The sequence below is a fragment of the Lactuca serriola genome, chromosome 2 (genome assembly GCF_051521515.1).
Source record: "Lactuca serriola cultivar US96UC23 chromosome 2, Lser_US96UC23_V15, whole genome shotgun sequence".
Lineage (NCBI taxonomy): Eukaryota > Viridiplantae > Streptophyta > Magnoliopsida > Asterales > Asteraceae > Lactuca > Lactuca serriola.
Genome location: NC_136409.1, coordinates 181,730,037 through 181,802,125, shown reverse-complemented (window position 1 = coordinate 181,802,125; position 72,089 = coordinate 181,730,037). Strand labels below are relative to the sequence as shown.

The 72,089-nt window shown below is 38.1% G+C and overlaps 3 protein-coding genes across 3 annotated transcripts in view; 2 read left to right on the top strand and 1 right to left on the bottom strand.

The window, feature by feature from the left end:
* LOC145087616 (protein COBRA-like) overlaps positions 1-845 on the top strand; it is a 2,861-nt gene extending 2,016 nt beyond the window's left edge. The window contains exon 4 of the mRNA XM_079025611.1: positions 441-845. Coding sequence (XP_078881737.1) covers positions 441-496 — 56 coding nt within the window. The 3' untranslated portion in view covers positions 497-845. The remainder of the gene's footprint in view (positions 1-440) is intronic.
* Positions 846-48,190: 47,345 nt separating this feature from the next.
* Positions 48,191-50,827, top strand: LOC145087615 (protein COBRA-like). Its single transcript, XM_079025610.1, has 6 exons — positions 48,191-48,418; positions 48,948-49,027; positions 49,116-49,572; positions 49,728-49,887; positions 49,979-50,256; positions 50,338-50,827. Exons 1-6 carry the CDS (start codon positions 48,328-48,330, stop codon positions 50,619-50,621), a joined length of 1,350 nt encoding a protein of 449 aa, XP_078881736.1. The 5' UTR covers positions 48,191-48,327; the 3' UTR covers positions 50,622-50,827.
* A 5,279-nt stretch (positions 50,828-56,106) lies between these two features.
* Positions 56,107-58,845, bottom strand: LOC145087614 (uncharacterized). The gene is made up of 9 exons (XM_079025609.1): positions 58,654-58,845; positions 58,337-58,466; positions 57,614-57,752; positions 57,326-57,538; positions 57,112-57,250; positions 56,871-57,021; positions 56,580-56,787; positions 56,429-56,498; positions 56,107-56,346 (listed from the first exon to the last, which is right to left on the bottom strand). The coding sequence occupies exons 1-9, from the start codon at positions 58,744-58,746 to the stop codon at positions 56,257-56,259; spliced, it is 1,233 nt and encodes a 410-aa protein (XP_078881735.1). The 5' UTR covers positions 58,747-58,845; the 3' UTR covers positions 56,107-56,256.
* Between the last annotated feature and the right edge of the window lie 13,244 nt (positions 58,846-72,089).

The window sequence follows — 72,089 nt, the reverse complement described above, 5'->3', positions numbered from 1 at the left end:
GCTAGCTTTATAAAAACTATTTAAGACAACTTATTGATACGCTCATGGGGATTTTCACTCATGTTTTCCAAATATACCCTTCTACACTCATTTCCTGTTAATGTCTTTTTATGTCATTTGACATTTATCATCTAGCTTATATGCTAGTTTTTACCAAATGCTTATACTTTATGGACTAGTTTATTAACTACCAATTAGCTTATCAACTACTTTTCCAAACACAACCTATATAGATTTTAGAGTAAATTATGGAATTGACCCTTGTGTGATTTGGTGGAAATAGTTGGTTCAAACCAATTTCTGTTTGTGTTGCATGGCTCATACTTGTGGGGTTTTTTTTTTTTTTTTTTTTTCCAGTTTTGGTCCTTCCAACTAATATAACCGTTAAATTTGTATAAAATGACAAACTCACCCTTTTTTTTTTTGTCTCGTTTTGGCAGTGACATGGAACGTTACATGTACATATTCACAACTATTTTGGGATACTGGCGTTTAAAGACATAATTTTCCGCGTGTTTGGGAGACACTATTTAAAGACATAATTTTCCGAGTGTTTTGGAGATACTACTATATGAACTAGAAATTTAAATTTATCTAGGATGTTATGTTGCAAAGTTGAATAAGAAAGATATGGTTTTTTTAAAAGAAAAAATAAAGAACTTTCAAAATTGGGTTAAAATTTAAGGGATGTCCAATTATAACAATGTGATTCAAATACATTGCATATACATTTAAAAGTATAATGTTTTAAGAAAGCATGTATAAGTACAATGCTATAATTGAATGGTTTCATTTAAAGAATTAGATGTGAACTTTCGATTTCTTGAATGGTTTCATTTAAAGAATTAGATGTGAACTTTCGATTTCTTGTTGCATGATTGCAGTTATATTTTGAGAATATAACTTTATATTTTTTTTTCAAGGAAAGCTATTATGCATCTTGGGATTTTTTTTCTCTTTTTACTGTTCGATTGCAAAGTCCATTTATTACTAATTTTGTTTTTCCCCTTCGTTTTTCATGGATATTTAAAAAATTATAATATTAGGTGGTAATTGATGATGGTTTTGGAAGATTTTAAGGGTTTTATGAAATTTGCTTTGCTTTGACTTTTGTGAAATAGAAATATTGTGAATTTTAAATAAATCAAATTAATCTTATAACATATTGAAACATCAAACATATTTATAACTTAAATTAGCCATCTAAAATGTCTGATTATTGGCATTTTTAAAAGAGATACATAAATTATCATATCTCTATGGAGACTTTTGGTTGGCTGAAAATTTTGAGAATTAAATGGAAATGAAATCCAATTCCATCGTATTCTCATGTTGGGTTCAAGATTTGATAAGGAGTTGGATTCCTAAATGAAAAGAACGATTCCATCAAATGAAGGAAAGTCCATTCAATAATAAATAGGATGGAGTTAAATTCTTTTTCTTGAAGAAATTTTAAGATTACCATAATACCCTATCTTTTTTATTACCATCAGCCACCATCACCACCACCCCCACCCACCGTCGCCACCACCATCCACCATCATCACCGCCACCTCCACCACCTCAACCTCTACTACCACAGCCACCATCACCACCCCTCCGCCTCCATCACCACAACCCACCGCCACCACCATCACCACCCACCACTAATGTCACCTCCACAATTTATTATTTTTATTATATATATATATATATATATATATATATATATATATATATATATATATATATATATATATATATTAGGTGTGAGACTCGTGTATTATATGAGTTGATTTAAAAAAAATTAAACATTAAAGTGTAAACAGAAAATATTTTTAATGTGAAACTTTAAAATAAAAAATGAAGAAATGTATTTATTGCAATTTAATATCGTATATATATATATATATATATATATATATATATATATATATATGATATTTAATACTTTACATATATAGTATATGATTTTAATTTTAAAAATTGAAACAAACCAAAAATTGACAAGTGGATAATATTTATTTCAAAAATACCACAAAATGACAAGTGTCAAAACTCATGAGAGATTGACATGTGGCAAAAAAAAATTCATTTATTAAGGAGGATATATATATATATATATATATATATATATATATATATATATATATATATATATATATACATATAAATTATAAAACAAAGTAAAATAACCCCCAAAAAAAACAAGGGCAATTCTTTCATTTTACATTATTCCAATAACATTTTCTACAAACCAAACAAATATGGAATTGCATTCTAATTCATTTCATGTCAGATAAACAGAATATAAAATTAGATTTTAATTTCTGTTCCAATTCCTTCATAAACATTATGTGAACCAAACGTCACTTTAGATTTAACTACCAAGATATTCACCCCCAATAACCGTTTTCTTAAATGATTTTAGGAAATAACCATATTTTCTTTACTTTCTTTGTAGATAACTATCTATTTTAACAATTGGATTTTTTTTTTTCTATTTTTGAAGTTCTTTCTTTTTCTCTGAAACATCCCTCATACGAGTGGTTTTTAAAATAGATTAATAAACCAAAATATTTTAAATTTAATAATCCAAAAGTTTTAATGTGCGAAAAAAAGGTCCTAAAAACATCATACAAAGTTAATGTTTCTGAGGATGAATCTACTAATAAACAAAACATGGTCCAAATGAACCACATAATATGTCACCTCCAAAATAACCTTGCATTCTTCTAGACATCTTACTTTATGATATTCAATATAAGCATTGGCAAAATATAGTTATGCAATAAAATGTCCAGTGGGATTGACACATTTTAAGTAATGAACCAAACCTCTAAAATTAATTTAAAATCAACAAAAGACTAGATATTTAATAATCTCAAGATTAATGTACTATATACCAAAATACAAAATGGGTTTAATGATCCATACCTCAACAACAAAATGGGTTTAATAATTCTCAATCCAAAATCTAGGGTATAACTTAATCTCCAGAAAAAGGTTATAAGAATCCAATTATCCAAAAATAAAGGATATATGAAAGATTGTTAAAATCATGATCATGGTCGTAGGATCATACGATCCTACAATCTTACCTAGGTAAATCAATCTCGATCATTCTAGATCGTTTTTTGGGTCGGATCGGAGGATCGAATAGTAAGTCGTAGCACAAATCGATCGTAACGATTTACTTTTTTTTTAACAAATTTCTAATTATTTGTCGAGACTAACTATGTGAATCAAATATGAATCTTGTAAGATCCTTTTTGATTTTTTATTGTTAAATTATGTATTAGAGATGCAATTTTCATGTTTTAAATTATTTAATGTTAGCAGAATGGGTTACTGGCCAATGGAAGTGGAACATCTGAAAAATCACAACAAATTTAAACTTTTTAAATCAACTCATTTACAAATAAAAGTGTCTACAAAACCATTGTTTTGTAATCATTGTTCAAAACATAGTTTCCCAAGATCAAAAACATAAAATCAGGATGTGTACGGTCACGCCTTCGCCTTCCAACAATCCTCAAAAGTACCTGAAACACATACATAAACGAACAAGCATGCTGGGTCCAATCAGTCATCGGACTGGAATACCCTCGGGTCCACATCCATCGGGTTGGATTACCCCCTCATGGCTCAATCAATCATCGGACTGGAATGCCAACATACAACAGGTCCACTCAGTCATCGGACTGGAATACCAATATACAACGGGCCCACTCAATCATCAGACTGAAATACCCTCGGGTCCACTGAGTCATCGGACTGGGATACCCCCGGTCTGTTGACTCACGCACAAAACAGTAAAGTTTCAACCCAACCCAATATGTCGACATATAACAAATAACAAAAATAATCAACAGATAGATAATCATGCAGTCAGGGATCACAGGTAGTCCTACAGATCTATCGATCTACGCATATCAGCAACTATCATATAATTGTACATATCTATCCCATACTAAGCATATCATAAGCATATCATAAATCAATGTATAATAGGATATCAATCAAATGGGTCGGCTTTGGTGCCTTCGACCCGTAAGTACAGTGGGGAAAATTCACCTTACAGTCTGAACAATAGCTAATGAGGTCCCTATCCATCCAAATGACCAATTCTCAAACACAATCCAAATATCCAAAATACCCCTAGGTCGAACTTGGTCAAAGTCAAAGTCAAAGTCAAGAAAAGTCAATCCAGACAGAGTACGCCCCGCGTACTTGGCTCGTACGCCCCCACGTACTCGCGATCCAGATCAGGGCTCCCTTAGGCCTACGCCCGACGTACAACAAGCTACGCCTAGGGTACGTAATGGCTTAACAACTTCATTCTGAGGGCGTAATTCCTTAAGTAACTACGTCAAACTTTCATTCTTATCCCTAAATAGCATCCCAAACCATAAAGTTTCCAACTTTATGGTTCTACATGTCTAAATCAAGCACAACAACAAAACCCTAACTTATCTTAACCTCTAAACCTCTTAATGGCTTCCATGAAGGGATCTCAAGGGTCAATATCATATTTTTATGACTTGAGACATGGAAATACATCCAAATGGACAGCCCAAATGTTCTACAACATGTCATGCACAAGAAAGGCCATATTTGGGGACAAAAGCTCATATTATCATCAAGTAACTAGATCTAGAAACTTAATCATCAAGGTGGTAAATTTTTACCTTCTGGGGATGGGGAATGAGGCAAGACTTCCAGATCCAAGATTGCTTCTAGCTTCTAGGGTTCACCACCACCTCCTTCCTTCTTTGGAACACACAACACCCTCAAAGTTCTCAAAATGCAATAAAGAGAGCTGGGGTTTGTAAGGGAACGTCTCAAATAATGGAGGATGGGAATTAGGTGGAGACATATGACTTAAGGATCAATAAATAGGGACCAAACCCTTAAGATTAGGGTTTTCGTCCAGACAGAGCATGCCCTGCATACTCTGGGAGTACGCCCAACGTACTCTGAACGATGGCGTTCCCATAAAGAGGCCTTATTCCCCGCGTACCATGTTGGTACACCCAACGTACTTGTGTTTCATACAAAAATACAACAATGCTACTATGGGCCATTTTTCAATCCTTTATAATCCCAAGGGCCAAGATGCAATATAATTTAAATATATGGTCAAAGTTAGAAGTATCTCATCATTAGGATGTTACAATTCTCCCCCACTTGAACTAGACTTCAACCTCGAAGTCGGTTGTGGTGAATAACTCAGGATAATGCTCCCGCATCTCAGCCTTTGGCTCCCAGGTCCACTCGGAGCCTCTCCGATATTGCCACTGAAACTTTACCAAAGGTATCTCCTTGTTGTGTAGGACCTTCATCTTTCTCTCTAATATAGCCATCGGCCTCTCAATATAATTCATGCGCTCATCGACCTGAATATCATCCAAAGGGACCACTGCCTCACCGTCCAACACACACTTCCGCAACTGAGAGACATGGAAAGTGTTGTGGATCTGCCTGATCTCACTCGGAAATTCCAATCGGTAGTCTACCCTGACTACCCTAGAAATCACACGAAACGGACCAATATAACGGGGGCCCAATTTCCCCCTCTTCCTGAAGGGTATCACACCATTCCAGGGTGAGACCTTCAGTAGCACCATATCGTCGATCTGAAACTCCAACTCCGATTGGCGCCGGTCGGCATAACTCTTCTGCCGACTCTGAGCGGTCTGCAGTCTCTGTCTGATCTGTTGAATAAGCTTCATGGTCTAAAGGATTACTTCGGTCATTTTCATGACTTTGTGACTGACCTCCCCGCAACAAACCAGGGTACGACATCTCCAGTCATACAAAAGCACATAAGGCAGTGCACCAATGCTGGAGTGATAGTTGTTGTTGTAGGCGAACTCCACCAGAGGTAGGTAGGAATCCCAACTCCCACCAAAATCTATAACACAGAACCACAATATATCCTTAAGGGTCCGGATGGCCCGCTCACTCTGACTGTTAGTTTGTGGATGTTAAGTTGTGCTGAAATGTAGTCTCGTACCCAGCTCTTCGTGGAACATCAGTTAGAATCAGGAAGTGAACCGAACATCTCAGTCTAATACAATGGAGACCGAAACCACATGCCAAGCAACAATCTCCCGAACATATACATCGGCCAACTTTTCGGTCGAAGAGCTCTCCCGGATGGCCAAAAGTGGGGACTCTTGGTCAATCAATCGATCCACAATGACCCATATAGCATAGAATCCCTTGGCAGTCTTCAGTAATTTGGTAATGAAGTCCATGATGATATGTTCCTACTTCACATGGTAACCTCCAAAGCCTGCAGCTTGTCATGTGACCTCTAATGCTCGTACTTGACCATTCTACAAGTCAAGAACCTCGCAATGTACCAAGCAATCTCCCTCTTTATACACTGCCACCAGTAACTCAATCTCAAATCTCGATACATCTTGGTGGATCCTAGGTGTATAGAAAAGCGAGATTTATGAGCCTCCTTTGACACTATCTGCCTGAACCCACTAGAAACTTGAACTGAAACCCGGCCACACCGGGTCAACAACCCCCGACCATCGGTGACAAACCTGTCGATCTCGCCTCTGATCCTCTCATGTTTCTAGTTCTCCTTCTTGACTCCCTTTGACTATGCCCCTCTGATCAGATCTAAAAGTGGGGAATCAATGGATATCTGCATACACATCTCTCTCGCTGAAGATCTAGCTGACTTGTGGCTCAAAGCATCCGCTACCACGTTTGCCTTACCCGGATGGTAAAGGATTTTACAGTCATAATCTTTGACCACGTCTAGCCACCTGCGCTTCCTCATGTTCAGGTTCGGCTGGTCCATAAGATACTGTAAACTCTTGTGATCCGTGTAGACGGTACAAAGGACCCGGTAAAGATAATGTCTCCAAATACCTGGCACTAGATCAATCATGAACTCAACTTGTCTCTCGAGAGGCACAATGGGTAACAACTTCGGGAATACATCGGCAAACTCCCTAACAACTGGCATATCTAAAACCGAGACTTGCTCCCTCACCCAAGTATCAACCACATAAGTCAGATAACCCGCACACCCATGCTGAATATACCGTCGAGCCTTGCCCGCCAAACAAAACCCTGAACCAACCCTGGTACCCTCTTGATAAATAACCAATTCTCCCCCACTTCGGGTTCGAACTACTACTCGCTGACCCTCGCAATCGATCATGACACCAAACCTGCTCAGCTAATCCCTCCCCACAATCACACATACATCCTCCATGGGAATAGAGATCAGATCAATCGGGTAAGGCACCCCCGAACATCTCCAATACACAGCCCTGACATACACTGGATGCAGAAACCCTGTGTTCGTTGGTGATAGAAACCTGTAACGGACACTCTAACTCCCCAATAGGCATACCAAACTCCCTACTAGATAATGGAGCCTGCTGATGGCAATCCCTCTCAATATGGCCATGCCTGCCATATTTTTGGCATCCAGAAGAAGATCAGAAAGCACCATCATGAAGCTTGTCGCACCTCCCACAAGTGCGGCCCCTCTGACTCCCAGATCTAACATCAGCAGCCTTGAACCGCTTTGGCGCAGGCTGTGACTGCGTCTAGGCCTACCTCTACTCCCTCATTTGGAGCTCCATCTCGATCTCCCCCCGCCTAGCGGCCTCCTGCAACTCCACCGGTGAACCATAGAATTGTGTAGACACGAACTGGCGAATATTCTTCTTGAGCATGCTCAAGTACCGGGTCATCTGATGTAACGACTGTATGTTCGGGCTAGACATTTAACGAATTTCGTTACGACTATTCATTTTATTTAAAAAGATTAAAACCCTCGAATAGGATAATTTTTCTTTGTACGCTTTACGGGTTATATAAAAATACTTATTTATTATATATGTGTTATGTGGACAAATATTATAGGTATATAATATTTGTATAAATCTTTTTATAAAATTATCGAAGAGCGATAAAATAACATCTTTTTAAATAGAATATTATTTTGGATAAATAATCTTAATAAAGTTGTAGCGGCCCTGAAATCTTACTATGTATGTTATAAGATGTATTTGGTATAAATACACTCAATGGTGAATCCAAGTAGAGAAACAATATTTTTGTGTTACATCCATTGTTCAACCATAATTGTCATGTATATTTTATGATGTTGGTTTTCGATTGTTAAATTTAGATAATCGTCAAAAAAATATAATACTAATATATATATATATATATATATATATATATATATATATATATATATATATATATATATATAAAACGAATCAAATCTTTTATATAATGTGGGTCATTTAATTTATTGATATTGTTTATTTTTTAAGAAGAAAAGGGAGCGCATGTATTTACATGTATGTGATTTGGGGATATTTTAAGGCAATTGCTATACGTACCCCCCTTCCATGTAAGGGGAATAGTGTTTTGTGTACCTCTCATTGTGAGTGGAGGGGTACTTATACCACAACCTTATTTTAAAGGTTGAACGCTTAAGTGTTTGACTAACCAATTAAAAGAAAATTAATAATAAAAAGAATGGCGGTGATAAAATGGTATGTGTTCATCATATAATGCATACATTTGGTAAGGGTACGTGTCCATCATCTACAAATAACTGTACGCTTTCATTTTAGTGTCAAATTTCGAAGTGTACGTGTTAAGTTGTAAAGATGACATATAATGACTAAGCCTTTGATATTTTATGGAGTAACTAATAAGAAACTTGAGTATAAATAGAAGCTATATTCTTTATTTTGAATCACAATCAAATCATAAGTAATGATTTTAGGAAGAATATGAATAATTTCTCCACCTAAAGTTCCGAACGTTCAAGCGGTGACCGGTAGATAAAGGAAGTGCGTAATGACACCGATTACGAGAATACGCTTATAGAACGAGATAAAGTTTTGGCAATATAATAAGTTGGCAAGCAGTGTTGAGCTTGGAGCCACGATAGTTTCCATTAACTAGTCAAGTGAGTGGATAGTTACTTTCAGCTTACACATAGATATAAGTATTTAAATGCTTAAATGTTATATGTGCTTATTACTTATATTTACAATACTTGTGTTCTACTTGGCTTACTTAGTTGAACCGGTTTTTGATAAAATACTAAATTATTTATTTTATCGTATCTTAAACATATTGGGTAGTGATAGGGTGTAAAAGGTGAAATAATAAAAGGGTGAGGGCGTCCAGGTACTATTGTACCAATGGTGAATTGTCATTTAGCAGGGTATAGATGAAGACCATGAACTATTCTAGACATTCCAGTGGGAACACTAACAGGTTCGCAACATGTAGGTGTTAATGAACGATGTGTTCATTTGGTGTACTCTATCCTCCCATGGTTGCGTTATTGACATATATTGCTAAGGAATCCCTGAGGCAACAATGTCTATCGTTGCTCATAGGTGGTCTCTTGAGATCATCATTATAGAACTGGAGATTAAGAGTAACGGGAATAGGTAACTATGTTATTTGTTTATGGTGAAATGTATAATTAAAACATAATAATTATATTATTATGATTAAAAACCCTATGTCTCATCACGCTTTCTCAAGCTTGACCCACTCTGTTTCTTTGTATCACAGGTAGTGACGTAAGAGCACAGGTGTGATAAGTGTAAATCTGGAGTGAGATTTAAAGGAGAATAGGTCATTAGAATAATAAACTATTGTAACGCCTGTAATATTTTGTTTATGCTTATGTTGCTATATTGACCAGGACATCTCAAGGTTTTTAACTATAAATGAATCGCATTTCCTCGGAAATGCTTTGATAATGATATTGCCATATTTTTTGGAACAAATTCTGAACTATTACTCTTTTGAAAAGAAATCTTTGATTTGAATAAGCATAAACAAATCGGTCTTTTTTTGCCATGAAATTGGTGATGTCACAGTTGATATCAGAAAATTAGTTTAAGCGAACTAGGAATTGTGAGAATTTCTAGAGTTAAACTTAGATTGCTAAGTGATGATGGTGAGGTGTGTGTTTAGTATACTTTAGGTTGGATACCTAAATTAATATTAAATAGACACAAGCACTAAAATATTTTAGGGTATATGCCTTAATTAATATTATGTGCTAATAGAATTGTTTTATAGCATGCCTAACTTTGAGTACCTTACTTGCTATAATGTGCACTAGCATACTTTAAAAGAGATGCCTTATATGCTAATATGTGCTAAATGATAAACAATATAGCATGCATTAGGTTACTTACCTATATAGATATTACTTGAGGAAGTTTAAGGTCTGTTGTCGACCTTGGTTTAGAAGAGGAATTTTTATGTGTCTAGGATTCTAAATGTTTAATTATTGTATTAGAACTGGCATGAATATTTTTGAGGTGATAATGAGACTTACGATAGTTAACATAGATAACTTTGTAAATGAACAATCGAGAGACATCTTAAAATAATACCAAGAGAGTGATACCGTACCTTTTGGGTACGTTTGATGATAGTAACTTTGGAGGAGTATTGTACATGTGAAGTACACTTTCAACTGGTGGGGAGATAAAAATTTGGTGTAATCCATGAAGTCATCCCACCGGTAGGCGTAACTACCGTCGACTAGATTGAAGCAGCGATTGCTTACGGATTCAGAAGAACTAAAAATGGTGATAAATACTTTGACAATATCGAAATTGATGTTGTGAAAGATTTTGAAGAATTCAATGAAGATTAAAGGAAAGTCTAACAAAGTTTTCAGACTCAATAGGCCAAGACCTTGTCTAACATTGTAATGTAGTATGGAGTTCGAGTGGTGTGTTAAGAGCTGATCTATACCCTATACAGGATGCTCAGACTTAGTATTTAATAATATTGAGTGACAATTGACTTCTATCACATCCTTATGAAATTTCTATAGTGTTTTAAGCCAACTTTAACATACATGATTAGGGTGGTGAAATGAGTCATTGTGTGGTGAAAGGTTGAGTGACTTACTTTTCTAAGTAAGGTAGAATGCTTAGCTAAAGAAGAAATACACCCATAGTATTGCACGAGAAGAGATGTTGTTAGGAACGAAAAAGAGCCAAGTTGAAGCTAGTAGAACATGTTGAGATGCAGCTAAAATGCAGACTTCCTAGGAAATGACTCCTATGAAGTAGATTTATAATATACACAAATGAGAAGCAAACTTTATAAGATTAATGACTATGTCATGGAAGGATGATATGCATGAAAAGTTACATGAGTTAGAAGATGATGCGGGTAGTTGGAGACCGTTTGTCTCCATACCGCTAGAGTAAATTATGGTTTAGTGTGACTTGTAGACTGGGAACTACCCGGGAAAGAATTTTCGTGAAAAGTTTGGAAGTGAAATTCCTAGAGACATACGAAAAGTATGAGAATATGCTAAATCAAGCATATGCGTGAGAAGGGTACTAGAAGGCGAGTCTAGGAAAGCGAAGATATGCTTGATAGAGACGCGAAATCCCTAGTTAAGTCTAGGAGAAATTATTGTACGTGCTTATTTGAACACACTCATGTGTGATAAGTTGTTTTGTGATTTTTTTGTATGGTGACGTGGGGACTGCGAAACAATTCATGGGATGAGTATGAGTAGGTATGAAAGGTAGTAGAGGCCTATACTACCCGAAGCACATGACTCGCACTTGGATCGGGAAGAGTCATAAGGTTACTAAGGCATTGGTAGTTGAGTTTGTTTTGTCCGTTTCCATCATTACCATCATTTCGGTGATGACTAGGAAGATGATTTTTGTTTAAACCCTAGTGGTCATAAAGAATCGAGTCTGGTTAATATAAATTTGCGAAGTGAGTTGATTGGCTCAGAGAACCACGTCTTGTGTAGTGACTAACTTTATTCGGGAGATTGGAGAAGGAGATGGTCGAGGTAATCAATAGAAGTATAACAACCTTTGTTAAAGTGTCAAGAAACCATTAGATAGAAATGCTACATGGTATGATGTGGTTGTACCACATTAGAACATGAAGGAAAGTTTCTTCTGTGTTAGTATTTGACTCATTGAGACAACGATGTAGTTCATTAAGTATTTTTGCAACGTGCAATGGAACGTCATTGGAATATGATCGTTCGATTTTTATACCCGAAGTAAGAAAAGAAAAAAAACTATATCTTAGGTTGAGTCTGCAACCCACGTTGAGAAGGAGAGAGAATATTCGATCTAGGTCGAGTTTGTAACTCAAAAGTTAGGACTAAAGATCCAACAAAGAATGAAGAGCAGATGCAATTTTGAGCACCAGCAACTAAGAAGTCCAAGGGTTTGATACTCGTTTGGAAAGACATAGGAGTTGCAGCTATTGCTTAGGATGGAAAAGGTGACTTGCGGGATCATCATCCAACATTTTTTTGTTGATGATTTCGGGACGTAATCATCCTAAGGGGGAAATAAACGTAACGGCCGTAAGTTCGGGCTAGACATTTAAGGAATTTCTTTATGACAATTCGTTTTATTCAAAAAGATTAAAATCCTCGACTAGGATAATTTCTCTTAGTAGGCTTTACAGGTTATATAAAAATACTTATTTATTATATATGTATTATGTGGACAAATTTTATGGGTATATAATATATGTATAAATCTTTTTATAAAATTATCGAAGAAAGATAAAATAATATTTTTTTAAATAGAATATTATTTTGGATAAATAATCTTAACGAAAGTTGTAACGGCCCTAAAATCTTACAATGTATGTTATAAGATGTATTTGGTATAAATACACTCGAGAGCAAATCCAAGTAGGGAAACAATATTTTTGTGTTAAATCTATTTTTCAACAATAATTATCATGTATACTTTATGATGTTGGTTAACAGTTGTTAAATTTAGATAATCGTCAAAAAGTATAATAATAAAATACCCATTATATATAACAAGTGTACTTGTTAATTTGTAAAGATAGCATATAATCACTAAGCTTTTGATATTTTACGGAGTAATTAATAAGAAACTTGAGGAGAAACATAAGCTATCTTCCGTTATTTTGAATCATAATCAAATCATAAGTAATGATTTAAGGAAAAATATGAATAATTTCTCCGCCTAAAATTTCGAACGTTCAAGTTTCGAACGTTCAAGTGGTGATCAGTAGATATAGGAAGTGCGTAATGACGCTGATTACAAGAATACGCTTATAGAACGAGATAAAGTTTTGGCAATATAATAAGTTGGCAAGCAATGTTGAGCTTGGAGCCACGATAGTAGTTAGTTTTCACTAACTAGTCAAGTGAGTGCATAGTTACTTTCAGTTTACACATAGATACAAGTATTTAAATGCTTAAATGTTATATGTGTTTATTACTTGTATTTACATTACTCGTGTTCTATTTGGCTTACTTGGCTGAACCGGCTTTTGATAAAATACTAAATTATTTATTTTATCGTATCTTAAACATATTGGGTAGTGATGGGGTGTAAAAGGTGAAATAATAAAAGGGTGAGGGTGTTCAGGTACTATTGTACCAATGGTGAATTGTCATCTAACAGAGTATAGATGACGACCATGGACTATTCTAGACAGTCCAATGGGAACACTAACATGTTCGCAACCTGTAGGTGTTAATGAATGGTGTGTCCATCCAGTGTACTCTATCCCCTTATGGTTTCCTTATTAACATATATTTCTAAGGAATCACCGAGGCAACAATGTCTACCGTTGCTCACAGGTGGTCTCTTGAGATCATCATTATAGAACCGGAGAGTAAGAGTAACGGGAATAGGTAATTATGTTATTTTTTTATGGTGAAATGTATAATTAAAACATACTAATTATATTATTGTGGTTGAAAACCCTATGTGCTCACCAGGCTTTCTCAAGCCTGGCCCACTATGTTTCTTTGTATCACAGGTAATGGCGTAAGAGCACAGGTGTGATAAGTCTAAATCTGGAGTGAGATTTAAAGGAGAATAGGCCATTAGAATAATAAACTATAGTAACGCCTGTAATATTTCGTTTATGCTTATGTTGATATATTGACCATGACATCCCAAGGTTTTTAAATATAAATGAATCACATTTCCTCGGAAATGCTTTGATAATGATATTACCATGTTTTTGCGAACAAATTTTGCACTATTACACTTTTGAAAAGAATGCTCTGGTTTACATAAGCATAAACAAATCGGTCTTTTTTTGCCATGAAATTGGGGATGTCACAACTGAGATTGCTCGGAAGCAGCAAACTCAGGGCAAAACATAGCTCTCTCTATGAGCATCTTGGTGATCTCCGTCACCGATTCGGTCCCCTGTCTCAGGTCCAAATACTCCTCAGCCAACCTCTCTCGCTCCACCAATGGTACATATCTCGAACGAAACATCTCATAGAACGACTCCCAATACACAGCAGCCCTCTACTCAAGGGAGTATGAACTAGTAACCAGTCTCCACCAATCCATCGCTCTAGACCGAAGAAGGTTCAGAGCGCACGTGACCTTATGGTCAACTGGGAAAGAGCAAGTAAAGAAACATCCCTCAACATTTGACAGCCACCACATCGCAATGATATGGTCCTGAACCTCGTCAAATGTCGAGGGCATCGTATTGTCGAAGTCCCGGTACTGGAAGGCCCTCCCAACGCCAATCCCCGTAGCTGCAACAACTGCGGTGAATGCAGCAGCAGCAGCCACAGAAAGTGCAGTGTATCGGTCATCAAAGAACTCTATCATAGCGGTCTTGAAAGACCCAAAAAAACTCTGGTATCTGCCCCGAATACTAGAACCAACCTCCTCCTGAATGATCTCCCTAACCCAGTCCTCAGTCAATCCTGCCCTATCCAGACCACCTGTTCTCGCTCCTGATCCGGATCCTGTCTCAAATCGTCTGGTAACCACCATACTAAAAATAAACCAGAGAGATATCAGATAAAATTCATATCATACTATAGGAACTATTCCCTACAAAATCCTAGGGGTTGTAACTTCCATGTTACGTGTACGGGTCCTGTGCTTCCAATAATATGGGCCCATACTACGTTCCACACTTACGCGTATTTGTCTCATGAGATCATCACAACAACCCTAACAATACTCACTGGAATACGCATACACCCTATTCTCACTTCCTAGAGAAAGGCTAAATATCCCTCAATAGATCGGCTGACTCCACATAACTCATCCACGAAACTTCCACCAACCCTGCAGTACTCATGTATGCTAATCATACATAACACTGGATCTTATAGAAAGTTGAATACTTGATTCAACCCTAAGCCCACAACCAAACAAGGGACATGAAATAAGGCTAAATAAAACATTCTCAGGCTATAAAATCTTAGTTATGTACAGTTTTGATGCACACACTAAGCAATTATAGTAATGATGTCAATTACATATAGGAAAGAGATCCTAGGCTATCAGGCATCATATAATCAGGCAATTCTATCATTTAATTCCTGAAGATCCCTAGCCTATCACTAGCATGTTGTTCTAACATATCATAATTGTTGGGTTTTGAGAACTATAACACTTCCTAAGTGCACATGCAACCCTAAATGCTTTGGATCTATTTTTTTCTCTAATTATACATGCACTTTGTTTTTCCAAAGCATTCACCCTACCTAGCATACAATTGAAGCTATATATAATCAAAACATAGTTAGGATGCTTACATATTGAGTAGGATAGAGTTCTTGACCTTTGGAAACTTGAGCACCCTAAGTGTGATGCCTCTAATGGTTTACAAACACCAATATGCAAGAGGAGGTTCTAAGAGAATAAGCTACTTGTCTCTATGGTTGGTGCAACCGATTTTGGTACATGGAGGGGCTATTTATAGTTGTGACAAGTGCTAGGGTTACACTTTGGAAACCCTAATGATCCATGACTTTCCATATTCCTATGATCCATGGGTTTAACCTCCATGGACTATCCATGGGTTATATTATTGGTTTATCCCACTTACATAATCATGGATCTCTTAGCCCATACTACAAATATCATTGATTTACATAATCAATCCCTCCATATTAATTAGTCTCTTTTGATCACAAAATTAATCCCAAATTAATTCTTGGACAATACTAATTAAATAACCATATTAATATATTATACTTATAATATATTAATAAATCGTAAATAACCTTATTCTCATAAAACCATCCCATCAAATTGCACTGCTGAAGGCAACCCAAAATGACCATGCTACTATCGGGTCAAGTACATACCGGTTATAATTATGGGCTTAGACACCAAATCCAACAGTCTCCCACTTGGATAAGTCTAATAACAATAGTTGCCTTTGCACTTCAGGATCCGACTTAGCAATCGTAAGCTTCCAAAAGCCACTGTCAACTCTGACCCAGTCAGTGATGCATCCTTTAGATAAGGGATCATATAATCCTCTGTTCTCAAGATATCAGCCGGACAAATACATGGAACAATGTAATACTCATTGTCTAGCAGTTTGTTTCCCGATTTTTGATTCGTCTAACATAGAACATAACTGAACACATCAATTTAGTTCTGACCGGGCCCGACACATAAGTCAAAACTGAATCATCGAGGGGCCCAAGATATCGCTTTTAATCCTCTTAGGATAAAATGGAACAGATAAAATTTGACTCATATGCTTGTACTAACTATTCATTGAATTATACACAACAACACGTTTTATAACATGGAGTACCAATGTGTTTTCGTACTATCAATGTACAACCAACTCATAGTCAACAACTCATATATCTAGGTTTGAAGATTTATATGATATTATCGTCTCACGATCACTCGTGATAAATTCCATGAAGTGATTCAAGTGAGCGTGGGTTGAATCCAATACTCAAATCTTATTTCAGAAGTACTCATGAATGGTGTAGCAAACCTGTTGCTATGCCTAACTCCTTAGACAATTATACAAGCCAACTCATGACAGTATTCTTTCATACATACCTCCAAAGTATGATCGACTGTGGATAGTTTGAATAACCTTATTATTATGGAAGTCAAAACATGCAAAGTGAAACACAAGAATAATACTAATCCTATATGGCCCCAAAACTTGTGGGCGTATATAAACACCCTTTATTTAATCACCATATTGATTACTCATTATTCATTGTATAATGTTTTGATTAATCAACTTAATACTTGAATTAAAACAATAGTTATTCCATGCTCCAAGAATGCACACCATGTTTACCTATGGTCCTTGCTTTGTGAAATAAATCAATTTGATTTCCAATTAACCTCATTTCATAATTCCAAAGCTTCAAGTGTAAGAATGTCAAATTCTTGCCACTATTAGAATGTGTTTGTTCTAAACTATTATGCAAAGATTCCTTTTGTAATGTCTAGGTACAAAAACTCACAGATACTTGACCAATGATATTACAAAGTATTCCTTTGGAGATTGTTACAAGACAATTCCATGGAGATGAAGTCTCAAATTCAAAGTACATTCCTTTGAATATCCTTCTTGCATAAAAGTTTCTAACTTTCTCAATATCCAACTCCCATTATGGAAACTTTTCCATAACTGCGATATGACTATCCATTCTTAATAGAATCCAATCTCTTCAGAATTATATCAATATGATCCATTCATTACTATACTTCCAACTATTCATAAGCAACCAATCCTTAGCGAACCTTAGATTGTCCTTGACAATTGTTTAACCACTTTAGTCATATCTGGTCCTAATCATTTTTCCCTCTTAATGCCCTAGGCATTTGGAAAAATTAGAACACATGAATATTATAACCTATGTAATCAATCCTATATTCAAAGCATATGGGACACGATTCATAATGTCTTACATAAATACATGATACTTAACCATTCTTTTGCTATAATATTTCTACTTGCCATATTCTCACAATTCGAACTATGAAGAGGGATGACGTAATCATAATCGAATTGTGAGAACGCAATTAACACTTCCATATATAGAATTTCCTTATGTCGAATCTTTTCAACATAACATTCATATATTTCTTGACTAAATTTGATTAAAATTCTCAATCTAAACTTTTAGAATTGAAATGAAGTATAAGTTCCTATCCCTTAATTATAGCAAAACAATTTTTCAACCTACAAGTTTACTAATTGAAAACTTTGTTTTCTATAATTAACATTGCTAACTTGCAACACTTACCATAATTAATTATGCTCCCACTAGAATAACAATTTTTTTTTGTTACCAGCATAACTTTTATGCTCCCACTAGCCTTGACATGTATCCAAAATCAGTTGGATTTCTAGAAATCAATACTTATTGACTTTCTTACCAAAGTTTAGATTTTTGATATGATATGCTTCGATAAACCTTTATCCATGCTCACACACCTTTTATTAGAAAGCTCATATGTGTGTCTAAACTATTTCAGAACTTACATCAATAAGTTCCGAATGTCCAAACTTTATTTGCCATTTCTCACAATTCGAACTATGAAGAGGGATGTCGTAATCATAAACGATTTTGTGAATGCAAATATCACAATTGCTAACTCTTAAAATCTACTTAGTGAAAGCATTTCCTCACAATCATTTTCATGAATTGGAGAGAAACCTTACGACACTTAGATCTTATGGTGTATGTGTTCCTATCCATGTGAATTTGTCATAACCATAATCACAAAACAAGGTTGGTGACAAAATCCACCACATATGGCCTGAACTTACTCAATCTTAATTTCTTGCTACTTGGCCGCACAAGGGCCTACCATGTCTTCCAAGTTTTTCAGCAGATCACTCACACTGATCAATGAACTTTCACTGACCAAGGTTCTTTTCCCTATGCAAACAATTGAGAACTCATATAACTCACATGCATAGTCAAATTTAACTGAAATGGGTATAGAAACAAGAATATGTCAACATGATAGGTTACAAACCTCAAGTCGTGTGCTAATGATTAACAATAGGTTTATTCTTGATTAGTTCTTAAAACTTGTCAAGAACTTTAAGACTCCCAATGACCTCTTGACATATAAGATTCTCTTGTTAAGATACATTCTTGACAAACATATATTCAAGAGTTAGTGCGGATTCTCATCAAGAATAACACCTCACTCAATTGGTCTTAGTTGGTCTTTGTCCTTATTAAGACATCACAACTTACCAATTTCAAATGTACAAGAGTAAGAAACATTTTACTCTTCATTTGATGAGTGTTATAAACCTTTTTAAGATATGTCACTCAAGTTACAATCTTGGAGTATGACTCTAAGATTTGATTTTCAAACGAAATATGATTCACCTCAATTGATTTGGCCATTTCAACAATTTCCTGATTCCTCTTCTTAGTCATACGAGTGCACTAAGATGTCCATAGAGGATCAACTGTGATATGGTTTTCCTAATCATTCAGATGATCATAAAACATGATACTCAAGTACTCTCCCATCCTTTTAGATTGGAGAAATTTTTATCTTTCTGCCTAATTTGATTCTTCTGATTCGTCCTGCTATACATTGAAACTTTTTCAATGATTCAGAATTATACTTAAACTTGTAAGCATAACCATATTTACTAAACTTTAGTAAATCATGACGAACAGTCTTATTGTTCTTTGTAGTGGACCTCACGAGCGCACAACCAAGTGTAGCCGATCCTCTAGTCCTTCATTTGTCTCACATATACATGTGAACAAGGAATTAATCTTAATTTCCCAAATATGAAGGTTCCCATTCATCATACAATACAAGTTGCATGATTCCAAGTTTCTATCCAACTGAAACTTGGGTGATGAGAATCTTTCCTTGTTTGGTAAATTTAGACATTACCACAAACGAAAGAATCAAATCCATATTGCTAGAATATACACAAACATCAATTTTTCATAAATGCCATTGCAAGGAGATATAAAATAAGATAAAAAAACAAAATTTTATTTATTTATAAAATGCGGAAAACTTTTCCTTACAATGCAATTACAAATGAAAATTATGCTATTACAAATTTCTAAGCAATCTATCATAACTCTTAAGTAGCAGCTCAAACATCCGATCATCGAACCACGCGATCGAAATCCATATCTTCGCGATCAGATTCAACTTTCTCTTCCTTTAAGTTTCCTTTCTTTTCTTCAATACTACAAAATATCAAAATGTGACCCTGTCACATCATGTATTAAGAATCTCCAAATAGGAACTTAATAGAGTTAGAAAGTGGACTTACCTGAAGTAGAGTTAAACTTTTTGATTTTACCTTCTCTTAGATCTTTCAGATAGTCTGGGCAGCTTCGCAACCAATGTCCCTTCTCTTGGCAACAAAAGCAAACAAATTCTTTTGGAATGGTACACGGAACAATCTCATACTTAGCCTTTTTCCTTACCATTTGGTCAACCGGGTTGACAATGGCCGATCCCTTTCCATTGGGAAGAGAAGACTTTTCTGGACTTCCAATGTTTCCATTGTCAGTGTCCATGGAAGTTTGGGGAGTAGATCTTCCAATCAAGTTTTCTTTACCATTGCGCCAAATCATTGTTGATTCGGCCGCAATTAGCAAATAGGTAAGATCAATAAGGGTCATGTCGCGATCTGTCATATAGTAATCTTTAATGAACTCACTATATGACTCAGGAAGTGATTGAAGAACCCAGTCAACAGCCAACTTCCTCGAGAAAATGACACCGAATACTCTTAGCCTGTTAATATGTGACTTTATCTCCATGATGTGAGTACACACAGACCTTCCATCTTGATGTTTCATTGCAAGTAGGGATTGAGTGACCTTGAACTTTTCAAGTCTTTAAACTTGTAGGTTAGGGAGAATGATTGGGGGAGGTGGAGGAAGTGAAGCATGATATTGTGGAATATCATCATCATGTGGAAAGCTTTTTCCAACAGATTCAGGAAGACCATAGTTGTCTGAACTAGACATATACAAGGGATAAATTCAAGATAGTTGATTTAAGTCCTGAATATAATACCCAAAGCAAAATATTAAGGCCAGGACCCAACACAATATTCTACAATTGTAAAATATTTGAAGGTAGGTAAATGACGATTTACCAATTTCCACCATGAAAAACAAAATAGTTTATTAAGTTTTAATTGGTTTGAAACTCCTAGATCTTTAAGATTCATTGAACTTTTTAATGGCATGTTTAAATTTCGGTGTGCCCTTCAAGTTTGTGACTAGGATGCCCAAGATCACAAACAAGGATTGAATAACCATGCAAATTAGCTTGGTACACCCAATGTTACAAATCACCTAATCAATATGCCGGTTAACTACACACGCTCCATTGATCTATGATTAACACCAAGTTACCCTTTGCCACACAGTGTCAGTCCCAGATTAGTGTGTCAGTTAACCATACACGCTCCACTAATGACTTAACAAAGGTGCAAAGTGTAATTTCATGGATTAGCACCATTTCACATTTTTTCTAAAGTAACTAAGATTCGGAATTTTAATAAAAATTTAGTTACTTTATATTTTTATCATTATACTTTTAATGAGGGATAATTAATGTCATATCCTATCCGTTCGGCTAACGACCCTCCCCCAGTTAAGGAAGCGGTGGGTGAGAGTGGACACTCATTAAACTGCCATTTTATAGGCAGTAACCTTATCCCCCCCCCCCCCCTTATACACCGACTTCGTGAATGAGGCCTACTAACGGTAAGACTGACTTGTCTTATACATACATACATATATATATATATATATATATATATATATATATAAGTATTAAACTTTAATATTATAATAGTATAAGGGTAGAATTTTAACTTTTAAAACTCTAGGGTTTTATTTGGAATTAAAGTATTCAAAGGTGAGACTTTGCAAATTCCAAAGCTTGAGGGAAAGTTTTGAACTATTCAAGAAACTTTTGGAATCTATAACATATGAGTTTAATATAGGCTTTAACGAAAAGATTCTTGAAAAAACATAACTTAAGGACAACTTATGGAGTTCATAAAGCTATTTATGGGAAAAAGACTCTTCAAATACATAACCTATGAATTTAATGATCTTTTTAAAAGAAAACTTTTCATTTTCCATAACTTGAGGACAAGTTATGGAGTACATTAAAGGCCATAAAGACCATCAAATAAACTAACAAGCATGTCAATTAATGTCCATGATCTAGATTAAACTCATATGAACAAGATAATTCATATCAAAGAAATTTCATGTAATTAGCACAATCATATAAACAAATACAAAACATGAAACTTTGACAATTATCTTCTAAATTGGATAAGCATGATCATTACCACATCAAAAATAGGTTTATATGTCCAAAAATAGTTTAGGGTAATGATCCTAGTCCAATTCCAGCCTTAAAAGTCGAAAAACTGCACTCTTGAGCACCAACTCGTCGAGTGCAAGAACAAACTCGGCGAGTTGGTTGCATTTGTGCTTGGACTCGGCGAGTCCACTGTCCAGAACAGCAGAAAAATCGTTTTTTAAGCATTTAACAACAAGTAGCATCAAGTATAATTGAAAACAACCCTAGGCTCTCATACCACTGTTGGGTTTTGAGCACTATAACACTTCCTAGGTGCACATGAAACCCTAAATGCTTTGGATCTATGTTTTCTCTAATTATACATGCACTTTGTTTTTCCAAAGCATTCACCCTAGCTAGCATACAATTGAAGCTATATATAATGAAAACATAGTTAGGATGCATACCTCTTGAGTAGGGTAGAGTTCTTGACCTTTGGAAACTTGAGAACCTCAAGTGTGATGCCTCTAATGGTTCACAAACACCAATATGAAAGAGGAGGTTCTAAGAGAATAAGCTACTTGTCTCTATGGTTGGTGCAACCGATTTTGGTACATGGAGGGGCTATTTATAGTTGTGTCAAGTGCTAGGGTTACACTTTGCAAACCCTAATGATCCATGAATTTCCACATTCCTATAAGTCATGGGTTTAACCTCCATGGACTATCCATGGGTTATATTATCGGTTTAGCCCACTTACATAATCATGGATCTCTTAGCCTATACTACAAAATATCATTGATTTACATAATCAATCCCTCCATATTTAATTAGTCTCTTTTGACCACCAAATTACTTCTTGGACAATACTAATTAAATAACCATATTAATATATTATACTTATAATATATTAATAAATCGTAAATAACCTTATTCTCATAAAACCATCCCATCAAATTGGACTGCTGAAGGCAACCCAAAAGGACCATGCTACTATCGGGTCAAGTACATACCGGTTATAATTATGGGCTTAGACACCAAATCCAACAGTCTCCCACTTGGATAAGTCTAATAACTATAGCTGCCTATGCACTTCAGGATCCGACTTAGCAATCGTAAGCTTCCAAAAGCCACTGTCAACTCTGGCCCAGTCAGTGATGCGTCCTTTAGATATGGGATCATATAATCCTCTGTTCTCAAGATATCAGCCGGACAAATACATGGAACAATTTCATACTCATTGTCTAGCAGTTTGTTTCCCGATTTTTGATTCGTCTAACATAGAACATAACTGAACACATTAATTTAGTTCTGACCGGGCCCGACACATAAGTCAAAACTCAATCATCGAGGGGCCCAAGATATCGCTTTTAATCCTCTTAGGATAAAAGGGAACATATAAACTTCGACTCATATGCTTGTACTAACTATTCATTAAATTATACACAACAACACGTTTTATACCCTCATGTCCACAGCCGTCGGGTTGGATTACCCTCCTTGCTCAATCAGTTATTGGAATGGAATGACAACATACAACAGGTCCACTCAGTGATCGGACTGGAATACCAATATACTGCGGGCCAACTCAGTCATCGGATTGGAATACCCTCGGGTCCACTCAGTCATCGGAACGGAATACACCCAGTTTGTTGACTCACGCACAAAGTAGTAAAGTCTCAATCCAACCCAATATGTCGACATATAACAGATAACAAACATAATCAACAAACAAATATCATGCAGTTAGGGATCACACGTAGTCCAACAGATCTTCTGGTCTATGCATATCAGCAACTATCATATAATCATACAGATCTATCCCATACTTATTACATCATAAATCATTGTATAACAGGATATCAACCCAATGGGCCGACCTTGGTGCCTTCGACCCGTAAGTACACTAAGGAAAACTCAACTCACAGTCTGAACAATAGTTGATAAGGTCCCGACTCTGAATCTCAGCTCTACCCGTCACCTATCCATCCAAATGAAAAATTCTCAAACACAATCCAAATACCCAAAATACCCCTAGGTCAAACTTGGTCAAAGTCAAATTCAAGAAAAGTCAACCCAGATCGAGTACGCCCCGCGTACTCGTGATCTAGATCAGGGCTCCCTCAGGCGTACGACAAGCTACACCCAGCGTACACAATGGCTTAACAACTTCATTTTGAGGAATTAATTCCTTAAGTCACTACGTTAAACTTTCATTCTTAGTCCCAAATAGCATCTCAAACCATAAAGTTTCCAACTTTATGGTTCTACATGTCTAGATCAAGCCCAACAACAAAACCCTAACTTATCTTAATCTCTAAAGCTCTTAATGGCTTGCATGAAGGAATATTAGGGGCCAAGATCATATTTTTATGACTCGAGACATGGAAATACGTCCAAATGGACAACCCAAACATTCTATAGCATGCCATGCACAAGAAAGGTCATATTTGGGTACAAAATGTAACATCCCAAAATTTAAGCCCAAAAATTTCATTTTTGATTAATTAATTCATAAACATACATTAGAAAATATTGTATAAACACGTCATCTCAAAACCAAGTATCATATTTGAACCCACAACCATGAACAAATGTCATATCAGAGTACAATCTCAGAAAACACCGTGCGGAAATCATATGTGAGTGTGTGTGATGCCACGCTACACCGGTGGCTCCTTCCCCTTGGATGAAGAGGTACCTGAAACCAAAAACTGAAACCGTAAACACAAAACTTAGTGAGTTCCCCCATCATACCACATACCATACAATACCATCGGTATCTTTCAACCGGTAATCATCATCGGTATCTTTCAACCGGTAATCATCATCAGTATCTTTCAACCGGTAATCGTCATCGATATCTTTCAACCGGTAACTGGGGACTATTCCACCCCTACCACTAGCATACAATATCAAGATATAAGCACACATTCAGACATATCCGGGTACTGACCTACCCCTTGGTCCTAAGGACCACTATAAGGGAAACTATCCCTATCATGCAACATGTCATATAGATATAACTCATAACCAAACGCATACCAGACCAAGATAAATTATCACCAAGACAATTATCTTCTAAATAATCCTCAATCGTGGGTCGGCATTATGGCCTTAGACCCACCCCTACTGGAAGTTAACTCACCTCGTAGCTGCTGAACTGTGCGGGAATCCTCTGACCGCTGCCACTGCTGCTCCGGAAATCCTCCGGCTAAAATTCCCACAAAACACTTAGTCAGAAACTGACATCTACCCCTAGGGTAAAATGACCATTTTACCTCTTGACCAAGTCAAAGTCAACTTCCGGTTGACCTGACTCGCCGAGTCCCTATCCTTCCACCAGACCTCATACCATTCTCTACTCGTCGAGTTAGGCGGTGACTCGACGAGTTTTCCTTCTAAATGAACACCGACTGAAACCACATCCGACTCGCCTAGTTGTATGAACAACCCGTCGAGTTCATCATCAACTGATACTCATGTCCTGACTTGACTCGCCGAGTTGTATGAACAACTCGTCGAGTTATTCTTCATCCTATGAACACGTTTTGTCCTCGACTCGCCGAGTTGATGAACAACTCGTCGAGTTCCATGAAGATTGTCTTGGACTCGCCGAGTCCGTTCATGCACTCACCGAGTACCATGAATTCCCAGAACACTTTGCTTAGTCCAGAACGTTGGGTCACTCCCCGGGACTCCTAAAACCCTTCCACACTCAACCGGTCCTTATGAACCTCACTGATATGGGACCAAAGCCCTTGGACTCGCCGAGTCCAGGAAATGGACTCGCCGAGTCCAGGAAATGGACTCGCCGAGTCTATCACATTCCTTACTAAGAACTTCGATTTCTGATGTACAACACTTAACCAAATGATAGATCCAGGCCCCTAAACTCGATCTAGCACGTAAAGTTACAAACTTTACGTGCATGCATGGGACATTAGAGCTTAAAAGGCTCTGAAATGGTTCTTTTGTTGCATGGGGTCTTCCTTGGTGCAAAAAGCAACCTAGATCTGACTTGTGGCTAACAAAATAATGAGCAAGGTTCATACTTTATACATTCCAAATACTGCAAATGATGAACCAAACTCGAATCCTTCAGTCCCCTCTTGATCCTGCTATGCTCTTCCTTCTTCCTTGAGACCAAAACTCACAAGAATCACTCAAAAAGCCTTAGATCTTTACAAAAATGACTAGGGTTGCTATGAGGAGTGTTTGGGAGCATAAAGGGGGAAAGGAGGCTACATAAGGTCGTTTAAATAGGATGCAAACCCCTGGATTAGGGTTTTTGTCCAAACAGCGGCTACTCGCCGAGTGCGGGACTCAACTCGCCGAGTCCGCAACTTAAACCCCGCGCCTCATCCCGCTTCTACTCGGCAATTCATTCCTTCGACTCGCTGAATCCAAGGCCAAATATGCAAAAATAAATGAAGATTTAATAACAGAATACATACCAAGAACCAGGTGCTACAAATCTCCCCCACTTATTTTAGACTTCGTCATCGAAGTCTGCCGCTCGATCCTGAAACAGCTCGGGGCAGTGCTCCATCATCTCACTCACCGGCTCCCAAGTCCACTCCGACCCCTTCCGGTGCTGCCACTGCACCTTCACGAGTTCTACTCTTTTGTTCCTCAGATCCTTCGACTTCCGGTCACGGATCGCCACAGGCCGCTCGATGTAATTCAGGCTGCCATCAACCTGAATGTCCTCTAAGGGTACCACCGCCGTATCGTCCACTAGGCACTTCCGCAGCTGAGAGGTGTGGAAAGTGTTGTGGATCTGACTGAGCTCGGCTGGCAGATCTAGCCGGTACGTCACCTTGCCCACCCGGGCTACAACCCTGAACGGTCTGATATACCTTGGGCCCAACTTGCCCCGCTTCCTGAATCGGATGACGCCCTTCCATGGCGACACCTTCAGGAGAACCATATCCCCGACCTGGAATTCCAGGTCTGATCGACGCTCATCGGCGTAACTCTTCTGCCGACTCTGAGCAGTCTGAAGCCTGCTCTGGACCTGCTGAATCTTCTCTATCGTCTTGAGCACTACTTCGGTGCTCCCCATGACTCTCTGGCCAACCTCGCCCCAACATATCGTGGTTTTGCACCTCCTCCCATACAACATCTCAAAGGGAGGACAGTCGATACTCGCATGATAGTTGTTATTATACGAGAACTCCGCCAACGGGAGGTAGGTATCCCAACTACCTCCAAAATCTAAAACGCATGCCCGCAGCATATCCTCCAGAGTCTGGATGGTCCGCTCGCTCTGGTCATCCGTCTGCGGGTGAAAAGTGGTGCTAAAATGCAGACGAGTACCCAGCTCGTCATGAAACCTCTCCCAAAACCTGGAAGTAAACCGCATGTCTCTATCCGAAATCACCGAAACTGGCACTCCGTGCCGCGCCACCACCTCCCTGATATAGATATCGGCCAATTTCTCGGCCGAGATGCTCTCCTGAAATAGAATAAAGTGGGCGCTCTTGGTCAATCGATCCACGATGACCCATATCGAATCCATCCCCCGCACGGTCCTGGGAAGCTTCATGATAAAATCCATCATAATATCCTCCCATTTCCACAGCGGGATATCCAACGGCTGCATCTTGCCGTGAGGTCTCTGATGCTCGGCCTTGACCTTCCTGTAGGTCAAGCACCGCTCCACGTACCATGCCACATCCCACTTCATGCAGGGCCACCAATAGTCCAGACGAAGATCCCTATAAATCTTCGTTGCCCCGGGATGAATGGAGAATCGGGATTTGTGCGCCTCCTCCATCAGGACCCGGCGCACTCCTCCATGATAAGGGACCCACACCCTACGATGAAGAGTCGATAACCCTCGGCTATCATAGTCGAAAGAGGAAACTTGCCCCACAATCCGCTCACTCTTCCGATGTTCCTCCTTCATAGCCTCCTGTTGAGCCTCCCAGATCCGCTCCAGAAGTGGAGTCACCACTGTCATCCTTAGACATATATCCCTGATCGGCGTTGCCTTGCGGCTAAGCGCATCGGCCACGACATTGGCCTTCCCTGGATGGTAGAGGATCTCACAATCATAATCCTTCACCACATCAAGCCACCGACACTGCCTCATATTTAGGTTTGGCTGGTCCATGAGATACCTCAAACTCTTATAGTCCGTGTAAATCGTACAACAAACCCCATAGTGGTAATGACGCCAAATCTTGAGGGCGAACACAACAGCCCCCAACTCCAAATCATGCGTCGGGTAGTTCGCCTCGTGAGGCTTCTGCTGCCTCGACGCGTAGGCGATGACATGCCCTCTCTGCATCAATATCGCGCCCAATCCTGCGATGGATGCATCGCAGTACACAACAAAATCCTTCATGCCCTCTGGCAGGGCTAAAATTGGTGCCTCGCATAATCTCTGTCTCAGCGTCTCAAGTGCGGCCTGCTGCTCAGGCCCCAGCGATACACCACCGACTTCTTAGTATGTCGGGTGAGCGGAACTGCTATCTTAGCGAAGTCCTAAATGAATCTCCGATAGTAGCCTGCCAAACCTAGAAAGCTCCGAATCTCAGATGGAGACCTCGAAACCTCCCAATTCATCATGGCCTCTACCTTGGCCAGATCTCCTGAAATCCCGTTCTGATTGACAAGGTGCTCAAGAAACTGCACCTCGCGCAACCAGAACTCACACTTGGAGAACTTAGCATACAAGTTCTCCCTCCTCCAAGTCTCTAGAACCTCCAGCAAATGCTCCTCATGCTGCTCCCGCGTCTTGGAATAAACCAAGACGTCATCAATAAATACTATCACATACCGATCTAACATCGGTCTACACACGCGGTTCATGAGATCCATGAACACGGCAGGAGCATTGGTGAGCCCGAAAGGCATCACCACAAACTCATAGTGGCCATAACGCGTCTGAAACATAGTCTTCTGCACATCCTCCTCTCTGACCCTCATTTGATGATACCCTGAACGCATATCAATCTTGGAGAACCAAGATGCTCCCTGAAGCTGGTCAAAGAGGTCATCAATCCTCGGGAGTGGGTTGCGGTTCTTCACCGTTACCTTGTTCAGCTCCCGATAATCTATACAGATCCGATGCGACCCGTCCTTTCTCACAAACAGAATCGGGGCTCCCCAGGGTGAACTGCTGGGTCTAATGAAACCCTTGTCTAACAGCTCCTGCAGCTGTGTAGACAACTCCTGCATCTCAGTAGGAGCCAACCGATACGGTGCCTTGGCTATCGGAGCCGCACCAGGAACTAGGTCGGTCCTGAATTCCACATGTCGTTCCAGAGGTATCCCAGGCAACTCCTCGGGGAATACGTCCGCAAACTCCCGTACCACAGGTACATCGTCCACCGTCGCCCTACCCGTTTCCCGGGTATCCATAACATACGCGACATAACCTGCACAACCCTGTTGGAGGTAGCGCCTAGCTCTCGTTGCTGAACATAAAGTTGGTCCTCGTTGTGGCCTCTCGCCCTGAATCACCAGCTCTCCCCCACTTGGGGTCCTGACCCGCACCAACTGTTGTGCGCAATCGATCACTTCCCTATTAGGGCTGAGCCAATCCACGCCTATAATCACTCTATTCCCACGCAATGGAATGGGAACCAAGTCTACTAAGTAGCACTCCTCAAATAACCTCAGCACACAATCTCAAAATACCGTCGATGCCCGCACCGAACGGTCGTCTGCAATCTCTACCTCTAGAGGGCAATCCAACATGCCCGAAGACTCAGAAAATCTCTTGCTAAGCGCAAGAGACACAATCTCTACCTCTAGAGGGCACTGCTGCTGACGCTGCTGTCAATCTCGGGCAATTGGCCCTTTTGTGGCCCCTCTGATTGCAATGGAAGCAAATCAGGTTTGTCATCTGTACCGCAGAGGCGAGGCAGTACAATCCCTGCCAAAATGCCCCACCTTGCCACACTTATAGCAGCCCAAACCCGGCCCAGTGCGATAAGCTCCCTCGTGTGACCGACCGCATTTCCCACAGCGGTCCCGTCCTACCTGGCCTTTCGGCCTACCATCAGATCCCTTGGGCTTCTTCCCCGAAGCCCCAGTCATCAGCCCCTCCACTGCCTTCCTCTTCTGGACGTGCTCCAGATCAATCTCCCTCTCCCTAGCCCTGGCAATCATGGAATCCAAGGTAGGGCAAGCTGAAAAACTAACATGCTCCCGAATGTCAGCTCGTAGCATGTCGTGGTAACGGGTCCTCCTCATATCCTCATCACCCGCATACTGGGGCACCAGCAATGCCCTCTCCCGGAACTTGGCGGTGATCTCCGCCACAGTATCCGTAGTCTACCTCATATCCAAAAACTCACTGGCCAGCCGCTGAAGCTCCACAGCTGGCGCAAAATCCGCCCTGAATCTGGTCACAAAATCCGACCAAGTCATAGCCTCAACAACCGAGGCTCCCAAGGAGTTGCCAACAGACTCCCACCAATCCCTAGCCCTGTCTCGCAAGCATCCTTCTGCATATCTCACCTTCAACCCCTCTGGGCAGAAGCTCGTCAGTTACGCAGACTCAATGTCTGTGATCCATCTCCTAGAAGCAATGGGGTCTTTCGCCCCATGGAAATCCAGCGCACCACTCCCAAGAAAGTCCTTAAAGGACAGTGTGCGCGTACCCATCTGGCTAGACGCCATATCACTCCTGAATGATCGAAGACGATCCTCCATCAGCTCAACAATCCCCTCCTTGATCGACCCGAAGATGATAGGGTTCGACTCAAGGATGCCTCTCGTGATCTCAGACGCGATGAACTCGCGTAGCCCGTCATCAACCTGCTCGGATCCCAAACCCGAGCCCGATCCTGATCCTGATCCGGAACCTCCTGCTCCAAGTCGTGTGGTCACCATACTGAAAACACACGCATAAAAGTCAGGATCATACATATACTCGAGAGATCTAACACACTCTCCAAGGTTCCCGGTTTCATCTAGGCCCTCCTTGATTCGAGTACGGGTCCTCTGCTTTCAGTAGTACGGGCACATACTACCTTCCACATCTACCTGTGCTTTCCTCAAGGATTTCTTCGACTTCACCAGGTCCCTTTACTGATACCCCTTTCCACTAACCTCATCCTAGGCTTCCCTAGGGCACTCTCTGACCTACTCTCTGCCATCAGCTGCACAGGAGCCCCTACCATTTCCCCCTAACTAACTTGTAGATACTGTTACATATCCGCTCCTTAGTTAGTTGTAAATAGCCAGAACCCCCCCCCCCCCCCATAGCACAAAGCAAGCAACATTCGTGCATCGAGTAACCAAATCAAGCATAACCTATACAGGCCATCCTACTGTTGACTAAACAGCCCTAGCATACAGCTCATACAATAGGCATATAAGGCTTCCTCCTAGATCCTTAGCCCTAACTAGCATGCGATTATCAGAATCATATATCAGACACACAAGGCATCTTCCTAGATCCTTAGTCCTATTCTAGCATGCAATTCTGAATCAAGCCATATAGCATAACATAACATGTATGGGTATCTTGGGGAAAACTTACTTGAGCCCGGCCGGTCACATGCATCACACACCTTGTCTTTCATAAAATCATTCCGTTTAGATTTTTAGGAAACCATTTTATTGTAGAAATCTTTTAGCCCCTCAGTTTGAGTCCAGACACCCCCGAGGGCGTGTCCGAATCCCTCAAACCAGGGCTCTGATACCAACTTGTAACATCCCAAAATTTAAGCCCAAAAATTTCATTTTTGATTAATTAATTCATAAACATTCATTTTAAAATATTGTATAAACATGTCATCTCAAAACCAATTATCATATTTGAACTCACAACCATGAACAAATTTCATATCAGAGTACAATCCCATAAAACACCGTGCGGAAATCATATGTGAGTGTGTGTGATGCCACGCTACGCCTCCGGCTCCTTCCCCTTGGATGAAGAGGTACCTGAAACCAAAAACTGAAACCGTAAGCAAAAAGCTTAGTGAGTTCCCCCATCATACCACATACCATACAATATCATCGGTATCTTTCAACCAGTAATCGTCATCGGTATCTTTCAACCGGTAACTGGGGACTATTCCACCCCCTACCACTAGCATACAATAGCAAGATATAAGCACACATTCAGACATATCCGGATACTGACCTACCCCTTGGTCCTAAGGACCATTATCAGGGAAACTATCCCTATCATGCAACATATCATACAGATATAACTCATAACCAAACGCATACCATACCAAGATAAATTACCACCAAGACAATTATCTTCTAAATACTCCTCAATGGTGGGTCGGCATTGTGGCCTTAGACCCACCCCTACTGGAAAGTAACTCACCTCGTAGCTGTTGAACTGTGCGGGAATCGTCTGACCGCTGCCACTGCTGCTCCGGAAATCCTCCGGCTAAAATTCCCACAAAACACTTAGTCAGAAACTGACATCTACCCTTAGGGTAAAATGACCATTTTACCCCTTGACCAAGTCAAAATCAAAGTCAAAGTCAACTTCCAGTTGACCTGACTTGCCGAGTTGACTCGTCAACTCACCAAGTCCCTATCCTTCCATCAGACCTCATACCCGTCTCTACTCGTCGAGTTAGGCGATGACTCGACGAGTTTTCCTTCTAAATGAACACCGACTGAAACCACATCTGACTCGCCGAGTTGTATGAACAACCCGTCGAGTTCATCATCAACTGATACTCATGTCCTGACTTGACTCGCCGAGTTGTATGAACAACTCGTCGAGTTACTCTTCATCCTATGAACATGTTATGTCCTCGACTCGCCGAGTTGATGAACAACTCGCCGAGTTCCATGAAGATTGTCTTGGACTCGCCGAGTACCATGAATTCCCAGAACACTTTGCTTAGTCCAGAACGTTGGGTCACTCTCCGGGACTCCTAAAACCTTTCCACACTCAACCGGTCCATATGACCCTCACTGATATGGGACCAAAGCCCTTGGACTCGCCGAGTCCAGGAAATGGACTCACCGAGTCTATCACATTCCTTACTAAGAACTTCGATTTCTGATGTACAACACTTAACCAAATGATAGATCCAGGCCCCTAAAATCGATCTAGCACGTAAAGTTACAAACTTTACATGCATGCATGGGACATTAGAGCTTAAAAGGCTCTAAAATGATTCTTTTGTTGCATGGGGCCTTCCTTGGTGCAAAAAGCAACCACGATCTGACTTGTAGCTCATAAAATGACATGATACAGAAGCCCAAACCCCCAACCATGTTTGCAAACATGGTTGGCCACCAAAAATGGCTTATAAAAGCCCTAAATCACCCCCAAAGAGGGATCTAACAAAAGAATGAGCAAGGTTCAGACTTTATACCTTCCAAATACTGCAAATGATGAACCAAACTCGAATCCTTCAGTCCCCTCTTGATCCTTCTATGCTCTTCCTTCTTCCTTGAGACCAAAACTCACAAGAATCACTCAAAAAGCCTTAGATCTTCACAAAAACGGCTAGGATTGCTATGAGGAGTGTTTGGGAGCATAAAGGGGGAAAGGAGGCTGCATAAGGTCGTTTAAATAGGATGCAAACCCCTGGATTAGCGTTTTTGTCCAAACAGTGACTAGTCGCCGAGTCCGGGACTCGACTCGCCAAGTCCGCAACTTAAACCCCGTGCCTCATCCCGCTTCTACTCGGCGAGTCATTCCTTCGACTCGCCAAGTCCAAGGCCAAAAATGCAAAAATAAATGAAGATTTAATAACAGAATACATACCAAGAACCAGGTGCTACAAATCTCCCCCACTTATTTTAGACTTCGTCCTCGAAGTCTGCCGCTCGATCCTAAAACACCTCGGGGTAGTGCTCCATCATCTCACTCACCGGCTCCCAAGTCCACTTTGACCCCTTCCAGTGCTGCCACTGCACCTTCACGAGTTCTACTCTTTTGTTCCTCAGATCCTTCGACTTCCGGTTCACCACCATACAACATGTAATGCATATATCTATTCTCATCATATATCAATCTCAATGGTCCAAACTCCTAAATATAGTGATGTTTAGATAAATGGGACTCATGAGTCATGAATATTGTGTTGGAAAATTCGTGTTGACCAATTTATAAAAATCCGTCTATTCCATTTTTTTAACATGTCCAAAATGGATTTATATAAATGAGAAATTAATCCTTAAAGTAAGGGTGTTGGAAGAAGTAAATAAAAGAGTTTAATGGTTGGGAGGAAGAGAAAAAAAGTTCAGGGACCTTTCTTGCAAACATTTCTTTCTTTTGTAATTGAAATTGTAATTAATATTACAATTTAATTACATATTAAGACACATTAACTTTATGATTAATAGAGGCGTTTAATTGGGAGGTTATAGAATGTGTAGTATAAATACAACCATTTGAACACACCAATAAGAATACAAAAACTCTCTTCTTCTCCATTTCATGTTCTTAGTTTTCTTGCTAAAGTAAAGGTAAAATCCAGGGCTATTGAGGGTTCGGATGGTCTAGAAAAACCACTTCAAAATGGTGTATCTTGGGAAACAAACACCCGGTAACGGGCGAATTTGTTTAAAGGACAATGTGTTAAACACATTCCTCAGTTTTTCTGTTTTCCTGTTAACTTTCACACATTTCGGTAATATTATCTCCTACAATCTTAAAACAAATTCGTTTGTACGAAACGAACTACAAACTGGAAGCTTTTGTGATTTTGAAGCACCTTTGGTCATTAAGTCATTAAGACATGTATTTGTAATTAAGTATCTAATTTTCCAGCTTTGGTACTGACTCTATTAAGTACCTAATGAGTTAAGAAGCTAACTTAACTCAAAAACACAATTTACGTGTTGCTGTGAAATGCTATAATCTATCCTAATCTTTGAAAAATCATAACTTAGTCATGGATACTCATTTTTTGTAGAAACTAATTCTCAAAGTTTGGTATATGATTCAGCTTCGTTTCATTAATTTTGTCCGAAAGCTGTAAACAACTCTAACTAGGGTGAAAAATACGATTTTCACTAACTGGTTAGATTTTGACAGCTATGATACATAGTTTTGTAAAAATTCATAATAAATTGTAGAAAAATCGTGTGCACTTGTGAAAGTAGTCTCTGGAAAGCTAAGAGACGGGGATACTAGATTATGCAATTAGATTGCCATTTTGACAAGTTTTAGTGGGGCTAAAGCAGTCTCACATAGACTGCAATATTTCTGGGGAAAAAACCCTGAAAACTGAAAAGCAGCTTGGTTTTACTTAAAATCATAACATTTTAAATAGTTTTGTTGATAATAAAGATTTTAGAATTTTTGCATTATAAATCAAGTTTCATAATTGTTGCAATATAGATTTTTAATTATATTGAGTTTTGCCCAAGCAAGAGGCAAACATATTTTCTGGAAATTATAATTCTAAACATTTATAAAGTGTTATGATTTCCAAAGTGACTCCAATGATTGATGGATTGATACGGGTGCTACCTGTCATATGTGTTCAAATAAGGAGTGTTTCAAGAACTATAAAGTTGTGCAAATCTATTATTTTCTGTCCAAGTTGAGGCAGAAAATTATTCTTGAAGTTGTGATTCTAAACACCTAAGTTAGGTTTTTAATATATTCCAGAAATGGTATCAACCAGAGAAGAGCTAACACTTAAGGATGTGTTGTGTGTTCCAAATATTAGGAAGAACTCGGTCTTTCGATAAGCATGTTTTTTCTTGGGTTTTGAGTCAAATAAGTTTGTATTAAACATAAAGGGCATGTTTATACGCAAAGGTTATTCGGATGGTGGAATGATTAAATTCTATGTAATGGCTAATAAGCCTAATATCAGCGACGTTAATAACCATTCCACTTATTGGTTTGATTCTTCTAATGTGTGACAAGTTAGACTTAGACATGTTATTTTTGACACATTAAAGTGGTTAATCAAACTTGAACACATCCCTTACATTCATATAGACTCAAAATATAAATGAAACACTTGTGTTGAATCAAAGTTAACATGACAATCATTCACGTCTATTTCAAGGACAACAAAACCACTTAGATTAATTCACACACACACACACACACACATATATATATATATATATATGTGTGTGTGTGTGTGTGTGTGTGTTTTACATGAAGTTGAATCCATTATAAGGTGGAAATACATATTTAACCACTTTATTGATGATTGCACTAAACTTTGTTATGTTAATTTACTTAAAAGTAAAGATGAAACGATAGAGAAGTTTTTTGTGTATAAAAGTGAAGTTAAGTGTAACATCCATAAAATTCGAGCCAATTTAAAACTTTTTAAATCATTTAAAACCATTCAGTTATTACAGTTTGTTTTCAAAATAGTTTAAACATCAAAGTTCCCAGAAATCATAATCATCAATCGAGTAAGTGTACAGTCGCGCCTTCACCTTCCCGCGGCCATCCGTTGAACCTGAAACAATAAACTGAAACTGTAAGCCCAAGAGCTTAGTGGGCTACCCCCAAAATACCAATCTCATATAGCCATAATCATATCATATCAACAAATACATAATAGCATGCATAATGAGCCTTCAGCCTGACTGGACCGCCTCGCAGGGCGTACAACCTATCTGGACCGCCTCGCAGGGCCTTCAGCCTATCCGGACTGCTCACCGGTTATGTTGGCGTTCAGCACAAAGCAGGACCGCCTCAACCCAACCCCCAATCCACACACATGTGCACATAAATATCATATACTAGCTCATATCATATAACAGTCAAACCGATCTATCAGATCACTAATCATAGCAACATCCCACTAACCAAAATACAGACCTAACTGGTCACTAACATAGCATCATCCTATAACCGAGACACTGACCTAACCAGGTCACTAAGCATATGCATATCACCATCCTAACTACCAGGATGTAAATCTAGTTGATCAATAAACATATCAAGCAAAAACCCATATATAAATTCGATAAAGGGTCGGCGTTAGTGCCTTAGACCAAGTTGATATAGTGAGGATAACTCACCTCACATTGTTGACTCGAAGATAACTCAAACTTTCAGATCGCCGGCACAAACCACCTATATCCACCATAGAACCATGCTTGTAAATTTCCAATTTCCCAAAATGTCCCCAGAAGTCAACTAGTCAGCCCTTGGTCAAAGTCAAAGTCATCGGTCAAGGTCAACAGTCCATGTTGACCTCAACTCGTCGAGTACCCTCAGCTACTTGCCGAGTTCCTTGTATAACTCGCCAACTCGCCGAGTCATTAGAGTGACTCGTCGAGTTCCTAAGGTTTGCGGCTGTAAACTCCTTGGACGACTCGTCGAGTCTCCCTTGCAACTCACCAAGTTCATACATGACCAAAGGTTGGGAAAACCCTATCCGACTCGCCGAGTCACTCATCTAACTCGCCGAGCCCACGACAATCTACATAGGACTCACTGAGTTAACCATGAGACTCGTCGTGTAGCACCTGGTTCCTGGTACGTATTCCTTGTAATTAATAATTCTTAAATTAATGAAATTTGCGTTGGACTCGGTGAGTTGAAGGACCAACTCGCCGAGTAGGAGCAGGATGAGACGCGGGGACTGAGCCTCGAACTCGCCGAGTCGGTTCCCGGACTCGGCGAGTAGGCCCTGTTTGGGAAAAAAACCTAACCCGGGTGTTTGCACCCTATTTAAACGCCCTAACTTGGCCTCCTTTGTCCCTAACACTTCCAGAATCTACACTGCAAGAGGTTTCCATTCAGGTAGAAAAGCCCCTAACTTGATCACTAGTTCTTTAGATTCCCTTTTTGTCCCTAAAATTGTGGTTTTCAAGCCCTAAAACACCATAATCCTCGTGTTTGTGCTTACTGATCCGAAAGGACTTCAGATCTATACCTTATGGACGTATTAGAAGTATAAAGTTTTTGTGGTTGGAGTGATTGAGGTCCCCATTGAGTGTATGACCTCATAAAAAGCTTGGATTTGCCTTTTTATGCTTGTAGGGCCATGCATGCATGTAAAGTTTGCAACTTTACGTGATAAGCATGCCCTATGAACATAGATCTATGGTTTTGAAGTGTTGCATGTCTCAGATTTGGTCTATATGGGAAATGGGTCAAGGGACTCAGCGAGTCCCAAAGTGTAACTCAGCGAGTTCTATGAAGATGGCCTTAGACTCGACGAGTTGGATGAACACCTCGGCGAGTCCTATGAAGATTGCCTGGAACTCAACGAGTTGTTCTTCAAACTCGGCGAGTCATATGAACTATTACTGAGTAAGAAGGGTTTAAGTGTTGAAGGTCCAACCCCTCGTATCTACAATAGGAGTTGTATGATTAGATGATTGTCTCTCTGATATTCATCTAGGGTTTCTACTACCTGTGATATGTTTATGTGCTAGTATGATATGCTATGTGCTAGTGACAGTAGGGGAGTTAGTCCCCGATTTACCGATCGATAAGGCCGAAGGGGCAGTCATGCCCAGCCATGCTAGATAGATTATGTGTTATGTGTTATATGGTAGTAATAGGGGTGAAATAGTCCCCAGCATCCGGTCGAGAGGACCGAAGGGGGGACCAACACCCAAATATGCTTGTCAGTATCCTGTCGAGAGGACCGAAGGGGAGGCCAACACCCAGATATGCTAGCTAATATCCGGTCAAGAGGACCGAAGGGGTAGGTCGGGCACCAAGATATGCCTGAAAATATATGTATGATATGTGGTTATATGGTATGTGGTACAGTGGGGGAACTCACTAAGCTTCGTGCTTACGGTTTTTAGCTGTTGTTTCAGGTACCTCATCAGCCAAGGGGAAGGAGCTGGCGCGGTAGCGGCATATCACACACACGCTCTTGTTTTCCGCACTATGAGACATTCTGGGATTTGTACTCTGACATTATTATGATTTACGTTTTGACACGAGACATGTTTATCTAAATGATATGGTCGAATGATATTTTGTTACAAACGTTTGCAAACCACTTAATTAAAAATGAAAATTTTTGTCCCGTATTTTGGGGCGTTACATGCCGAGTCCCTTTAGTCCTTCATCCATATAGATCCTTTTTAAGCCATGGATCCAGCTTCCCAAGGCATGTTTATCACGTAAAGTTGCAAACTGTACGTGCATGCAAAGCTCTAAAGTCTTAAAATGACAAAAATAAGCTTGCAAAGAAGTCTTACACTTGAGGGGAGGTTCATACTTGCCAAAGCTGACAACTTTATGGACTTAGAGACCCAAGAGAGTTCAGATCTGAAGTTGCAACTTCAGATCTTAGCTCAAACACAAGAAAAGCTTCCTAAAATCCACCCAAAAGAGATCTAGAATGAAATGAGGCCAACATAACAGCTTAATACCTTCCAAAGGATGCCAATTGAGGTAGATCTTTGATTCCCACGTGTTCCTTGCGTCTAGTTACTGGTTCCCCAAGCTTTTCTCACCAAAAATCTTTCTTCAAAGCTTAATACACACAAATGGAGCACACTCACACGAGTTAAGGCTATGAAGTATCAAGAGGCTGTGAAGGGAGGCTGGGGAGGCCAATGGTCCTTTAAATAGGGTGCAAAACCCCGGGAATTAGGGTTTCATCCTCCAGTTCCTACTCGTAGAGTCCCTACTTGGACTTGGCGAGTAGGTCACTTAAACACGTGTACCAACCCGCTGCTACTCGACGAGTCGGGCAACCAACTCGTCGAGTAGACCTTGAAATCATGAAAATTTAACCATAAATCAATACTTTTGGAACCGGGGTGTTACAATTTTCCCCCACTTGAACTAGACTTCGTCCTCGAAGTCTGCTGCAGTGACCAACTTCGGATAGTGCTCCTGTATCTCTGCCTCCGGCTCCCACGTCCACTCGGACCCTCTTCGATGCTCCCACTGTAACTTTACCAACGATACCTCCTTGTTCCGCAGAACCTTCACCCTTCTCTCCAGAAGGGTCACAGGCCTCTCAACAGAATTCAGGTGCTCATCGACCTGAATGTCATCCAACGATACTACCGCCTCCTGATCCACGATGCACTTTTGCAATTGCAAAAAGTGAAAGGTGATGTGAATCCCAACCGAACCTTTTCATAAGGTCTATCCTACATGCCACTTTGCCAAGTTGACAAAATCCTGATGATCCAAAGTATCGGAAACTCAATTTTCCTCTTCCTGAAGTGAACCCCTTTGTGCTGACAGGATATTTGTCCCAAAAATATCATACCAAATCAAACCACTAAAACACGAACACTCATGCCTGACCCAATCAACCTCGGGCTGGAATACCAAACATATCAGGTCCAATCAATCCTAGGGTCCGGTCATCCTCATGATGGAATACCCTAGACTGGAATACCTCTATGAATATAACTCGGGTCTACTCATAACTTAAGATCCAAAGATCTATCCTTGCGTCTCATCCACCATCCTTAGATTTGTCACAACCGAGTGCAACTCCCCCAAATCTTCAACAATCCATCCAATCTGAACGCGCTCCTACAAAAGGCATAACCAACACAATCCCTATGCCCACGCCCTATGACTGGAATACCCTTATGTGGTCCTCAGCATAGGTTTGGATTGCCTCCGAGCCCACAACATGAGTCTGGTATGCCCTCCTCGGCCCTCGGCTCATGACTGGAATGCTCCTAATGACCGATCGACACTACTATCGTCACTTCAGTTTCCCAACACTTCGGTCCTGTAGATATCCACTTTCCTCCGCCGCTCGAAGGGCCTACTCAACGCTCCTCTCATCAACACACAACATACGATTCAAAAAAAACTTCTACCACACATGAATCCCAAGTCATAAACCCATTTCAACTCTTCTTACTACCATATGATGTTTCTCAGACGAAGTTGAAACCTCCCTGGTCCCAACTTGTCCGCCCACTACCCAAAACATCGGACACCTCACCGATTACTGAACCAAAAGACACACACAAACAACAGTCCCACGTGTCTCCCGAAAAGAAAACTGACTGGTTGGACTTGCTTCCATGCCCTGCCATCAACTTCTGCTAACATAATGAAGGTTACATGACCCACATCAGCCTCATCTCCTACCTGGTCTTCAGCAACCCATCTTCTCCTCAATTCTGACACGCTGTGCCTCTTTCACAGATGAAACCAACCCAAAACACCTCATAGTAACTCAAACCATCATCAACATACCTACCACTACCGGCCAACCAGCACGACACTCATATCTAACCCATATCACACCTTCGGGTTGGAATACCAACATGTCTAATAACTTCACTTATCGAGTTGAAATTATCAGAGTTTGCTGGCCTACCGTCTCAACCCTACCGCTCCCCTTGAGCCTCCATGCCTACAACTTTCAGTCGGCCCGCACCGGGTATCTTGGCCTACTGCATAAAGCAGGACCGCCTCAACCCTATCCAAATGCCATAGACGATCATGAGAAAGATCTGACCCGGTTCCCAGAACCTGAATGATAGAACATTCTAATCCCAAGTCTTCCTAAAGCTAAAGAATACCCATTTGGATCTACTCACAATCCCCAACTGGAGTATTACCCGATCCAAGAAGATTAATCCTATGAGACACTCTGAACTGATGATATCACCAAGATCCTCTGTACTCCATCTGATCTCTAATAACAACTTTCGATCAAACCAAAAATACACCGGAGTCTTCAGCCTACTCTGGGGACAGACCTGTTGATTGCTATAGCATAACAACATACTCAATACCCACACATAGATCTACAAACACATATAGAGTCTTCAGTTTGACTGGACCGCCTCACCAGGCCTTTAGTCAATCTAAACCACTCTCAGAACCTTCAGCATGTCTAGACCGCCCCTCTGGGCCTTCAGTCTGTCTGCACTGTTCTAAATTGTTGAGTATCTCCCTGGACCAAACCTTCTGGTGATCCTTCCCATGCAAACTGTTCTCACCCACTTCGGGTTCCGAACTCCTGATACATTTCGTGGACTCTAACTCCGGCCTAACCCTAGGCCTCATGTCGATTGTCCACCCTCTCAAAAATCTGTGTTCTGCCCCCTGACCCGTGTATCTACCAAATACACTGATTAACCCTCACACCCGTGTTGAATGCACTGTCGAGGCCTAACAGCTAACAAAACCCTTAAACTATCAATCCAAAAACCCTCAGAGTCAAGCACACCCTCGACCGAATACTCGAACTGAACTAAATTCCTGACTAGAACTCCAACCTGGTTCCCCAACTTCTGCTATCAAGCACCAAGAAGACGTCCTTCTTATGTTAGGACGTTTTTCCGAACCCCCAATCAACACAACCCTCAAACCAAGCAGCCACTAGGGCCTCCATTCTCCTTGTCGGGTTGTGAAACTTATCCCCATTTCAAAACCTCTCCCGCTCTGCATCCCGGGGTAACTCTCCCCCACTTAGATTCAACTAAGCCTTCTTAATACATGAAAACTGGAGGATTCCCAATCCTCCTCACTTCCCAACGATCGACCCGATGACAACCAACTCTTTCCCGCTAGTGCTCCATTACTATCCAATCCCAATTGATCAGACACTTTTAAGAACCAGATGAACACTTCCTGAACCCCAGGGAAATCGATAGTCACTAATGCTTGGATGACCTCACACTCAAGTCTTGAAGACCACAAGATAGATGCTCCAACTAATAGCTCGGCGACGAGCTACTTCCCTTGGCGCTTTAGTCCGTCAATCACTAACGGTTGCTAAAACCACTGAATCCTGATAATGTTGAATAACCCTTCTGTGGGACCCTATCCGCAGACCACCCACATAATGCCCATTTTCCAAAGGTGGTCCAAACAAGCTTCCCGTTCTCGGGATCTAGAAATCATTCTCTTCAGGGTTCGCACCCTAACTCACTTACCAGCTCAAACGTCCACAACTGAACTGCAGTAGCTGAAACAACCTCTGCCCTAAACCAGGCTACAAACTACTCCCAAGACATAGTCTACAATCCTAAAAGTGCACTACGTCGCATAATCAATCCTGCTTGATACAAGAGATCCAAGGCAAACCGGACCTCACAATTACTTATGCCACATCGACCCACTTATGCTCACCAGCGTTGAAGTAATGCTGCCTATTCCTACAACCAACTGACCCCGAGCTGGAATACAACTTGATCCTGGGGTCACAAGCCTGCTCACTCCTTTAAGCTCGAAAAACTGAGAGGGCACAATCCATGCCCTACAAAACGACAATCCAATCCCTCAATTAACCATTCCACTTCTAGCTGTAAAACCCCCATCTGAACATAATCATCACCCCTTTTCGAAGTTCCCATGACTTACATTCTGGCCTCGAGCAAACCCCCGAGCCTCAAATATAGAAACTCACGTGCTAGCCTCTCCCAATCAACATGGGGAAGTATAACAAGTACGGATCATCTTCTTGATCCCAAATAATTGCAGCCCTCTGCTCTTCATAATATGTACTAGTAACAATTCCCGGTACCGAAAAGCTCGACCAGCTCCTCTCCCTGTCGTCGTTACAGTTGCGGAAGCTGCGGCGGCAGCCGTCTCAGCAATGGTTGCATGGCGCTCGACAAAATACTCAACCATGGCAGTCTTGAAAGACCCAATCATCTCCAGAATCTGTCCCTAAATGATCTCGATCACCTCCTCCCGGATGATCTCCCTGACACGATCCTCTGACAATACTGGCCTATCCTGGTTTCCAGCTCTCGATCCTGATCCGGATCCGGTCTCAAAACGTCTCGGATATCCCATACAATAACAGGGAACCAACTTCCAACTAAACCCCATGGGTTGTGACTTCCTTTCTACGCATATGGGTCCTGTGCTTTCAGTAGTAGGGGCCCATACTACCTTCCACACCTACCCATATTTGTCTCAAGTATCACCACAACACCCTAACAATATACATATACATAGCGAGCGCTCAATCCTTACTATTAGAGGACTGCTAAATATCTCATAACTGGCCTACCGATCCCACACAACCCACCCATCCATGAAACTTTCACCAACCCTGTAGCACTAGTGTATGCTAGCCATACATAACGTTGGACCCTATAGACTTTCAAATATTCAATCCTACCCTATGCCCTCAATCAGATAAGAACAGAACACAAGGCCACATCAAACATTCTCAGGCTATAAGATCTTAATTATGTATAACCGTGATGCATACACTAAACAACTATAGTAATGATGTCAATCTCATATGTGTGTGTGTGTTTTACATGAAGTTGAATCTATTATAAGGTGGAAATACATACTTAACCACTTTATTGATGATTGCACTAAACTTTGTTATGTTAATTTACTTAAAAGTAAAGATGAAACGATAGACAAGTTTTTTGTGTATAAAAGTGAAGTTAAGTGTAACATCCATAAAATTTGATCCAATTTAAAACTTATTAAATCATTTAAAACCATTCAGTTACTACAGTTTCCCAAAATGTCCCAAAATGTAAATTTCCAATTTCCAATTTCCCAAAATGTCCCCAGAAGTCAACTGGTCAACCCTTGGTCAAAGTCAAAGTCATCGGTCAAGGTCAACAATCCATGTTGACCTCAACTCGTCGAGTACCCTCAGCTACTCGCCGAGTTCCTTGCATAACTCGCCGAGTCACTAGAGTGACTCGTCGAGTTCCTAAGGTTTGCGGCCATAAACTCCTTGGCCGACTCGTCGAGTTTCCCTTGCAACTCGCCAAGTTCATACATGACCAAAGGTTGGGAAAACCCTAGCCGACTCACCGAGTCACTCATCTGACTCGCCAAGCACACAACAATCTTCATAGGACTTGCTGAGTTGACCATGCGACTCGCCGAGTTGACCATGCTACTCGTCGAGTCCCTTCGGTCCTTCATCCATACATATGCTTTTTAAGCCATGCTAAGGTTCTATATTGTAGATCCAGCTTCCCAAGGCATGTTTATCACGTAAAGTTGCAAACCTTACGTGCACGCAAAGGTCTAAAGTCTTAAAATGACAAAACTAAGCTTGCAAAGAAGTCTTACACTTGAGGGGAGGTTCATACTTGCCAAAGCTGACAACTTTATGGACTTAAAGACCCAAGAGAGTTCATATCTAAAGTTGCAACTTCAGATCTTAGCTCAAACACAAGAAAAGCTTCCTAAAATCCACCCAAAAGAGATCTAAAATGAAATGAGGCCAAGATAACAACTTAATACCTTCCAAAGGATGCCAACTGAGGTAGATCTTTGATTCCCATGTGTTCCTTGCTTCTAGTTACTGGTTCCCCAAGCTTTTCTCACCAAAAATCCTTCTTCAAAGCTTAAGACACACAAATGGACCAAACTCACACAAGTTAGGGCTATGGAAATTGGTGTTAACCAATTTATAAAATAGGTATTTCCCATTTTTTTAACATGTCCAAAATGGATTTATATGAATGAAAAATTAATCCTTAAAGTAAGGGTGTTGGAAGAAGTAAATAAAAGAGTTTAATGGTTGGGAGGAAAAAAAAAGTCTAGGGACCTTTCTTGCAAACATTTCTTTCTTATGTAACTGAAATTGTAATTAATATTACAATTTAATTACATATTAACACACGTTAATTTTGTGATTAATAGAAATGTTTAATTGGGAGGTTATAGAATGTATAGTATAAATACTAGTACTATACAACCATTTGAACACACCAATAAGAATACAAAAACTCTCTTCTTCTCTATTTCATGTTCTTAGTTTTCTTGCTGAAGTAAAGGTAAAATTCAGGCCCATTGAGGGTTCGAATGGTCTAGAAGACCACTTCAAACTGTTGTATCCTGATAAATAAACACTCGGTAGCAGGCAAATTTGTTTTGAAGACAATGTGTTAAACATATGTCTCAATTTTTTTGCTTTCTTGTTAACTTTCATACATTTTCGTAATATTATTTCCTACATATTGAACACAAAACATAACCCTAAGCTTTTGTCTATTATACAAATCTATACATAATGAACCATCATACTAGCAACATAATGGGCAGTTAACCTCATTTACACATATAAGGGCGTTCAAATAATGGGATCCAAGTCAAACCCAAATCCCAAAGTGTATGTACAAATAGGATCCAAGTCAACTATACATGGATTTTTATATGAAAATGTAATTATTTGTTATTTAAAATGTTACTCATTATTTGGCATTTAAAATGAAACACGTTTAAGTAAAGTTAATTAGCAATACCAGTTAGAAATTACAATAAATTGAAAAATGAATTAACTAAAAAGTATATAAAAATAAGTCTTATCCTACCTTATCAGGGATGAAAATTTCACCCAACCTGGTGAGGAACCCGGTTGACCAGCCCCATTCGGGGATGGGTATTCCCCGCCAAAACGGGTACTGGGTACGGGGCTGGGGATCCTCATTATGCTAAAACTGGGGATGGGGTCGGAACCAGGTATAACAATCCCCAACCCGCCCCGCCCCCCATTTTAATGATTATATATATAAATTAAATTTGAATTAAGTCCACTAAAATGAATTGATCTATATTAAACCATCACAAATAGAGTTTGTATATCAAATTATTGTCCGAATTCCAAGAGTTCGTTAATCATCACTTCGTTCGACAATCTGTATACCAAATCGTCACTTTTCGTTTTGATGGTTGGTAAACTTTATGATTGATGTAAAAAGAATATGATTATTGCATTTAGTTTTGATCGCTTATTAAACTTGGTTTTTTTTGTGTAAGTTGAGTTTATTATTTTGATAGATTGGAGATGGGTTGGGGATGGACTGGGAAATATGTCAAAATACAAAGAGGAGGGGATTTAATTCCCTTCATTCATCGGGGATGGGGACGGGATTAGAAACTTGGGGATGGGAACAGGGATGGTCAACCCTGCCCCTAACCCGTCCCATTTCCATCCCTATACCCTATACTAGAAACAATAGTTTGTATTTGATAAACATCATTCTCGAAATTAAAAAGATAAACATATAAATAGGTTTTAGTTTGATTAACTATAATAATAATATAAAATTAAAAGTTATGTATGATCACCGGTGAATATATTAAGATGATATTGTTCAACATAAATATCTATCACCATATTATTTTTGATTTTATTTTGCTAATTACATTCGATCAATATAATAGTCTTTGTTTTTGACCTTCTAATAAATTTATTTTATGATTACAACAATATTTTGTATTAACTATTTTTATAATTATAATAATAATAATTTAATGATAATGACTTTATGAACACATTCATACGTTGCCTAATATATATCATAAGGTTTCAAAACTTAGACAAAGAAATTATCCGTGCAAGAAATGACAAAAGAGGACAAAAATTTCCACGTGGTCTATTGTGAGCTGGATATGTCCTGTCTTTTAGACATTTATTAATTAATAAACCCCTCCATAAATCCACCGACACTCCATTTCATCCTACCAAATCATGGTTTACCGTTAAATATAATTTAATAATTTATTCGAAACGATTAAAAAAAATCTGTAAAACATAGGCTAACATTAACATGTATCACTTTTATAATTAAACAAATTTTGAAAATAAGTCTTAATTACTTATTGGAGAAAATAAAACTAAACCCAATTAAGAAGCTAGTATTCGTTGGATTGTCAAATTATATGTAACTTAAATAGTTCTCCTGTTGCCGACGCAACCTGTGGCTGTAGTTGTCCATGGCTCCATGCTCATTTGCTCTTTACAACTTTTCTAATATTTTCTTTCTTTCAATTTTAATAAAAAGAGAAGAATCACAAAATAAATATCAAAACTCAATACTATTTATTACTACTACTAATACATGTTTAAAATATGATTATCAGTCTTCCATTTAATTTCAAAAATAAAGATGTCGTAGTAGATGGTTAGTATATTATTGTGTGATTTTTATATATTTACAAACAATTGTTTACAGAAATATATATATATATATATATATATATATATATATATATATATATATATATATATATATATATATATATATATATATATATATATATATATATATATATATATTACTTTTTTTTCAAATTATATTAAAAGCAAACATAAAAAACCACAATTATACATTTATGTATGTACAATGTTTTCAAGAATTCCAACAATTTGCTATAGAAATTATATGTGCTTGTTCCAAGAAAAAGCACATCGAATATGTCATGCTCAAGATAGATGGTTTTCACCAAATGAACATAATTTAATAAGAGGTGGTTAACTGGACATAGACTTTCTATTTTAATAACGAATCGTCACTGATTTGTGAGAGAAAGCCCGCTCTACTCTCTTTTTCTCTCTTACACAAACACGCTCGCTCAAGAAAACGGGCTGGAAACGCAAACGGATCTAGTAAATCTTGGAAAGCAGTAATGGATTACTGCTTCAGATCTCTCGCCAGAGTATCAAGTTCCACCATTGTTCTCGCCATATTGCTTTCTTCATTCAGTTTCACTTGCACAGGTATGCATCTGCTTTACATTCGAGTTCTTGAAGTTTCCAGTTGCCATTTTTAATCAATTCGGTTTCTGGGTTATGCTTAATTCAATAGATTTGCCCGTTATTAATCAAAGACTAGTACTTTACTTGCTCGATTGACTGATGAGTGTAGGAGATTTCACAGACTTGCTAGTATCAGATTAGTTTCTCCTTTTGCAAAATTAAAAAGATTCGATCTTTATTGATCGAGATTTATATCTCAATACCTTAACTGAATGAGATTTCAATGATCGATCAATTTAGTGTAAGAAATCGGTACATCGGAGATGAAAATGGTTAGAGATCTCATTAGTCATTTCCATTAATGGATCCAGTCGATGCAAATACTTTTGTACACGAAGATCTATAAATCTTAATTAAATGTTTGATCATCTTATAATCACTGAATGATAATAATAACAAATTTCTCTAAGTTTGCTGTGCTATTCAAGATCAAAAACTGACTCAATTACATAACTTTTCATGACCCTTCTTTTTCCTTGTTAAATTTCAGAAGCCTATGATGCACTCGACCCAAATGGAAACATCACAATCAAGTGGGATATCATAAGTTGGACACCTGATGGCTATGTTGTAAGTATCAAAAACAACTTCCTTCTCTCTTTAAATCTCATAATCGATAATTAATTAATTACCAATAACACCCTTACAATTGATGCAGGCTGTTGTGACAATGTATAACTTCCAGCAATATCGGCACATTTCACCTCCAGGGTGGACATTAGGTTGGACATGGGCTAAAAAGGAGGTGATATGGAGCATGATGGGGAGTCAAACCACTGAACAAGGAGATTGTTCAAGATACAAAAGTGCACCACCACATTGCTGCAAGAAAACTCCAACTGTTGTTGATTTATTACCAGGAACCCCTTACAATCAACAAATTGCAAACTGCTGCAAAGGAGGTGTCATCAACTCGTGGGCCCAAGATCCCAACAATTATGCCAGCTCGTTCCAGGTCAGCGTGGGTGCAGCCGGAACCACTAACAAAACTGTCAAACCGCCCAAGAACTTTACCTTGCTTGCACCCGGTCCAGGCTATACGTGTGGGCCCGCTGTTGTTGGTAAACCAACAAAGTTTATTACTCCAGATGGAAGAAGAGTAACTCAAGCCATGAGTAAGTATACTGTGTCTTTTTTATTTGATAGGCTTAATGGGTTAAGCACTTAAATATTTGGATGTTTCTTTTTGACTGTTAAGCAAGTATTGGCTTACTGTATTAGGCAGCTATAAAATGACCAACTTACCCCTGTTTTTGTGTTGGTTTGGCAGTGACATGGAACGTTACATGTACATATTCACAGTTTCTTGCTCAAAAAACTCCCACTTGCTGTGTATCTCTCTCTTCTTTCTACAATGACACAATCGTACCCTGCCCAACCTGCACATGTGGATGCCAAAACAATATTACTCACCCTGGAAGCTGTGTAAAGTAAGTAAGGTTACTTCTGTCATTTTGTATGTGGAATGAAAAGCTTAAGATCTTGCTAATCTAACCCTAATATTTTGAATTGTTTTTGCAGCCCAAACTCACCATATCTAGCTTCAGTTGTTAATGGGCCTGGTAAGAACAGCTTAACACCTCTGGTTCAATGCACTAAACATATGTGCCCTATTCGAGTTCATTGGCATGTGAAGCTTAATTACAAGGAATACTGGCGTGTGAAGGTCACCATTACAAATTTCAACTACAGGATGAATTACTCTCAATGGAACTTGGTTGTTCAACACCCCAATTTTGATAACCTTACTCAAATTTTCAGCTTTAACTACAAACCATTGACTCCTTATTCTTCTATAAGTAAGTTCACTTATACATACATTTTGATTATAAGAAAGTTGTATCAATGATTCGGGACTTATTGTTTTTGAATGTATACAGATGATACTGCTATGTTGTGGGGTGTTAAGTTCTACAATGATTTTCTGAATCAAGCTGGACCATTGGGGAATGTTCAATCAGAGTTACTCTTTCGTAAAGATAAATCAACATTTACATTTGAAAAGGGTTGGGCTTTTCCAAGAAGAATCTATTTCAATGGTGATAACTGTGTGATGCCACCTCCCGATGCATACCCTTATCTCCCAAATGCCAGCTCACGTCTAAGCTTCTCGTTATTCACTCTATTGATGGGGTCTTTGGTCTTTTTCTTTGCCTTTGTTTGAGGTTTAAATAGCCCTTGAAGATTGTCTGCATGTGGTTCATCTTAAACAAGAAGGTTTAAGTGTGTGATGTGGGTGAATTCACCTGTTTGTCAATGTTGTGTTACATTTTTATTGTGTTGTAGAGTAGTTGAAGTTATAGTGTTGCTTACAGTTGTATAATTAAAACCCACAAGTGATAATTTAAAACAGATATTCAATTTTGGTTATGTTGTGCTTGTTATTCGACATTTGAAGGTTATAAATTATGTTGTAAATGTATGGATAATGAAGCGAAAGTCAGTTTATCTGGACATGTTCTTGTATTTGTTGTCACTTGTTCCATTGTTTGGCTTCAGTAGCAACTTTGGACAACATATATGTTTGGATTGTATTCCTTTGTTATGTTGTTTTTGATAGTCCAGCTCCAGTATTTTACTCACTAGCCTTTCCAAGTCTTGTTTTGGATTGTCTAACTTCAGCTTAGTAGCATGTTTCTTGACTTTGGATATCGAGGATCTTTGAGGACATTTACATATTAGAAGTCATACTCAATTGATTATCAAGACAATTCAGTCCGAACCTACTGATGAAAATTAGAATATATTTCTTCTTATAAATTTAGTTCTAGTTTAAAAAAAAAAAGGGCAACTCAATTTACTAGGAAAAAAATAAACCTAATTGGTAACAAAGTTTCATGATTAATTAGTTTCTACAACTACACATTGATTTCCTGAGGCAAAATAAACCTAATCACCTAATAATGTATAGAACTCCCCTTTTGACTTGAGTGGGACTCCCGTCGATTAACCCTAGTGAGTTGAGTGACAAACACACGCATACACACAAACATATCCACAAACATACATACATACATACCTACATCATATTGGTTTGTTCTTAGGCCATGGTGACTACAACCAGGGTTCTAGATGTGGTGGTATGTTTGGATATGGTTCATGGTTACGGTTGTCTTGATTGTTATGTTTGGAAATGGTTCATGGTTTAGAAATAAGAAGTATGTTGCTGTTGAAAATTATTATCATTAGTATTTTAATAATTAATCTTGAAATTAATTATTAGATAATTCATAATGTAAATAATAAAACAAACTTTTTATTATTAACATTATAAGTGAGTAAGTTACCAAATTTTACTGCAAACCGAACTGATTCTTCACAATTAATTCGATTGTATGAAAAGAATAGAAATAGATTGTTCAATACAAAACAACTAATCAAAGCAAATTGTTTGACGAATTCTTATATGCATATACGTGATTCATGTCCTTATAGGTTTCTACATAATGTAAACACTTTTTTTTTTTTTTTTGGGGGGGGGGGGGGGGGGGGGGGGGGGGGGAATAATTATGATATATCGATTGATCAAATACACGACACTATTGTTCAAGCACGATACAATTATTACATGTTTGTAATAATTATGATATATATATATATATATATATATATATATATATATATATATATATATATATATAATATATATATATATATATATATATAGGCTTAGGTTATTTTGTTTTTACTAAGTATTGTGTGCCAGAATGCACAGATCTGGACCAACGGATGAAATTAATCAATGGACATGATTTGAGAGTGTATGATATTACAATGGGGTAACATGTAGCATATAATCACACAATTTTAAGCAAAAGGGTATTTTGGACAATTAACTACATTTATAAAAGGAAATTTTCGGATTTTTAGGGATGATTAATTATATCCTAATTTAAAAAAATATGAATTTTTTAATTAATTCAATTTCAATTTTTTACCGATTTTATTCTGTCATAATATTTTTTGTTAGAATGATGCTCTTTCAGAATTTTATTCTAATAGAATATTATTTTGCTAGAATGAGAAAATGTCAACCATAAACTAGTAAATATATTTTCGATTTTATTCTTGCAGAATATATTTCCAATGCAGATATTTGATTTGAGAAATAAAAAACAAATTCATTCATATTCTTACAGACTAATATCCTAATACATTTTAATATAGTTATACATATTCTAAAAGAATATCATCAAAAATGAATAAAATTCTTAAAAAATAGCATTCTTGAATATACAATTATTAAACAAATACACTTGATCTTCTTCAGTGGTCCGTATAATCCACTTGATCTTCGCATATATACTTGTTGTTGAACTCGATTCCAAATATTTTTCTTGTATAATCAATATTGAATTCCTTCTATATGCAATTTTGAAGAATAAGATACATTACTCGTTAGTATTACCCGTTAAACAAATATACTAGTTAACAAACATTCTTAAAGACATTCTAACAGAATACATTTATATAAATACATTCTGACAGAAAACATTACAAAATGCACTTAAATAACATTCTTTTAAAAATTCTTTTACGAATAATAGGCATCAAATTGATGATTGTTACTAACATCATTCTAAAAGACATTCTGCAAGAATGATTCATTTAAGTTGTAACTAAAAAAAAAACATACTATAAATTCTTAAGTACACAATACAACCATTCTAATAGAATGTCCAGACATTGAAATTCTACCAAAATACATATAAACAATTAACCAAAATTCTATCAGAATGCATATAAACAATTAACCATTCTAATAGAATGTGGCAGACATTGAAATTCATTTACACAGGTATCTGAATTCCAATTGAAATTCTTACTAACAATTAACAAATGATTTATTTTTACACCAAATAACATGACCAGAAACAGTAAAAACATACTGAAGACCAAACTTAATTCAATGTTTCATACTTTCAAACCAATTAAACATAAAACTTGTTGAAATATAACTCAAATGAAGCTGAAATCCAATTAATTTCAATCAAAGACAAAAGAGAAATCAACCCAAGGGAGAATCGAACCTGATAGATTGAAGACGACTTTGACAAACGACTTGTGAGAGAATCGAACCAATTCTGGGAAGAATGTGTTGAACTCATCTTGAAATCAAAGCAATCAATCTAGTTATTGCCTTCTTTAAAGCTGATAAATCAACTAAATTAAACTTAACAGCATACAAAAGAAATATTAACCTTGAAATTTTAGTTTTTGATAACAACTTTAGTCAAAATTACAACAATAAACACTAAATGTCTATCTAAATAAGAAAACAATTGCAGCAAAGTATAGGAAGATTGCCAAAGTGAAAACTTAAAAATATACATAGATGTTAACACCAAACACGCAAGTTAAAACAGAACGATGCTTACTTAAATTGAAATTGATCGAGGCTTGAGCGATTAAGCCCTACATTAATGATATAGACTTGAAATCAATGGAGGCTCGAGACCAAAATGACCTAATTTTGACGGCCGTGGTGGGGCATTTAACGATAATGGTGGAGGCCAGCAGCCTCCTGCTGTCGGATGAAGTCAAGGGAGGTGGAGGACTTCTCAAAGAGGCATCACAGCAGTAATGGAGGGTGTTGGCGGTGATTTTCCATTCAAGTAGAGGGGTGGCAATGGAGTGCTCAGTGCTGGACGAATGCGATGCAGTGGATCTAGAGGGAGGCGACGACACGAGATGTGGTAGGGCAATGGTTGACAGAATTTCAATTAAATGATTAGGTCAAATATATTTATTTTATTTCCTTAATTGTAGGATTTCAATTAAATGATTTCCTTAATTAAAAGTGCAAAAGGTCCAAAATATCCTTAAATGATTTATTTAACTATTTATTATTTCTTGAATTCTCATTGGTGCATTTAGGCACATAATAGTTGCTAAAAACATTTGAACCTAGCTCTCTCTCTCTCTCTCTCTCTCTCTCTCTATATATATATATATATATATATATATATCAATTTTTGTAAAATATGCAATAGTATATGTATTGTGTGTATGACACATAGGTAAATAATGCATAATAGCATCCAATTTATATATATATGTGTGTGTGTGTTGTTTGTAATAATACAATAATGTAGAATAGTATGTGTAATTGACTAACAATAGTTAGTCATATGTCGTGTTTGTAAAATAATGTCTATATAAGGATCATTGATCCTATGAAATAAAGAAGAGCGAAAATTTATGAAATGAGTTTACTCTCAAATTTGTCTATTGAAGTTTCTAACTTCTTAATAGCAGTTCAACTACCCTAAAAATATTATCCAAATAATATCATCCAAGAATTCAACAATGAAACGGATATAATTCGAAAATCACGATCAGGTATCCTCGTATTTATCATTTTTAATACTAGAAATAACTTTTATTCTTTTATTTTTATTTTGAAAAATATTATTAATTTGAAAAGTTATTGTATTTTGAGAAAATTTTGGTATCAGAGCTAGATTATAATCTACCCTAATAAATGAAAATGTTATTGTCACTTGTCATTCTCTCATTTATTTGGCCACATGTCATTTGTCATAATTTTGAAATATATTTATTTTTTACTTGTCAATTACTTCATTATTCATTTCCACTATATCATTAATTTAGTTTCCATAAATTAAACCTACTATAATAACTATTAATTTAAAATTTCAAATTTGAAATTTGAAATTTCAATTTCAATTTCAAATAAATTTACACTTTAAACATTTGTATTTAACATTTTATTATAATAAATCGTTTAGTACACGGGTCTAACAATTAAACACATAATTTTAATTAATTTATTTTTTGCATGTTTTTTTTTTCATAATTTTCACTTATTTCATATTTCAAATTCAAATAAACTCTTCATTTAATCGCTCATGTTTAACATTATGTTTTAATTAACCCGTATAATATACGGGTTTCACAACTAGTGTCCATATCTAATAAAAATATATGTTGGGATGGGGGGTGGGAGGATATATGTTGGATTGTGTTCATTTTTTATATTGTTTCGGAATGTCTTTGATTTATTCACTATGCTTCCCAAGTCTTGTTTTGGATTGACCATTTATGCTCTTAAATCATTCAAGAGTTCAACTCAAAGTTCATACATACGGCTCAAAATGGGCTGAAGTTGAACTAACATAAGTGACCCCGAGCTTGGTTGGGATTGGGACCACTCGGCCATTTACCCCCATAGGGCCCTATGTCCCGTATATTTCCTGAAATTGTTCATTAGGTCATATTAACCCCTACATAAGAAGTTAAAAATCCTCGCAACTCTTACAAAAATCTCACAACCTAGATTATCCTATTCCACAAAAGGTACACGATCGTCCCCAGTCGAACATCATATGTATACCAAGATTATACATCATAAGCCGTGAGGCACCCTAGGCACTAGTAATAAGTGATAACTCTAAAATACACACCAATTAAAGACCCCAACAACGATCTGCTAATTCATTGCTACATTGGTCGCACTACCAAACACAAAGTTTGTTTTTTTAATCACATTAATTCAACCTGAGTAGTTCGAAGTTCATCTGTACCACCTGTGATCCATATAATGTTTTTGTTATTCTGATTAACTTCGGTTTTGTTCTTCATAATTCTTCTCTCAAGATGTTTTTTACTATTTTTAAAGCCAATACTAAAAGCAAGAAAAGATTGTTGTTTTCTAATGAATTTCACAAAGTAATAGTACATATTCAAACACAAAACAACAAGAAACCTAGAGCTCAAAATGAGGAGAAGGGTCAAAATTTCCATAATTATGATTCGGGTAAAATGAACAAAAATGTCTAACGTATCATCAATCCTTGCATTGTTTGAGTTCCTTCCTCAGCAACCTTGTTGGCTTGAATAGTTGTTATTACATTTGCAACATTACCCTGAAAAACAAAATATAATAATTTACATACTGATCACATAAATCAGTAGACAAGTTTGAATTATATAAAAGCAATTTTTTACCCTCCATGTTGTCAGCTTTGTTCTTAGAGCTTCCCACTGAGACACCCCAAACACACGCTCACTGTATCGGCTACACACACCATGACTCAAAAAATTAGTAATTATAATTTAACTACTAATTTATAAACCACATATCTTATTTTCTACACACCTCACTCTAATCACTTGATTCATTTGGTCGATTTTACAATCAATCAATTTTGCAGCGATTGCCTTCACAACCCATGATTCCACCTCATCTTCCTCTATCTGAAGAGAGTTCTTGATTAAAGAATAAGGAATTTGACCAGATTCATTAGAAGCAAGATCCACAATTGTCATTAACCTCATCTTTGAGATACAGTCTTCATGGACAAGGCCTAAATCATGCCAAAAATATAAAATATGAAACAAGAACAACGGTAATTTCGTCCAAAATTTTAAATCGGATACTGATAATCACCGTAGCTTTTCAGTAATTCCGAATTTGTTGTATAAAAATCCAAGTATGCGTCCAATCTTTTGACCAGAAATATCTTTAGAAGCTCAAAGACTAATGCATACTTTGAGTCTTTCTCCAGTTGTGCTACAGCTGGCATCTCAAGCAGATCACACTGCATGATAATTAAACAAAAAAAAAAAGATGATCAATTTCATTTTCATCACAAAGTATAGTTTGATTTTCCAATAGTAAACCTAAGTACCTGAAACATGTCGGGTGCTTTCACAAATTCAATAATGGTGTAAGCAGCTTCTTCTTTCGCCTCGTTTATATCATGTGCATCATCACCAGAGAATGTTGCCAGATACTTGGTTAGAAATTTGAGGTTTTCTTTGGTTGAGCTGAAATTCCATTTTATTGAAGAAATAATTTAGTGAAGGTGGATTGAGGAATTTATATCTATTTGTGATTGATACCTCTTATGTTCCTTCAAGATATTAGAGATGGCAAGAAAGAGTTGTCTTTGATCATGGAGTCCAAGATTCCATTCCTTCAATAGGGTGTCTGTATTTTTAAATGAAGGTATGATGTGATCCATGACCTTCCCATTGGCTGCTACTTCAAGAGCCTTCATGTAAACAAGGAACCTTCCATAAGGGTTCTCTAACATGTTGTACAGATTGAACAAGCTGAAGAAATGTTGGAAAGATTTGCATGAGATGATGCTTTGTGCAAAGGGTGTAAAAAAAATAATCTGAGCTTACATCTTTAATCGGAGTGAAGGCTTTTCATTTGGTTGTTGGGCAATTTTGGTGGATATGAGCTTTGAAATCTCTAGCGACTCATCAAGGCTTTCGGGCTTCTTAACAAGATTGCAGATGACAGTGAAGATGCACTCAAGATCTGAGATAACAACAAACAAATGGCAGATTAAGAAAATGATTTTCAGAAAACATGTTTTTGAGTGTATCCAGAGTTAAGTATCTAAAGAACTGGTAAACAAATGGTACTAGTGGCATGGCATCTCAAAATGAAATGCATTTCAGAATACTAACCCCTACATGTTTTTCATAGAGAAAGATATGTACAATGATAGTAAAAAAAGAGTGTAACAATGAAAAGAGAATAAACCTCACAGAATTAATCATGAGAAACCAACAAGCATAATAAAGGGACAAATAATGTCGATGGAGAATCAACAATTCAACATCTCAACTTTATAACCAGTACAGCTGAGTGCATAAGTGCATTATGGGAGTAGATAGTAGATACCACTTTCAGTAACATAAAACATGTTTATAAAAATTGTTGGAATGTGGTATTCTGATTTCAAGCTTCCATCAAAATTAGAATGTAAACAGCATGTAAAATTGTAAACGTACAAGTTACAATACTAAGCAACGATAGCAATTCAATAGTCTGTATACTAATCATGGTAACATGGAATGTATGTAATCAGAAAAATCAAGCATCAGATTGAACTTAACCTTTTTCTGAAGCTTTAGAAAATACTAAATCAGCCGAAGTAATCATTAGTGAAGCCAAATCCAACCATCTGCCAGCAATCATGCATTCCTGGGCCTCCACGCACAAACTAGTCACTTGTGGTTCAGCTACCTGAGCCGCAATTCAAAGAATTTCAACACAAATTGAACAAGTAACCATAAAACTCCTACATGCTTAAATATACTACATTTTTCTATGCTATTCCGCGTTAACGAAAACCAAATCGACAGAAAACTGCTTCAGTTATTTTGGTGAAATATGCATTTTGTGGGTTGCAATAGATTGGGTTTTCTAATACCTCAGGACCGGCTTCAGCCCAGGACATCTCGGCGGTGAAACGCACAACGGAGAGGGCGGGATCCTCCTCGGATGTAGGTACGACGGTCGTCATATTTGGTGGCGTTGATAGTAGAAACTGCTCTCTGCAATTCTTGCAACTCGTATCTCTACACTCAGCGCAGCAGAAAGCTACCAGGCTACGAGTTGCGCGAAAGATAAAAACCCTAACCCGGAGTTCAAGCAGTTACATCTGCCTTAGGCCCTTCAGGATTTAATAACTACACTATACCCCCCTATACTTGGACGACTTGCACATTAAGTGATAAATAAACTTTTCAAAACTAGAAACAAATCAATATAGAAAAATCTTTGAATTCTTAAAAGTAAAATTATAGTAGTAACTTCTAAAGACATAAATTTTCTTTGTATGATCAAACCATGGTGCCATATGGTAACTGCGGAATGAAACAAATAATGGAAAACATCATTTAATTCTTACAAACAAATGTTGTTTGATTGCCTTCATGTTTGTTGGAAGATCGAGTCATTACATAAGAAATGTCATTTCTTTAAAACGCGTGTTTTTGAATGATGCTCACCTTGTTTTTTTCATTACTTGGCTCCAAAGAATGATAGTTGTCACATTACCCTTTTATTGATGGGTTATAACTCATCAATCGCATCATAATCATCTCAGCACTTCCACAATCCAACAATTTTATCTAGTTAAACAGTTAGGCAATATAGGATTGGTGAACCTGCTTCGACCGTAGAAGCTACCAGATTATTTTATCGCTTCCAATGGAATAAGTGAGCTCATTTTAATATTCATCATCAATGAAGTGTTCGATATGAAGGGATATTAATTAAAAGGTATGTGTTGGTTTATTTCCTATTTTCTTTGTCATGTGATTTCCAATATCTCAATTAAGGTCATTTACACAAGCTTCGTTTTAATGAGTAAATTTGTAATTTTACAAACACAATCATATGAATGAAATGCTTCAATGAAATACTTTCTTTAACAAATCTATATACATGTTGTTTAGTTCGTATTGGTTATGGCAATCAATTTTATATATATATATATATATATATATATATATATATATATATATATATATATACCATTACATATGATACGATTGTTTTTATGAAATCTACCGTGATTGAGGTTGTTTTTAACCTCCCAGTCATACTTGTTTTGGCAGCCTAATGAAAGGCATTAATATCCTGTCTCATAAGCTCTCATATGGAGGGTGTTAAGGACATCTACAATGCATTGAACTCATTAGAGTTTAATGGATTGACGCATCATCGTTCTACTATCCATACAACTTGACCAAAGTTTTCCTATAATGCATTAAACTCTATAAAGTTCAATGAAACATATTTATAAAATCTAATTTAAGATATATTTAATAATTAAAAAGTTTAAATTTTCTCATTAAAACGTTCAATGATCATTGAACTTCATACCCATTAATTGCCAAAATGGCATCTCACAGTGGTAGAGTTTAATCCATTGAATGTTAATTATGCATGTCACTTTATTTAACTCTCTCATTTAATTATAAATTGTGGATGCTCTGAGTAAGATTAATAAATGATAAAGTTAGAATGCAAAATTGATATTAGAGACAATGTTGAGTTCAAATATTTGAGTAATTTGATTGGAGTTTATGTTTCAAAACCCCAATAGTTATGGATAGAGAGACGTCGTTTAGTTAGAACGAATACATGGTTTACTAAAAAACACCATTAGTAAAAATCAAAACCTTTTTAAAATAACCATACCTCATTAAAACCCTCTCATGATTTTTTTTATAATAGTGCATGTTCTCTTATTTAACCAATTCTCATCCATCCATAACCAATCTCAAACAATAATAAACTCACTAATACAGTTTGGACAATTAAATGATCAAATATGTGAAATTATGTATAGGTTCCTTTTATCATTTAACATTTTATATTTGTTGGATTTCCAAGGATCATTTCGCCGATTCTCATCAAATAAATGGGCTTACAAGAAGGCAAATGTGACACCCCGGAACTTCTACATTGTTGACCTATTCAATACTATCAACGTTAAACTCGTTTCAGCTATCTTTTAACATTGTTTGAGTCTGTTTAGATGATCTAAAGCCTTGTACAACCAAAGTTTGACTTAGGGATGGGTTGGTTTAAGATCTAGGGTTGCAAAAAGGCCAAACACTCCCTCTGGAGGAGTGTGTGGCCACACACATGAGTGTGTGGCCGCACACCCATTTTCTATATATAGATAAGGCTCCTTTACACTTCATTGCCCCTCTCCTCAACCGTACACACCTCTCTCTCTCTACTTGTATCAACGACAAACACTTCTAAGGCTTCAAAAACGTAAGTATTACATCTTTCTAGCTTGCTATACTTGAAAGACTTCATGATTTGGGCCTTGATTCACCTTAAAGTCGACCACTTTAGCATGATCATGAAGGGGTACGGCCGCACACCTTCTTGGTGGCCTCACACCCTAGTCTATTGCCCATCTAGGCCTTAAAACTCATGTTACACCACATGGGTGGAACCGCAAACACTCAGGGTTACTAGATATGACCCTAAATCATCATTTTTGCGTGTTTTATGAGTATGCGGCCACACACTCCGACCACACACTCTTTTGTGTGGCCTTACACTCCCTTCATACAATCATATGTGATTGTAACACTTGTCCCAAGTGTTTCCTAGTCCCGTAGGGTGTCACTTATCATGATTAGTTGTATTATACACTAATTATCTCCATACATGCATCATTATATGTTAAATAGGGCCCGTTTGTGCTCGAAGTTGCACTTGACACTCAACATCCCTAACGATCCTACATTCGAATCACACGTCAAACGGTGAGTTCATACCGCTACATTTTTTTCTTGTTTTTAATGTTTTCAGGGAGGGAATACAAGCCAAACTCAGAGTATTTTATTAAGTTTTAAACTTATTAATATAGTTAATGATTTCCATGTTTAATAACATATTCAGATATTTTATCCCTTTTTGTAATATGATTTGGAAATCTAGCTTCATCAGAAAGGTTTTTATAAAGCATTTTCTATATCAACTCTAATAAACTATAATGGGTATAGTTTGGGATAGCACTTTAGGCAGTCTCTACCAAATCAGACTTCATAAATAGATATGTATAAACTATGGCAGATTTAGTTTATGTTATATATTTTTCTCAAGAGTATAAAGTACAACTATTCAAGAATAACTATTGTTTTATACTGTTTTCCCGCTAGTGAACTAGATTATACCGAATTATGAGGCGCTACTTCAATACTGTACCCTTAGGTGTACAGGGATAAATCCTTTTAGTATAACCAGAGTCTCCTGGAGGGAGAGCGTGAGATTTGTGAATAGATCTATTCGGGACTGACAATCCTACACCAGAACTGCTAGCTACAGTTAGGCAGGCATGCCTGTGGTGAACAAATGTTATTTAGCTTAACGCCTGAAGAACGTTATAAAGGTCTCTCGGTCATATCAAGTATGGTTATACGACTCGCAAATAGGTATAAACTAATTTTGGTTTATGGACTCTACCCTTCATTGTTTTATTTTGAGTAATAATATTATTTTCATAAATACACTGATAGTAATCAGGGGTCTCTAAACTTGCATCTCTACCTCTAGGATGGATAAACTGTTTTTAGGGAAAATATAGGATTTTCCGGGGATAACTCGGCTTTTCATTAACGTATTTGTTTTTACATGTAACCAACGGATATTCATATTCATTCCACGACTCCTTGGATTGTACATACCTTGTATGAATCGGGAAGTCATGAAAGGAATGGGTTTTCAAACACGCTTTTTATAAGAAAATATAAGATTTTCTTGAGGAACACTTTTCAAATGGATCAAAGAAACATTTTCTACCAAAATTAAATGCTTATGAACTCACCAGCTTTATGCTGATATTCTTTCAAAACTGCTTGTATTCTTAGGGGATTAGTAGACAGGTACTTACAGGAGATTGGAGAAGTCGGAGCGTTAGAGTCACGTCTTTCTATTTTACTTTGGATATGAACAAAACTATGTACTAAGACAATGTAACCCTTATTCATATATGTATTCAATATTTGGTTGTGTTTACTATGCTTGCAATGATACAGTTATTGTGATAATACACATGACGTCCTCCACCCCAGAACGTTTCCGTCGTTCCGGTTTTGGGGTGTGACAACAAACAAGTTCATGCTGATGTGCAATTTATACGCTACCATTTTAAATTTATAAACCTAACCTACTTAACTAACTAATCGTTGTTAGATAGAGTACTGATGGGTTTTACATGCATTAACGCAAATAAATCCTTAACACTTAAGGGTACATGCAACCTAAGGATCTATGCCATAACTCTATTTAAGTAATATTGTATTGAGTAAAAAAAACTTTATAAACCCTAGGTTAATTTCAAATTTAATAAAACAAAAGTAGGGTTTACTTACCTTTTAGTTGTTGTAGTACATAACTAATTAAAACCTTCTCGAAAGACTCTTGGAAACAAACGCTACAAGTGTCGTACCTTTAATGATTCGCACCCAAACCCTAGCAACCAAGGAGCTTGAAAATAGATATGAGAAAGGAGGAATTTTGGCCCTGGCTTCTCTAAGAAAGCATTACATGAAAATCAAACCCTATACAGTTTTATATAGGTGATAGGAAGTGTAACATCCCAAAATTCAAGGCCAAAAACTTCATTTTTTTAAATAAATCGTAGCATAAAACCATTGGTATAAAAACATTCATAATGATATCTCATGTCACAACCAATGTGTCGATAATCCAAAACATGTCCCCATAAAAACCATTTTGTCAAAAGTAAAATAAATCAAAGTACATTCCCATGAAGCTCCATGAGGAAAACATGTGTGTGTGAGTGATGCGCTGCTACACCACTGGCTCCTTCCCCTTGGACGAAGAAGTACCTGAAACCAATACTGAAACAGTAAGCACAAAGCTTAGCGAGTTCCCCCATCATACCCATAACACATAATCATCGGTATATTTCAACCGGTAACCGGGAGCTACCATCCCCTTCAGTATCTTTCAACCGGTAATCGGGAGTTACCCTCCCTTTCGGTATCTTTCAACCGGGAACTATCCTCCTTTTTGGTATCTTTCAACCGGTAACCAGGAGCTACTCTCCCCTTTGATATCTTTCAACCGATACCTGGGAACTAACCTCCCCTTCGGTATCTTTCAACTGGTATCTGGGGACTATTTCACCCCTATCCCTATTACATGTTACAGGTCATAACATATTGGTTTCATAATAACATACATAAGCATACTGAGTCACATAATGACATATCATAATCATACTACTATACATGCATGGGTTTTATCCACCCTTTCGGTATCTTTCAACCGGTAACCGTCATCGGTATCTTCCAACCGGTAACCAGGGCTAGTGTGCCCTACTACTACTGAACACATTCTCAACACACACACACACACACACATATATATATATATATATATATATATATATATATATATAGTAACTAGATAATTATCACAAAGATAACCATCTCAACCATAGTCACCTACTGGGCTACTGGTGGCCCGGCATTGGTGTCTTAGACCCACCCCTACTGGAAGGTAACTCGTCTCGTAAGGCTGACTGCTGAAAAGCTGATCGACAGATGTCTGACTACTGCTCCGGTGATCCTCTGGCTATAATTCCCATAAAACACTTAGTCAGACACTGATAACTGTTCTTAGGGTAAAATGACTATTTTACCCCTGGCCAAGTCAAAGTCAAAGACAAAGTCAACTTCCAGTTGATCTGACTCGCCGAGTTGGGCCTCCAACTCATCGAGTCCCTACCTTTCATCTGTCCTTCTTCACACTTCTACTCGTCAAGTTTAGCAATGACTAGACGAGTTCTCCTTCTACAACAACCTCGAATGAACCTTCATCCAACTCGCCGAGTTGTATGAACAACTCGTCGAGTTCATCCTCGTCCTACAAACAAGTCCTGTCCTTGACTCGCCGAGTCCTAAGAACAACTCGTCGACTTCATCTTCAATAGTTGGGAGATTGCCTTGGACTCGCCGAGTCTGCTCATGCACTCGTCGAGTCCTATGAACTCCAGGTCTATGGCTAAGTCCAATGCATTAGGTCACTTCCCCGGACCCTTCTAAGGCCATCCTAACACTCATTGGGTTCCTTTGAACCCTATCAGAAAAAGGGAAGTCAAGCCTCGGACTCGTCGAGTCCTAAGAACAACTCGCCGAGTCGAGGTTATCCAAGTCTCATTTCTTGATTTATGATGTACAACACTTGTCTAAATGATAAATCTAGGCTCCTAAGATCGATCTAGAACGTAAAGTTACGAACTTTACATGTATGCATGGGATTATGAGCTAAAGACCCTAAAAGAAGCTTTTGACTTGCATGAGGCTTTCCATGGGTGCAAAGGCAATCCCTTTCTGCCTTCTAACCCTTTAATGAGCATGGATCTGAAACCTTAACCCCCACCATGCTTGCAATCATGATTGGTCACCAAAAATAGCTTATAAAAGCCCTAAATCTCCCCAAAAAAGGATCTAATACAAGAAGGATCAAGGTGTCAACTTTATACCTTCCAAGAACTGGAGATGATGCACAAGTTTGACTCCTCTGGCCAACCTCTTGGTTCCTCAAGCTTCTCCTTCCTTCTTACCACCACAAACCACCAAAAATCACTAAAAAGGCCTTAGATCTTCATCAAGGATGATTAGGGTTTGATGTGAAGGGGTTCTGAGAGCATAAGGGATGAGGGAGGCTGAATAAGTCATTTAAATAAGATGCAAACCCTTGGACTAGGGTTTTGTCCTGCAAGAGTCTACTCGTCGAGTCATGCCGCTGACTCGGCGAGTCCGCCACTTAACCCCCGGGTCCAAGTCGCTACTACTCGACGAGTTGTCCATCAACTCGCCGAGTCTGTGACATCCCCAAATTTCACGGCCAGAAAGACCGGTTTGTTTATGCTTTTTTAAAATCAAAGTAATCGTTTAAAGAAAACGGTTGCGAAATTTGTTCCCAAAACCAGATATGATAAGAACTTATCAAAACATTTCTCAAAGAGAATGTATTTTCATTAAATAATAAAACCTCGGGATGTCATGTTCCGATACATATACAGAAGCATAAACAGAACATACATTCATTTACTCTAGTGATTTACATCTCCTTTAATCTCTCAGTGCAAAGCAGCTTCGTATCGATACCTGTGATACAATTAAACTGAATGGGTCAGGCTTGGGAGCCTGGTGAGCATATAGGGTTTTCAACCCACAATAATATAATTATTATATTTAATTATCAAATAACCAATCCAATTAACCACCCCCTTTATCTCCATTTATTTCTTAAATATTTATCCTAAGAACCGATTACCCTTCTCTCATTCATTCCTAAGGATTGCCCTAATGAATTGGCACTAAGTCTAGTGCTGCCATGGTTCTTGGATCACCTCTGGTGAACACGTAATTCACAATAATTAATGGACACCTAGTTTAAGAACACCTAAAGAACATTTAGTTCCAATATTACCCAATGAACCTAATTATCTAAGGAACATAGAGTATGAAAGCTCTTAATTCAAACAACGTGATAATAAAGTATATCTCGATCCTGCAAAACCACTGATATTATGAACACATATTATATTTCTAAAACAACATATCCCATCCCGTCGATCCCCACATACTGACCCTATACAATGATCTTACGAGATCTAGTCTAAGGATTCGATATGAATAACAACTGACGAAGCTGCTTCGGAAATTCCCTGGCAGCAAACGAGGATCAATAAAGACATCAAATGAGGGGAATGGAATAAGTTTCACCACGAATCTTCGTTCGTAAAAGAAAGAACCACAAGACATTTTAAGTCAGGGGTAGTTATCTAGATAACAATGCCTAGGCGTGGTCCGACTATCATGAGGTATTATACCCCCAGACTCTACCTATCCCAGCAATATAACACCAGACATACCTAGCAGTGGTCTATTACCGACACACTTTATTAGGTAGTCTACGAAGTTCCCTTAATTACTTTGTGAAAGAAAACGCTGACATATGAATCTCGGTCGATCACTTCATAAAAGAAACGCTGACTCCAAAGCTCTCTCAAAATAAAAGTATGGGGAAATACTAATAGAGTATTCTCGTACGCTCCCGTAACCGACACACAAAATTGTCAAAAAGACTTTGTACAAGATAGTACTTCTTGCACATTATAGTACTCTGGTATGCGAAAGAATCGTACCTGAGAACATAATAGTACCCTGACACAAGCAGCACCCAAGACACAGAGCTTTGAAAAATACTTCGTACATAAAATGTACTTCTGTACGTAGGACGTACTCCACCGATCATCAATCTCACCACACACGTACTCTTAATAAGAAACTACCCAAATCCCAATCCTAATTGAACTAAACATCTCATTTAAGTTTTAACCCATCACTGGGCAAACCTACAATGTTTTTAATCATTTTTTTTGATACTATCTCCGTTTAGGAAACGCTAACTAGTGTATACTTAACACAAGGTTTTTAAGTAATAGTATCATATATACACATCTTAAAACATATTGAACCATATCTGATTCGCACGTTGTATATTATCAAATATATCTAACACGTATTTCGGACAATGACAAATATTTTACATACATATGTATATTTCATATTATAATCAATACTCGTATTTAAAATCACGATTCCTAAAAGGGACTATACACATGATACCTTATTGAATGAATACGTAGTTCTAAAATACATAATCCGTACTCCCAGATCTTAAATTTTCCTCATTACCTAATCCATATTCCTGGACCTAAAACTAACCTCTTGATCTGATCTATACCCTTGGATCTAAAACTAACCTCCTGCTATGATCCATACTCTCGGATCTAAAACAAGTTTATCTATTTGTCGTTTTATCTCATGGTCCAACCCACCTTTTATCACCTACCAACAACGTCATCTACTCATGTTCTACCCAACATATTTTTAGATACAAAATACATATATAGTTTAACTCATTAAAACTTATATAATTCATCCATTCCACAATCATCTCAAACAAACAACAATATATTATACACATAGCACGTATTTCATAGAAAATACCTAATATTTATGTGTTAGAAGAAAGTGACCACACACTCACCTGATCAGAAGATGATCGGGCAGCACTACGACTTGTAGAAGTAGTATCCTTCGGTGAAACTATGATCTCTTCACACACCGGACTTCTCGCGGGTAGAGCTTTGGCTCGGAAACTCTTTTCTTCTCGGGATCTTCAGGCTTCGGGACTTGCTTCGGGTCTCGGGGTTGATACCGGGGCTTCGGGATATTTCTTGCACGCAAATCGAGGTAAAACGGGAGAGAGAGAATAGAGAATGAGCAACCAAACTCGGTTGGCCCTTCAAATCTATTTATAGGGCAAAACTGGCCCTTGCCACGTCGTGGAACCTTTTTCCACGTCGTGGGCTTGGTTGTCACTGCATGCGTCATCGCAAGTTGCATCTGGGGGACTCCTAGAGGTGTCAGAAGACTTGCCATGTCGTGGCACTGCTTGCCACGTCGTGGTATCTGACAATTTTGGGGTTTCGCGCCCCGAACTTCAGAAACTCATAACTTTCGCATACGAACTCTGTTTTCGACGTTCTTTATATCGACGCGTAGGTAAAAACAAGATCTACAAGTTTCATTTAGACTTTGTAGGCTAATTTTGACTTTATTTTTAATATATTATAAATATATTACTTATATATTATCTTTAGTAGGCCGGGACAGGAAAACTCCGTTCGAAATTCATAACTCCTTCATCTGAACTCCGTTTCCGTGTGTCTTTTTATCATTGGACTACTATTGATGAGATATTCAATTCTCATTTAGAAAGTTTTGGCTAAATATCACTCGACCTCAATCTCGAGTTTCGGGCTGCATACTGCTAATGCTGAAGCTTCGAAAAATCATAACTTCCTCATACGAAGTCAAATTTAGACGTTCTTTTTATGCACGCTCTCGGTTTAACGTATTCTACGACTTTCATTTAGATTTATAAGGCCAAATGTCGCTCTAACGTAAATTCACTATTTACGTCGCGTTGTGTCGTGCCGGTTCTGTCGCGAAACTTCGACAGGTCATAACTTCTTCGTTATAACTCGGATTTCGGCGTTCTTTATATGCACGAAAACCTTGTGACATATACTACAACTTAGTTAAGATTAATCCTTCTAAATAATCTTCCATCAAAAAGTCATTTTTGATGCTTATCATCTCTAATTGACTAGTCCTGATCTACGGGCGTTACAGAGTCTGAGTCCAAATTGCGAAAAACACTTGAATGAAATACATACCAGGAATCGGGTGCTATAGAAGGTATTGGATAAGGCATGTATCTCCAAGATAACCCTAATCCCTTAACTTCCTCCTTTAGGCATACAAGGCACCCTCAATGCCCAAGGAAACCCTAGAAAGCCTTCTATAATTCGTACCCCCTAGGGAGGTTCTAGAATTTCTCAATGTCCAACTATTGAACATTGTCACATTTAGTCCTCCTACTTTTAATTAATTCAAGTAATCCCAAAATTAATTCCAATTAATTTCTGATTAATTATTAATTAAATAATAGTAGTTCCAATTAATATATTATTCTCATAATATATTAACAAATTATTTATCTTGATTTCTAACTAATTTATTAACCATATAATAAGTTAATAAATCAGTCTCTCTCTCTCTCTCTCTCTCTCTCTCTTTCTTTAATATATCATATTCAATTGCTAGGTTTGAAGGCAAGCCAAAAGGATTGTGCTACTATCAATTCAAGTATATACCAATTATAGTTATGGGTTTAAACACCTAATAAAACATTCCACCACTTGGATACGTATAATAACTATAATTGCCAGTATAGCCTCCAAAAATTATCAACAAATTGTAGCTTCCAAAGGTCGTTGTCGAACTCTGACCCAATAAGTTACATGTCCTAAGATAATTGATCAAATATTCACCCGTTCTACAAGACATCGTACAGACATGAGGCATGGATTATAATCGTTCTCATTGTCCAAGTTTTGTTTCCTGATTTATGATTTATGACAACTAGAATCTGACTACCAATTAAACACGTCATTTCAGTCAAGGCTTGGCCAAGCACTTTAGATGTCATCATCAAATCATCGAGGGCCCAAAGATATCACTTTTCCCGTTAAGGCAAAAGGAACAAATAAACTTTGACATATATGCTTGTACTATTTATGTAACAACCATGAAAATTTACCAAAAATTTAAATTTTTCAAAACCAATCCAAGTAGATAAAATTATTCAAACAACAACATAGTTCACAAGTTGTTTTCAAAACAGCTTCCTATCAGAGTTACCAGAAATCCTAATTCATAAAGTGTGAGGATGTTTACGTCATGCCTTCGCCTTTCCATGGTCACCTGAAGTACCTAAAACAATAATCAATAAATGTAAGCTCGAAGGCTTACTGAGTTACCCTCAAAATACCAACATGTACAAACCAAACAATATAATAACAAACAATATGCATAATGAGCCTTCAGCATGACTGGATCGCCTCGTAGGGCCTACAACCTATCTGGACCGCTCCCAAGCCTTTAACATGACAGGACCGCCTCGCAGGGCCTACAGCCTATCCGGATCGCTCGACGGGCCTTCAACATGACTGGACCACCTCGCAGGGCCTACAACCTATCCCGATCGCCCCGGGTATGTTGGCCTTCAGCACAAAGCAGGATCGCCTAAACCCAACCACCAGACAAACAATCATGTGCACATAAGTAACATATGCTAGCATACAAATATATCAATTGACAACTCTAATAAATCAATTAGCATAACAACATCCTCTAACCAGGATACCAACATAGCAGCCCACTAAGCATACTACCATCCTAACTACCAGAGTGCTAATCAATAAGCATAGCATGCAATAAACCCGAATATATAATCTGAAGGGCCGTCATTGGTGCCTTAGACCCTGTTAATAAAATGAGAATAACTCACCTTGCAAGTAGTGCAGAACTGAACTGAGAGCCTCTAACCGCTACCTCACCGACAACCTCGACTGTCTAAAATGACAAATACTAAATTAATAAGTGGGATCTCAAAATTGCCAAAGGGGCCATATTGTCCATTTCTCTAATTTGGGCCCAAGGCCTAATATCAACTCATTACCCAAAGTCCATATACATAAGACCATCAATGGCTCAATTTTCCAATTGGTCCTATTTCCTAATTGGCCTTACCAAGTACAAATATTCTAAAGGCGACCCAAACCCGAAACCCAAATGTCAAAAGTCCAACAGAGGACGTACGCGGGGCGTACTCCTGTTCCATGTTGACCGCTATTGGGGTGGTTGACCACGTACGCTAGGCGTACAAGAATTACGTTGAGCATACGCGAGGTTTCACTAAAACCCTAATAAGTGCTTAATTTCTTAAGCACTTAAGCCCAAATCTCCAGATCCATCGACCAAATGTGCCATAGGACTATAAAGTCTTGAAATTTATCACTTTGGACGCCAGAAAGTTCTTAACACATGGTCTTAATCCACTAAGACTTTCCTACTTCATGCATGAGACAAATCTAGCTATTAGGACACCATTTTTTATCACTTATGACCTCTTCTAAAGTCTGAAAGAACAACTCATTACGTCCAAATCATAACATGCAACATCCTGGGACTTTTGGGACAAGAATGCTTCCATTAAGCTAAAATGACTAGATCTAAATCATACAAGTATAAAGTTCCAAGCTTTTTACCTTCTGGAGCTTCTAGGGCGCAACACAACTTCAGATCTATAGTCTTGTTCTCATTCTTCAACTACTTGATGCAATGCCTTCACCTTTCAAGGGTTCAAAATACACACCAACTCACACTCTCACACAAAACTAGGGTTTAGAACTTTTTCTGGAATATGGAGGCTAAGGATAATCAGAGGGAATGATCCATAAGGGTGTTTATATAGTCCCCAACCTTAAATATTAGGGTTTTCACCTGATGTGAGTAAGCCTAGCATACATAAGTGTACGCCCAGCGTACTAGGGCGCGCCTAGTACGCTCAACGTACTCCTCCCTGACCCAAATAAAAGATGAGAGATTCGAAATAGACCTGCAAAGCTCGGGATATTACAACTCTCCCCCACTTGACCTAGACTTCGTCCCTGAAATCTGCTGCAACGAATAGATCCGTGTAGTGCTCCCGTATTTCGGACTCTGGCTCCCAAGTCCACTTGGATCCCTTCCGATACCGCCACTGCACCTTTACTAGAGGTATTTCCTTGTTACGCAGAGGAGATGAAGGCGGCGCCTGATGTTGTTAACGGTAACACCCAATATTTTATTCATAAATATTTTATGGGACCGGTTTGTT

Coding starts and splice junctions, on each gene's coding strand:
- LOC145087615 (XM_079025610.1), top strand. CDS start 48,328: ATGGATTACTGCTTCAGATCTCTCGCCAGAGTATCAAGTTCCACCATT. Junction 49,573..49,727: donor AAGAGTAACTCAAGCCATGA/GTAAGTATACTG, acceptor TTGGTTTGGCAG/TGACATGGAACGTTACATGT. Junction 49,888..49,978: donor CACCCTGGAAGCTGTGTAAA/GTAAGTAAGGTT, acceptor TTGTTTTTGCAG/CCCAAACTCACCATATCTAG.
- LOC145087614 (XM_079025609.1), bottom strand. CDS start 58,746: ATGACGACCGTCGTACCTACATCCGAGGAGGATCCCGCCCTCTCCGTT. Junction 57,753..58,336: donor TTCTAAAGCTTCAGAAAAAG/GTTAAGTTCAAT, acceptor TTGTTATCTCAG/ATCTTGAGTGCATCTTCACT. Junction 57,022..57,111: donor AAGCACCCGACATGTTTCAG/GTACTTAGGTTT, acceptor ATTATCATGCAG/TGTGATCTGCTTGAGATGCC.